This window comes from Durio zibethinus, chromosome 6, assembly GCF_047325235.1.
Source record: "Durio zibethinus cultivar Kanyao isolate XHJ-2024 chromosome 6, ASM4732523v1, whole genome shotgun sequence".
NCBI classification, from domain to species: Eukaryota; Viridiplantae; Streptophyta; class Magnoliopsida; order Malvales; family Malvaceae; genus Durio; species Durio zibethinus.
Genome location: NC_143167.1, coordinates 9,961,848 through 10,033,936, shown reverse-complemented (window position 1 = coordinate 10,033,936; position 72,089 = coordinate 9,961,848). Strand labels below are relative to the sequence as shown.

The window sequence follows — 72,089 nt, the reverse complement described above, 5'->3', positions numbered from 1 at the left end:
TAATGGTTTTAAAATCAAAACCCAAATCAAAGGCTTTCAGTTTCACCAAAATCTAGCTAGGGATCATGCTCAGACAGAACCAATCTGAGCTTGAACCCTGGGATTGATTTTATCCATTCCAAAAATTATTTCCAAGACTCCTATAAATTGAATAATCCTCAAAATATGAAAACAAGGATGGTGGATTTTAGAGGGGACATGATTGATTTGGATGGTTTAAACTTGGTATTATGTGCAGTACTAGGGTTCTGGGTTCCAAGCTTTTAGAATTGATTTTGAGGTTTTTAAAGGTGATTTGAAGATTCTGGGTTTAAATTTAGGATTCTAGGATTAGGTTTAGGTTTTTAGGAGATTTCTGAAGAGATTTCAAAAAATTTGGGTGAATCTGGAAAATTTTGGGATTTTTATAGAAAACTCTGGGTTTTAGGGAAGAACATGAATTTTTCGATGGGTTTTCCAGTGACCGATTGAATTTTCAGATCAAATTCTGGCCAATTTCCTAGAAACCGATAGGATTTTTAATTTTTAGTTGAATTTATCGATAGGTTCTTGGGGAATTTTAGAGAGAGGTTAAAGGATTTGGGGAACTAAAGAGAGAAGAAACTCAGGGATTCTAAGGTAAAAGGCTAAGGATTACCTTTTATACCGTTCCAAAACGATAGTGTTTTGGGAGCCCCTGATTTGTGCGTCTACCCGGTGACCTGCGTGTTGACCCGCTTTCCGACCCGACCCGATCGCAAGGTTTCCTTTTTTCACTTTATTTTTATTTTTTTAGCTCTTTTTATTTTTTTTGTTTTATTTTTTAGAAATTTTGTAAAAATTATTTTTGAAAATAAATAGGTTTTAAAAAAATTATAAAAAACTTTTCAATTAATAAAAAACAAAAAAAAATCTTTTCAAAATAACAACAACAAAAAAAATCTTTTTGTGTTTTCAAAAATATTTGTAAAAACAAAAAAAAATCCTTTCAATAAAAAAAATCTTTTTCAAATAAAAATCCCTGCAAAATAAATTCATGAATTCTACCAAATATTGGAGAATTTTCATGGATTTAGTTTTTAAAATAGAATCTACCAAACTATTGAAAATTTTCATCAATCAGTTTTCAAAAAAAAAGAAAAAAAATAATTTTTATCCTCTAAATTCTTGGAGGATTGCTTTGAAGTAAGCCCTACCAAACTATTAGGAGGCTTTACTAATTTTTTTTTGAATAAAAATTAATAAATCTTATGACAGAGCCTCTTTAGAGTGAGACACTAGTCCCCATGAATACTCTCAAGGTGAAAGAATTATTTTAAAATTGCTACCAAACTATTGGGATGATTTTAAGATTAATTTTCAATATTAAATAATTATAAAAATGATCAAGGCTTGGATAATTGGGAATCAACTAGTACTATCCTTTGGATAGGCGTTATGAGAGTGCTATAACCTTTCTCATGCATAACCGTACTTCCAAACTTGAACTTTGGTTTCATGGATCAGAATATGTTTCAGGTGGCCAATCACACCTAAACAAAAAAAAGATTGGTGGTGACTCTTTTCATCCATGTCTAGTAGTAGGTCTATGGATCTATACATTATGACAGTTTAGCGACTCCACTGGGCATATTGAGAGTCAAGCCAGTAAAAGATTTCTTAATATCCAAGTCTTGCTTAATAAATTTGAAATTATTTTATTCCTTTCCATTGCTTATATTTGCTTAATGATTTATTCTTATTTCCTTTTCATTATTCATGCTTGCTTAATTATTCATTTGTTTTTCTTTTTATTCATTACATATATTTGCTTAATTATTTATTGTATATATATTTTTCATTCATTTGCATATGCATAACATAAGCTTTCCACTAGAGCTCTACCCTTAAGAGAGAGTGAAGTACCTATGCCATCGTGAGATTTTATGTCTTCGTATGGGCCTGCGAAACACTCTCACGGAGATTGAATTCTTTCCGCTTGTAGCCTACGATTGGTAAGGATCGGAGTGCTCTACTAGTTTATGATGGATAATGATGTAAGGAACAATTTGAGAACCTTTTAGAATTAACCCAAACCGCATATAGTCAACCTTAAGAGCCAAATCATAGATAGAGCCTTATCCTTCCACCCTTCATAGTTAATCCAAAATCTAGGATCATGTTTTATTTTACTTGCTTTATAATGTTTATTCTTTGATATGACTAATCGATTTTTTTATCTTTTTTTTTTATTTTCTTCTTACATATATTCGTAAACATACATGCAGATTGCATATTATGCTTACTAACCTTTTTAATTGTGTATGCCTGTATTCATGCATCCCTGCATTCATTCTCATGCATAATCTGATAGGTCCATAAGCATCATTCTAAATTTGCATCATAATTGTGGGAAATCAAGGTTCAAGGATAGCTTAACACCAATACTACACTTGTGCTAGATCTAAAAATTGAAACAAGACAATATAAACCAGCTTGAAAGAATAGAAAAAGCTCAAGAGATACTTGAAGAAAAATTGATTAGAATCCTGGAAGCTTTGGAAAAGGAAAATAGAGGAAAGGCAATAGAAAAAGGCATTTCACATGAAGATATTGAGCCACTGTATCCTCTAGGTTTCGTTCCACATTAGACTCGAGCTAGGCCAAGCTTTCATTAACAATAGACCACATTCCCAAATTTCAATAAAGGGAATGTTCAAAGTTATACCAATTCTATCTTCACTTAAAAGAAAAATGAGTCAAACCAAATTCCTAAAATGGATGAGACAAAAAAAAAGCTGCAAACAACTGTACCCCCAAAAAACTCTAAGACTGATCAAGCTGTGAGCATGATTGAAGAAAGATTGTGAGCTGTAAAAAGTATTGATTTCTATGGATCCGTGGATGCTGCCAACCTTTGTCTAGTTTCAGATGTTGTGATTCCTTCAAAATTTAAGGTACCAAAATTTAAGAAGTATGATGCTACTAAATGCCCCATTATGCATATCATAATATAATGTCCTAAGATGGTAGCACACACCAGTAATGAAAAACTACTAATGCATGTATTCTAAGATAGCTTGACCGAATCTATTGTAAGATGGTATGTCCAATTAGATAGGACTCGTATTATTAAGTTGTAAAAGGATTTAACTCGATCTTTCATCAACCAATATCATCACATCATAGATATGGCCCTTGATCACCTTTCATTATAAGGTATAGAGAAAAAAACACTTGAGTATTTCAAGGAATATGCCTAAAGATGGCAAGATATAGCTGTTCAGGTCCAACCTTCATTAACTAAAAAAAAATAATGGTTTTGTTTATAAGTACTTTGAAGTTGCTTTATTATGAAAAGATGATAAAAAATACAATAAAAAACTTTGCTAATATGGTGATCTAATGATAGATTATTGAAAATGTATAAAAAATAGCAAGTTTAAGAAGGAAAAGACCGACAGTGCCAAAGAAGAAAGAATGCCTAAGACAAAAAAAAATGAAGCACAAGTGGTGAGTTTTAAGGGATAGCAATCCAGAAATTATGCTCGTTATTCACCATATGTTTATCCTACTTACTATCCAGTAGCCAATAATGTTGCACAAGTTTCTTATTAGCTTTATCTCCCAACCATGAACAATATTACTCTAAGTTCTCCTTAACCAACTTTTCAAGCACCTGTATATGGGTCTAATCATGTCACTACATCAGTTTCAAGACCTAACAGCCAAGCAAATGATTTAAAAAGAGTTAGGGGCAATCAAGAAAGAGCCTATATTGATCTTATCCCCGTAACTTATACTGAGCTATTTTCAAGATTGATCAAGAATGACCTAGTATCGCCAGTCTTTTTAGAACCATTGAAGTCACCTTATCTCAAATAGTACAATGTTAATGCCATATGTGACTATCATAATAGAAGTGTGGGTCACTTCATAGAAACCTATCTTGCTTTTAAGCATAAGGTGCAAAGTTTGATTCGAATAAGCTTGATGAGCTTTAAAATCAGGAGAGCTGAATATCTACAAAGACCCTTTGCTCAATCATCCAAAGGCATGTCTTTAGAAAGGTTAATTGGAACTGCTTATCATCTTAGAATTTCTTGCTAATATGGAGCTTTTTATGTACTCAGATTTTATTTTATTTTTCATCATTTTAATAAAATTGACAAATATGATACATTTTCATGACATCCTTTTTGTGAATACCCATCATTTATTTTTACCATCTCATACCTTTTTTTGTTGATTCCAAATAATAAATGTTCAGACAGTCGTAAAGATAATTTAAGATTTGACTTTAAAAACACCATTCATGATGTTTTGGTTGATAAATTTGAGATTGTTGGTTCATTAGGACTACTGGAAAAAACTATAACTTTGGTGAAAGTTTGACTTATTGAAAGGTGAAAGTGATGCAACACATGATCTTTGCAATTGTTTACAAGTCTATTCTTAGTCAATAAAGATTCTCTATTGAGAGTATTCATGTTCGAAATGAGAAATAGCCATCTTTTTTTAATATTTTCAAAAAAAAAATCCTTTGCTACTCTCTTTGAGCCAATTGAATATTCTTTTGAAGACCCTAACCAAGGATCAACCCCACATTAGGGGGCAAAGTTGAAAAGTTTGTAATTTCAAGGGCAAAGCCCTTTTGTGTTCAAATTCTTGTGAAAAATGATGAAAAAAAAACAAAAAAAGAGAAAATGATAAGGCAAAATACTAAAGTGCTCTACCAAAAAAAAAAATTAATGGGGCAAAATGCCAATGTACTCCACCAAAAAAAAGCAAAAAAGAAGAAAAAGAAGGAAAAAAAATTGATGGGGCAAAATGTCAAAATGCCTCATGTAAAAAAATGATTCTTGATTTGATTACCTTTCAAATGCAATTTGGGCCTATTTTATCCTTTTCTTTGGCACCCTTTACCATAGCCTACGTTACATCCCTTAAAAGCTCATTTTAATCAAATGTGAATACTTGATTTAGAGAATCATAAATTGAATTGGGATAAATTTGCCATTGGATTATGTGAAGCATTGATCAAAACATCACTGATGAATAAAGGGGAAAGATGAAAAAATGAGAAAAAGGTGTGCAAAAAAAAAAAAGAACCAAAAAAAGAATAGAAAGAGACAAAGAAGGAAAAAAGAAGACTTAAACTGAAAACCCAAAAGGTAATTTAAGTGGAGATGAAAACTTGAAAAAAAAAAACTTCATGTGAAGGTCCCCATAATGAGAATGATAATTGAAGATATTAATGGAATGTGTTTTGAAGGATGATCCTGAATTTGAGTTCAAAATTGTCTAAACAATCATTTTTTTGGATGTCAATTCACAACATTTTTTCTTTGTTCATCCTTAAATTGTTCTTGACCATACCTTTGTTTTTTCAATAATAAAAACCCATTCTTTTTATCCTTCAACAAATGAGCATACCTCTAAATGAACTAAAAAGATATATCATGTCTATCACTAATTTGAATGATGGCAAATAAATGAATGACATTTTTCGTAAAGAGTTTTTCATTTTTTTGAAAGAAATTTAGATGAGATAGATGAAACAAGCATGAGAAAATGATTTACAAGAGGGCAAATAAGGATTCGGTAGTGAATTCAGTGATAGATTGGTTGAAACAACATTTGAATCATGACCAGATGAAAAGAATGACATGGATCAGGTGACAAAATTTGCTCTTAGATTATTGATATTGAAAATCTAAGAAGAACTGGTGGAGTCTAGAGAACCTTGCCACCACAATCAAAATTTCATGACATCAGCACTACATATATTGTGTTTACATTGACATCCAAGATAGGACATGCATTTGCATCACCACATTATCACTTATCACTCATGTAGACACCCCAATCTGTCTAGGGTCTACTAGATTTGGATTGTGTTAATTAAAAATAAAAAAATAATAAAAATGAAAAGATAGGAAAAAATAAAAAAAAATATGAAAAGTTTAAGTGGGATTGAAATTAAGAGTTTATGTGGGATTAAAAGTTGGAATTAAAACTTAGAAATGACTAAAAATTCTTTTTAGTTTATGGCTCTCGGATTACACTTTATAAATGCATAGATAGATTGAGCAGAGGGAAACACACAAAAAAAAAACACACAGAAACAGAAATAAAAAAAATCACAAGTAAAAGCAATCAAAAAGGTTTTTGAAGATTTTTGGGTTTAGGGAGAAAAAGGAATTTTTTTGGAAAAATCTAGAAAATTCCCAGACTTTGACGAAATTTTCTAGTTTTTGTTAAATTTTTTGGTGTCGGTTGAATTTTTCGACAAGGGTTTTCAGAATTCGATGAAGATTTCGATGAAGTTTGAATTTTTTGACGATCGTCTGATGAACCAACCTAGATTATGACAGTATTTTTCAGAATTTGGTTGATATTCAATCGGATATTCAATCGGGTTAGAGAGGAAGGAAAGGAAAGAAAGGGGAAGAGAGAGGGGTAAGGTGAAATTTAAGGAAAAAAATTAGGAATTACCTTTTATACAAGGGCCAAAACGATGCCATTTTTACCTTAAGAAGACCTTAAGATTTGCATGTTTTTATTCGGGTAACCCGATCCGTAGCACGACTCGCTTTTGACTGTGTTTGACTCGCACATCAGTCGATCCCTTGAGCCAAGCCCAACTGCCAAGTCGCATTCCCTGAGCCATTATTTCTATCTTGAGCCGAGTCGAATTCCAGCCGCAAGCCGAGCCATTTCATTTTTTTTTGTATTTTTTTTGCATGATTAAATTTAGAAAAAAAATAAAAATAATAAAATATTTTTTGGGAATAAATACTAATTATCGAATGATAAAATTTATCAAAATTTCAAATGGTAAATTTTTATAAAATTTTTAAATGAGAAATTTTGTCTAAATTTCTCCCAAACGGTGGAATAATTTAGATAAAATTTCAATAATAATAATTAATATTTATTTTCAATCCAAAAAATAAAAAAGAGAAAAAATAAAAATTTGGGTTAAAAATATTTGATAATTATCCAAGGATAAGATTCTTAGAAATTACAAATGATAAATTTCTAAGAAATCTCTAGGTGAGAAATTTTCTTTAAATTTGTCCCAAATGGTGAAATATTTTAAATAAAATTTCAATAAAAATAATTGTCATATTATTTTCTTTCCAAAAAAAAGAAATAAAAAAAATTTTCTAAATAGGCCCAAATGGTGAAAAATTTAAGAATTTTGAAAAAGAAAATATTTTTAAATTGACCTAAATAGGGAAAAATTTAGAAATAAAAAAGAATTTTCAAATAAGCCAAAATGGTGGAGAATTTAGAAATTTAAAACAAGAAAATATTTTTAATTTGAACAAAATGGTAGAATAATTAGATATATTTTCAATAAAAAATAAAAAATAATTAAACTTTTTTCGATGATGGAGCCTCTTCATTGAAACAAATGGGATCCTTTAATACTCTTGAGGTGAGGAGATATTTTTAAGAGTTCTACCAGATTGATGGAAGAATTTTATGAATTATTTTCAATATTCAACATAAAAATTTGAAACCATTAGAACTAAGACCTTAGGATGAATTTAAAATAATATGGTAACATTCTTTGGATGGGCATGTGGGGGTGCTATAACCTTTCCCACATGTATCCAAACTTCTGAACTTTGTTTTGGTTAGTAAATCCAAACCTATTCTTTTAGGGACCTTTGGTCAAGCTTAAGAGCTCCTTAAAAGGATAGATTCTTTAAGTGGCCAATCACACCTAGCTAAAAAGATTGGTAGTGACTCCATTTGTTAAGTCTAGCTATAGATTTACGAATTTATATATTATGACAACTCATTTTGACCTCGACTCGATCTTGGTCACTTTTTTTCCTGACTAGTGGTTTCATCCCAGTCACTTGATCTTGACTTATCTAGATTATTTCTTATGACTCGTGATTTCATCCCAGTCATTGGTCACATTATTTTTTGACTCGTGGTTTCATCCCGGTCACCCGATCTTAGCTCAGTCTAAATTATTTTCAAACTTGTGGCATCACCCCAGTTATTCATCTTCGATCTCGGCTCTGTCTTGGTCACTTTATCTTTTTGACTACTTCAATTCTATCATGAAGCCTTTGTGAAACTTGAAACCTTGCAAATTTTCCATTCTTGTGAATTTAGAGTCTTGTGAATCTTTCTTTCTTGCGAACTTAAAAATCCTTGCGAATCTTGCATCTTTGTGAATCTAGAAACTTTGTGAAACTTGGAGTTTTGTGAATCTTTCTTTCTTGTGAACCTAAAAATCTTTGTGAATCTTGCATCTTTGCGAATTTGGAACCTTTGCGAAACTTGAAGTCTTGTGAACTTAAAAATTCTTGTGAATCTTGCATATTTGCAAATCTAGAACCTTTATGAAACTTGGAGTCTTGCGAATCTTTCTTTCTTGCAAACCTAAAAATCCTTATGAATCTTGTATACAGAACCTTTGCGAAACTTGAAATCTTGTGAATTTGAATGTTCTTACGAACCTGAAATCTTGTGAATCTGGAGTCTTGCAAATCTTTCTTTCTTGCAAACCTAAAAATCCTTGCAAATATTGTATCTAGAACCTTTGCAAAACTTAAAATCTTGTAAAATTTTCTATCTTGCAAATCTGAAAATCCTTGCAAAGCTTGCATCTTTGCGAATCCAGAACCTTTGTAAAACTTGAAATCTTATGAATCTTTCATTCTTGCGAATCTAAAACCTTTGCAGATCTTAAATCCTTGTGATTTTGTTAAACTTGGCATATTGGGGTCTTTTCAACTTATGTCCAAATTGTGAATCTTTGGATTCAGAGTGAAATCTTGAACTTTATTTTTTTGACCTGCGAAATCGTTCTAGTTAGCCATCTTTGACCTAAACTCAATCCTGGTCGCCTTATCTTTAGACTCACGATTCTGTCTCGGTTAGTCATCTTCGACCTCGACTCGATCTTGGTCGTTTTATTTTTTGACTCATAGTTTCATCTCGGTCATTTATTTTCGATCTCAGCTAAGTCTTGGTCGATCATTTTTAACGCGTGGTTTCATCCCGGTTACCTGATCTTTGCTCAGTCTAGATCATTTCTTATAATTCATGGTTTCATCCTAATCATTTATTTTTTACCTCGATTATATCTTGGTCATTTCATTTTTTGACTCATGATTTCATCTCGATCACCCAATCATTTCTTATGACTCGTGGTTTCATCTTAGTCACTAGATCATTTCTTATGACTCGTGATTTCACCCCGATCATTTACTTTCGACCTCGACTCGATCGTGGTCATTTCATCATTATACTCGTGGTTTAGTCTTGGTCAATTTTGCTTACTAATTGGACTCGAATAGAGTGGGCGTCTAGGTCTTTGCATCATCTATATTTGATAGGAATATGTAAAGAGGGGCAACTGTAAACACCCATTTGTGTCTGAGGTCTATTCAGAGTCAATCGAACCTTGTCCTGGATCAATTGGACCATGTTTCATTATATTATATTATTATTATATTGTAGTATTATTATTATTAGTATATTATATAGTAGTATAATTATTTATTTATTTATTTATTATTATTATTATTATTATTATTTCTATTCTTGTTTTTATTTTTTTCCTTTTTTCTTGACTACCAATGATCAAGGACACTAACTGAATTTAATCCTTTTGGTCAATGGTTTTAAAATAAAAACACAAATCCAAGGTTTTCAATTTCACCAAAAATCCAGCTAAAGATTATACTCGAATAGAGCCAATCCAGGCTTGAACCTTATGATTGATTATGTTCATTCCAAAAATTATTTCCAAGACTCCTATAAATTGAATAATCCTTAGAATATGAAAACAAGAACGATGGATTTTAGAGGGGACACGATTGATTTGGATGGTTTGAATTGGGTGTTCTGGGCAGTACTAGGTTTATAGGATTCTTGGTTCCGGGCTTTTAGAATCAATTTGAGCTTTTTGAAGGTGATTTGAAGATTCTGGGTTTAAATTTAGGATTATGGGATTAGGTTTAGGTTTATGGGAGATTTCTAAAGAGATTTGAAAAATCTGGGTGCATCTGGGAAATTTTGGGATTTTTCTGGAAAAATCTAGGTTTTGGAAAGAACATGAATTTTTTGATGGGTTTTTCAGTGACTGGTTGAATTTCTTCATCAAATTCTGATAGTTTCTCAAAAATCGATGGGATTTTCAATTTTCGGTTAAATTTTTTGATAGGTTCTTAGAGAATTTTAGAGAGAGGTTAAAAGATTTTGGGAGCTAGAGAGAGAAGAAACTTGGGGATTATGAGGCAGAAGGCTGATGATTGCCTTTTATACTGTTCCAAAATGATAGCATTTTGGGAGCTCCTGACCCACACGTCTACCCGATGACTTGCACGTTGACCCGCGCTCGACCCGACCCAATTGCAAGGTTTTCTTTTTTCATTTTATTTTTATTTTTTGATTTTATTTTTTTAGCTCATTTTATTTTTTTTTTGTTTTATTTAGAGGAATTTTGTAAAAATTATTTTTAAAAATAAATAGGTTTTAAAAAAATTTTCAAATAAAAATTTTCGAATAAGTCAAAAAACAAAAAAAAATCTTTTCAAAAAATAACAAAAAAATCTTTTTAAGTTTTCAAAAAAATTTGTAAAAACAAAAAAAATCCTTTCAAAAAAAATCTTTTTCAAATAAAAATTCTTGCAAAATAAATTCATGAATTCTACCAAACTATTGGAGAATTTCATGAATTTAGTTTTTAAAATGGAATGCACCAAACCTTTAGGAAATTCCATAAATTAGTTTTCAAAAAAAAAAGAAAAAAAATAAAAAATAATTTTTATCCTCTAAACTATTGGATAATTGCTTTGAAGTAAGCCCTACCAAATTATTGGAAGACTTTACTGATTTTTCTTAAATAAAAATTAATAAAACTGACAATAAAACCTCTTCAGAGTGAGACACTAATCCCCATAAATACTCTTAATGTGAGAAAATTATTTTAAAATTGTTACCAAACTATTGGAACGATTTTAAGATTAATTTTTAATATTAAATAATTATAAAAATGATTATGGCTTAGATAATTTGAAATCAACTGGTACTATCATTTGGATTGGCGCTATGGGGGTGTTATAAAATTTTTCATGCGTAATCGTACTTTCGAACTTAAACTTTGATTTCATGGATCAGAATCTGTTTCAGGTGGCCAATCACACCTAAACAAAAAAAAGATTGGTGACGACTCTTTTCATCCATGTCTAATAGTAGGTTCACTTATTTATACTTTATGACAAATATAATAAAAATCTATTAAATAAATTTGATTTCAAATAATTAAAATAATTGGAAAAAATGTAGATATATTATCAATAATTATTATATTTTTATTAAAAAGAATCAAATTCAAATCATTAAAGGAGTTAAATAAAGATATTTTTTATTAAAATAAATTTTAAGTAATTTATATTTTAAAATAAAAACTACTTTATTCCAAACATAGTCGGGGTCACACACTAACGTGTAATAAGAGTTAACTCTTAAGAAATAGTTTTCATATGTCGTCGGTGTCACATATTTGTGTGTAATAAAACTAACTCTTTAGAAATAGTTTTCTTAGATTTTTAAATTGCATAAATTATAATAATGCATTAAGCAAATTAATTAATGTAAAAAATGCTTAACATGATGAAACTGAAGATTCAATGCAAGAATCTGAATGTCATTACCAATTTTATGTATCGAATGAAAATCCTCTATATTTAACAGTATTCATTTATCACAAACTACAACTTTCGAGGAATGTTTTAAAATCAAATAGTACATACACTAATTGTTCCCACGCAGCCAAACGAAGAAAAAATTTATCGTTTATTTTTTTTTAATTTATTTTGTTTTTTATTTTTTATTTTTATTTAAATAAAGTAATATGAATAGATTATTTTGTAAAAAAAAAAATTTAGAATTTAGAAACTTATAAATATGTATATAGATACACTTATTTATGTATGTATATATTATTTAAGTATTTTTTTGAAGATAAAAAGCTAATTGTGTGAAGTACTGACAAAAAAATCTAATATAATAATAAATTTAAATTTTGTCCTAAATTTAACTTGCAATAAATTTCAATTTGGAACTTTGAATGTGGATGATAACGAGTAAATTTCAATTTGAAACCCTCAAGTATAAATAATTGTAGGGTATAAACAAATATTCCATACTAATGATTCATTTAAGTAAGATTAAGATATTCTATAAACAAATTCGAATAAGGTATGAGTATTAGGTTTTACTCAAATTTGGAATTTGATTGTAAATGATGAATTTTTAATATTTGTTTTAATATTTATATTATTTTTAGTGTATATATTACTTATAGTTGACAAATCAATTACGAAAATTTTTTAACTATAAATTTTATTTTTAAATTTGTTGATTTAATTTTGATTAATAAAATACATAAAAAATAATTAAATTTATTTTTTTATTATTGAATTTATATAAGTCAGTTTTTTTGGGATGGATAGTAGTGTCATTTTAACTAAATAAAGAAGATTAAAATTTTAATAGAGCTTACTTATCCAATTCGATAAATTACGAGCATTATATTTGACAATTAGGTTGGATACATATATTCCAAAATGAGTGGATACCTTATCGATTGTCATTTCCAATCTCATATGGATTTTATGCATATATAATGCTCTACATAGGTTCTAATCACTTAAATCATTATCAATTTTGAGATTGCATATATTATAATAATGTATCAAGCAAATTAGCTAAGGTAAAAAAAAAAGAATTAACCTAATGAAACTCAAGATAAATACAAGTCGGTCACTAGTTGGGAGTATATAAGAAATTTAAGATAAATAAAGTAAATGATAATTATCCAATGATAAAATTCTAAAAAATCACAAATGATTAATCTTTTAAGAAATTTCTAGGTAAGAAATATTTTTAAATTTGATTCAAATTATAAAAAATTTAAATAAAATTTCAACAATAATAATTGATATTTACTTTCAAACTACTACAAGAAAATAGAATATTAGTGACAGTTTTGTAGCGGCATTTTACTTATAAACACTGTTAGCTTCCGTGTTTTTATAAAACTTAAGGCGTTAATTATCAAACTGTCACAAATATTCAAATAGTGGCATTGTTACTTATAAACAACACTCAAGACTTGATAATAGTGGTGTTTATCGACTAAAACACCTCGAATAATCCTATCTTAAAAATTTAAGTAACTACTAAAAGCGTTTTTGGCAAAAAACGACTTGAATAATCCTATTAAAAAAATTGATAAGAAATTACTGAAAGCGTTTTTGGCAGACAACTCCTTCAATAATCCCATCATAAAAAAATGTATGCGATTATTGAAGGTGTTTTTTACAAGAAACGTCTTTAATAATTCCACCAAAAAATTTCACAACCTTATTGAAGGCGTTTTTGATCAAAAACACATTCAATAAATATTATATCAAAATTTTAGGATCGTACGGATGTTAACCATAAGGTGATAGGTTCGATCTCTCCCTTTAGCACTTTTTGAGTTTTTGCAAAGATTATTTGTAATTGATTATTTTAGGCATTTTTTTGGGTAAAACCACATTCACCAATTGCGTTAAAAAATTTTAGAGAGAATATTGAAGGCCTTTTTGGCAGAGAAACACCCTTAATAATCTATAGAAAAAATATTGAACCGATTCTTGAAGGCATTTTTGGTCGAACTCGCCTTCAATAATCCAATCAATAAATTTTTAGTTTGGATTATTAAAAGCAATTTTTGTCAAAAATGCCTTCAATAATCCATACACAAAAGTTGGAACGAATTCTTGAAGGCTGTTTTTGCTTAAAACGCCTTTAATATTCCACACGATAAATTTGAATGGTTGGATTATTAAAGGTGATTTTTTCAAAAACGCCTTCAATAACATTTTGTTATAGATTATTCAAGGTGTTTTCGGTAGAAAAATGCCCTTAATAATCTATACAAAAAATATGGAACGGATTATTGAAGGCGTTTTTGGCTGAAAGCGCCTTCAATAATCCATTCAATTAATTTTTAGTTGGTATTATTGAAGATGATTTTTTTAAATGCCTTCAATAATCCATACAAAAAAGTTAGTATGGGTTCTTGAAGTTGTTTTTTGCCTAAAACACCTTTAATATTTCACACAATAAATTTTTAGGTAGGATTATTAAAGGCGGTTCTGGTAAAAAATGCCTTCAATAACATTTTATTAGAGATTATTCAAGGCATTTTCTTGCTAAATATGTCCTTAATAATCCATAGGAAAAATATGAAATGGATTTTTGAAGGCGTTTTTAGGTGAAAGCACTTTCAATAATCCAATCAATAAATTTTTAACAGAAATTATTGAAGGCAACTTTTGTCAAAAATGCCTTCAATAATCCATACACAATATTTGGAATGGATTATTGAAGGCGTTTTTATTGCAAAATGCCTTTATTATTCCACATAATATATTTTAGGTGGGATTATTAAAGGTTGTTTTGGTTAAAAATGCCTTTAATAACATTTTGTTAGGGATGATTCAAGGTATTTTCTTACTAAAAACACTTTCATTAATCCTATCAAGAAAACATTTTGAATATTGTATATGTCAAGTCAGTTGTAGGTTTATGCCTATAAAACATTTGAAGTCGGTTGTATATTTATGTCCAGAAAATATTTGGTTTATATATGTGATACTACAAATTACATTTTGGAATTTACATAATGAACATTGTTGTATTTCAATAAATTGACCACACATCTGAATTTAAAACTGATAACGTTGCCATATTAATATACTTTTTTGAAATAATCATACTCAATAATATATTAAGTACACATAGTGTATTCATATTAAGTATACTAATACCCCAATCTACAAACTTAAATTTTTCATTCAACATGGCATGTCAAAAACAATATAACAATTTGTTCCTCATATATTTACATTCAACCAATAATGTCTAACCTCAAGGTTTATCAACATTGATAAATGATAATACATACTCACACCATTCTTTATGGACTTCATCCAGTTCCTCTACCATGAAAGCTTTCTTGACTCTCCTACTAAAAAAAAAAATCAGAAGTAAATGTTAATAAATGAGAACATAATTTAGCTTTTTATTTTTTTGAAGATATAACGAGTTTATGAAATTTATATTAATCTTAAATGGTGTGGTCATAAAATCATATAAAACTATCTCCCATATAAAACGAAGGACATAATATCTACATTTAGTATTATCGAGTTGACAAGTTACCTGAAAATTAAATTGAGTGGATTTAGGAAACATTTATCTGCACAAACTCAGTATAAAAGAATAAATTTCACATTTACCAGTAATGACACCCATTTCAGTTTCTTTGCTTTCTTATCAAATGCAGATATTACCTTAAATTAAAAAAAAATTACTTAATACATAAATAAAATTACTTATAAAGAAACAAAAGATATATAATATAATAAAGTGTAATACCTCTTTATAAAAGTTTGAATATTGGGGTTAGGCATCACCATTAGATTAACTGAACTAAGTAAGTATGGCGTTAAGGATTTGCTGCTAATCACAATAAGCACTTAATGACAACTGTAAAATAATAACAATGATATATTCAGATTACGCATCAGATTAGATTTGGGTAAAGTTAGAATATAACTTACTGCGCATTATACGAGAGCAAATAATAATTAGTCAATCTTTTCATGGATTCAATCACATGATTAGTACGATAAGTGACTATGCCACTCTGCTCACTAATGGAGTTAAGGTCAATGAATCTAAATCTATTAGTCAACTGTCTCCCCTTGAGCTCTCTATATAGGAAGTTACACGATAACAATCAACAATGCTAGTTAGTATTACATCGTAATATAGATTAATACATATTGAATGTGCATATTTGTATTTATAAGCTAATCTCATATAAGTAACAATATCAACAACTAATAATTAATCCAGTTTATAAAATTCTTTAACCTCTTCCACACCAATGAAAGAAAATAATGGTTTATCAAATAACCCTTCCTCATATTTAATGGTTATAAAGTTTCCTCTGGATAAATGCTTTAGTGAATAATTAGATAACTCATCCATCGTAGCCTGAGCAAGGGTCATACCTTGAGTCCCAACATCTTGCTACAATATTTAATGAAATATAAGTATTAAAACCAAATCAATAAATATAATAAACAAATTAATATTATACTTATAAACAAAATCATACTTCATAGGTGGTAGCGGAGGTTGGGTTTGCTACCTGACTTACAACGAAAGCTTGTCCTACATGGACGATGCTATCAGACTGGCCTACTGGCATGCTATGCTATATTGCTGTAAACATGACCTCCAAAGCAGTAAGTCTTTATTGTTGCTCATTGAGGCATTGCTCTTGGTTATCAATTCATTGCTATTATTGCTCAATGATTGCTTCATATTGTGCATTTCTTATTTGTAGGGTTTTAGATTGATTACTAAAAAACTTTAATGGTAAGACAAATTTACCAACCCCACAAACCCGACCAGGCCTTTCTTTAGCCTCTAATGCTAAAGACAATGGATCTTCACCATACTGGGTTGTCAGTTCACCAGATTTGACTTTAACACCATAATCATCCTGAAAAATAATAATAAGATGGGCTGTAGCAATAAATCTATACAAGCTAGTATACAATCATGCATACAACCACAATGCCAATCATACATGATATTAAAAAAGCAGTTATACATACAATCTTTTTTGTCATTTCTTCGGTCGCTTCATCTATAAAGGATCCATCCTTTTGTAGATGTCCTTGTTTTCAGATATCCCATCTGAAAACTTCAGTGCCAAAGCTCGCTGATTCCTATTAAATTATCATGATATAAGAATCAGAATGTATGAAATGAATGTTTATAAATATTCATTAATGAGTATAAAACAAGTGTGCGAATACATATAAGTTCATACTTCACATTTGCATATCTCTTTCTCGCTGTCCAATGGTGATATTGTTGTTTGGCCCGAATGTTCTGTTGGTTTTCTTTGATTTTTTACAAAGGAGAGAAATTATGTCAATCACATATGAAGATCAAAGGATATATTGCATAAAGACCTATAAATAATTTTTTTGGTAATAGATTTACGTATTAAGAAATCTTATAAAAGCCAATATCGAACAAAATTATCCAATCTTTAACACTTATTACATCTGTATATAACACAGGTAGAATAGCCAATACATCACCTTGATCAGTCAGCGGTAAAATATATTGGGTTGTCAATCTATTTTTAAAATTTCTAAATGCTTTCCCAGCAAATTGCAACATAATTTTTTTACAATCAATTGGGAAGTCAAATTGTTCCTAAATAATTTAACACAATTTTTATAAACACATTGAATTTCAATTAAATGATCATTTAACAAATTTTACAAAATAGTTGAATAAACATACCACAATTGACAATTATATTTCATCATTTAGATCATCAGGAACTCATCACCAATTGGTGTACGTAATTGAAATCCTACTATGGACGATGACTCTAATATAAGTAGCCAACTTGGTAGCTCTTTCAGACATAGGCTGCCCACTTTGATTGAAGTCAATGTGAATTTTTGTATCACTCACTTTAATTTATTTATTTGGGCCCCTTCCCTTTCTTTTTTAGCCTACAGGTGTGTTTTGTGCATGTTCAATAGAAAGAGAATGATGTTGTTCGGAGTCCATAATTCTTGTGATTTTGATTATAATTATACGAATTATACAAATGATAGTCTAAATTTAACACTGTACATAATTAAATACAACTAATACCATACTACGTACAGAAACACCATTCAACAAACCAATCAGCAATGTGCTCAGACACACCCTTCAGTAAACCATTTAGAACACCATTTAGCAAATCATTCAGCATATGATTCAGCATACCAATATCATACAATACCATTCAGCAAAATAATATCACACAACAAGGTTCAACAAACTACAATATTTAAAGAAAACTACATAAAAATAGCATACATACAATGAAAATATGGTGAGATTAATAAAAATATATATGCATATGTAAATAGTAAAGAACCAAAAAAAAATAACTCTATCAAATAATATAAATAATACAATAAATAAAAAATAAAGACATACCAGTAAACAAAGAGGTGCGCATCGTTGATTTGTTAAAAGTAAGTGGCAATGATAAGGATAAAAAAACCAAAAGTCTAATAGAAATGTGTTTATAGGTTTGGTTTAGTTGATTAATGCAGCTTTTAATCATTTTCTGTACTAACAATTTGTGATTCTGATGTTCAAGATAAGGGAATGAATATAAAAATTATTATTAAAGGTATTTTTTTTAAAACAAAATACCTTCAATAATCTCTTTAAAATTTTAGTTGAAGATTATTGATGGCGTTTTTTACTACAAGATGCCTTTAGTAATCCAAAAAATAATTTTCAAAGGAAATTATTAAAAATGTCTTTGATAATTTTAAACAAAAATTGTTGAAGGCATTTTTAGTAGAAAATTGCCTTTACTGATATTCCCGTTATAAGAATGGAAAGAATTATTAAAGGTGTATTATGAAGAAAACACCTTCAATAAATTCTTTCAAAAAATTATAACAAATTATTGAAGGTATTTTTCTGAAAAAAAATACCTTTAAAAATCTCCTTAACATTATTGAAGGCGTTTTATACTAAAAGACGCATTTACTAATCCCAAAAATTTTTTAAAAAAAATTATTAAAGGAATTTATTCTCAAAAAATACCTTCAATAATTATGTACAAAAATTAAAACAAATTAGTGAAGGCGTTTTTCTGGAATAAATGCTTTCACTAACTATTTTAAAAATTGAGTAGTGGAATATTGAAGGTGTTTTTCACTAAAAAAACACCTTTAATAATCTCAAAATTTTTTTAAAAAAAATTATTGAAGGCATTTGTTCTAAAAAAATGCCTTCAATAATTATGTACAAAATTTTAAAAAATATATTGAAGGTATTTTTTTAGAATAAATGCATTCACTAACCATATTAAAATTTGAGTACTGGTATATTGAAGGTATTTTTCACTAGAAGACACCTTTAATAATCTCAAAATTTTTAAAAAAAAAATTATTAAAGGCATTTCTTCTCAATAAACACCTTCAATAATTATATACAAAATTTAAAAGAAATTATTGAAGGCATTTTTCTAAAATAAACGCCTTAACTATCCATCTTAAAATTTGAGTACTGGTATATTGAAGGCATTTTTCACTAAAAGATACCCTTAATGAACCTAAAAAATTTTTAAATGAAATTATTAAAGGCATATGTTCTAAAAAAATACCTTCAATAATTATGTATATAAATTAAATGGAATCACTGAAGATGTTTTTCTAGAATAAATGCCTTCACTAACTGCCTTAAAATTTGAATAGTTAAATATTGAAGGCATTTTTCACTAGAAATACCTTTAACAATCGCAAAAATTTTAAAAGGAAATTATTGAAAGTGTTTGTTCTCATAAAATGCCTTCAATAATTATGTACATAAATTAAAGGGAATTAGTGAAGGTGTTTTTCTAGAATAAGCGCATTCACTAACTATTTTAAAATTTGAGTAGTGAAATATTAAAAGCATTTTGCACTAGAAAGATGTCTTTAATAATTTTTTTTCAAAAAATAAAATGAATTAGTCAAGGCATTTTTTTAGAATAAACGCCTTTAATAACCTTTTAAAATTTTAGTAGTACAATATTAAAGGCATTTTGTATAAAAGATGCCTTTAATAATCCCAAATAATTTTTTAAAAAAATTTATTGAAGGCATTTCTAGTAGAAAATTACCTTCATTGATATTTATAGATAAAAATAAAAGAATTATTGAAGGCGTATTATGTAAAAAATGTCTTCAATAAATACACCGTAAAAATTAGATGAAATTAGTGAAGACGTTTTTAGAGCATAAATATTTTTAATAATCCCAAACAATTCTACTATGACTCTATTGAAGGCACCTATAAGATATTCAAAAAATATTTATGAGGAAATTATTAAAGGTATTTTTCTTAGTAAATGCCTTCAATAATCTGATCCAATAAAATTGTCTCCAAACTTAGTGCATCGAATCACCAACTTCAAGCTTTATTTTCATTATTTTTCTATTTTTTTCAGACCAACTACAATTTACTTTTCCTTTCCTTCAGCTTTTAGTATTCAAGCATTATCTTTTAGAACCCTATTTTGACTATTCATTAGTTATTTACTTTAGCTTTTACTTTATTCGACTATTCCTTCAGCTTTTGCAATTTGCGATTTTCTTTTTGGTTTAAACAATTTTCTCCAAAACTTACCTTCCTCAAATACCCATTTGTAACCCATCATCCACTCCCCTTTTCTTTTCATTTTCTTCTTTTTATGGGTTTCCTCTGTACCTGTTTTACTTTATTTCAACCCCAACTATAAATACTCTTGGGTACTGTCTACATTAAGAGCAGAGTTTTAACATTCATAATATCAGGTAGCTGATAAAATACTTCATAACAAAGAGTTCTTGTTTTCTATAAGTACTGGTCTTGTTATTATCTTTTGTTTAAAATATAGTAAACTAAAGTATTTTACATGTTTATTTTTATATAAATTATTTATATACATTTGGTCTGATAATGTAGCAAGTACTAAATGGCTAAGAGTTGGATGCAAAAGTCAAGATTAAGTCAAAAGTACAGAGATGGAGTGAAAATTTTTTTTAATTTTGTAATTGAGAATATAAATGAAGATAATATGATATTATGCCCATGTGTGAAGTGTGCTAATATCGATTGGCAAATGCATCTTTTGAACATTTAATTTGTATTGAATTTCTTTCGAGATATGTTAATTGGTATTTTTATGGAGAGTGTATACCGTCAAGGTCTTTCACTAGAGTTTCTTCAACTTCAAAAGCTCTCCAATACCAACATGATTTTTTTATAGCAGATGACATTAAAGGCATGTTGCTAGATGCTTTTAACATTTATAACCAATATTTTCATAATTTTTCTCCTCAAAATAATGGGTTTAATCAGTCCAATGTTGAAATGAATGAATTTAGTGAACCTAGGATAGGTGTACATGACCAACAACCTAGAGGAGAAGCATTAAAATTTTATAGGTTGCTTGAGGATATGAATGAAAAACTTTATGAGAGATTGAAGCATTTAAGGTTATCTTTCTGTGTTAATCTTTTTCACTTAAAATGCTTATATGGATGGATGGGAAACTCTCTAACTTTATTATTAGAGTTTATGAAGAAAATGTTTCCTTTTACAAAAATCTCTAAATCTTGTAAGGAATAAAAAAATGATCAAGGATTTAGGTCTTGGATGTGAGAAAATTCATAGTTGTCCTAATGATTGCATGTTGTATTGGGGTGATAGAAAAAAATCAAGAATCTTGTCATTTGTGTGGTATTTTTCATTGGGTAAACAAAAACCTCGATGAAATGTTGAATGAGGATGGTGATGAGGTTTGTCTAAAAAAAGTACGTTAAGATTTTACGCTATTTTTCATTAATACCAAGACTTCAATTACTCTTCATGTCTTTTAAAACTATAGATTCAATGAGATGGCATCATAAGAAGCGGACAGATGATGGATCATTGAGGCATTCTATAGATTCTTTGGCATGAAAATCATTTTATTCTAGAGTTTCATACTTTGCATCTAATCTTTAAAATGTTATGCTTGGACTAGCATTTGATGGATTCAACCGATTCAAAATGATGAGTACTTCTTATAATACATAGCCAATTGTATTAATTTCTTATAATTTGCCACCATGGATTGCTATGAAACAACAGTTATTTATATTATCTATGATAATTCTTAAGGAAAAAAGTTCGGGTAATGATATAAATATCTACTTACAACCTCTTATTAAAGAGTTAATTATGAGAAAAGTTGAGAACTATGATGCATAAAAAAAAGAGAACTTCAATATGCGTGCTGCTTTATTATGAACTATTAATGATTTTTTTGCTTATGCAAATTTATTTGGTTGGAGTACAAAAAGGTTGTTATGCTTGTCCATGTTGTGCTGCACAGACATGTTCAAAGTGATTATCTAATGGTAAGAAGTTCTATTATATGGGACATCATCGATAGTTAAATAATAATCATCGATTTAGATTCCAAAAATATTTCTTTGATGAAATTGAAGAGTTGAAGAGATCGCCTTTACCCATTAGTAGGTTTAATATCTTGTCAAAGTTAAAAGATATCAAATTCACTTATGAAAAAATAACTCCATTGAGGAAAAGAGTGAGAGATATCTTTGAAGGTGTCTGACCTCGTATTATGCAAGTTGGTGATACTGCTACTAAAGTTGGTGATCTTGATGTTCAAAGTAATAAAGAGGACGATGAATAAGATTACCCCAATGAGTCTGAGTTGCCTTATTAGAAATATAATTTATTACACCATAACCTTGATTTGATGCACATAGAGAAGAATGTTTGTAAAAATTTTATCATGACAATTCTCAATGTGAATAAAAGATCAAATGATGACTTAAAGAGTCAGTTTGACCTAGTTGATATGGGGATTTGCCCTGACCTTCATCCGAAGTTGCTTCCTAATGGTAAATAGTGATTGCCTGTTACTTGTTTTAGGATTTTTAAAGTTGAAAAAGACGTGTTTTGCAAGGTTTTGAAAAATGTCAAAGTTTCAGATGGCTATGCATCAAATATATTGAGATGTGTGAATCTGAAAGAGTAAAAACTTTCTTTTTTGAAGTCACATAATTATCACATTTTGATGGAAGACTTACTTCCAATTGCTTTATGTTCATCAATGTCAAAGCAAGTCACTTATGTGGTAATTGAATTGAGTAATATATTTAAATTTCTATATAGGAAATATATGAATGTGAAAGAGCTTGACAAACTTCAAGATCGAGTTACGATTATTTTATGCCATTTAGAAAAGATTTTTCCTCCAAATTTCTTCACTATTATGATGCATTTGATTATCCACCTTCCATATGAAGCAAAAGTCGATGGGTTGATTTATTATTAATGGATGTATCATATCGAAAGGTATTATTGTTTAATAGATTGATTAGGTTTTTATTGATGATCATGCCACTCTAGTTAAAAAGATATATGACTAATGTTTTATGCGATAGGTTTTTGGGGAGGTTAAAGTCTTATTATTGCAATAAACGCTATCTGAAAGGTTCTATTACTGAAAGATATTTAGCAAAAGAGTATATGACATTTTGTTCTCATTATTTAGAAAATGTGGAAATGAAATTTAACAGACCATCGAGAAATGTTGGTATGCAGCATACTGACTCTACTTACAGTTATCATTTTCAAAGTTTTGGACAACCAATAGGCAAAGCTGAAATGGTGGAGTTAGATGATAAATCTTAGGCATAAGCACATCGATATATTTTTTTTCATCATGACTCTATTGAATCCTTTCGTACATAAGTTTTTTAGCAAGAAAATTATTCATTACATTAAGCATAATTTATTGTATTTTTTTATTGTTAATACTTTATCATGATGCTTTATAGTGAGTATAGAAATAATTTGAGAGCTCTTACACATTATCGATGATCAAACCCTCAAGAACTTGATAAGTTGTTCATAAAAAACTTTCATGAATGGTTAGGAGCAACGTAAGTAATGCCATACTTTCCATTATGAGAAATCTATATATAATGCTTACGGTATAACTAACATTAATAACATATATATATTTATTTCACTTTTATAGGTTTGGAGTGGAAGGCTTATTAGTGAGAAGGTGAAGTGTCTTTCACAAGGTCCAAACAGGATTGTGAAACGATACAAAGGTTTCATCATCAATGGATTTAGATTTCACACTAAATCCTATGAGAGATTTAGAAGTACCCAAAATTCAAGAGTTGTTGTTACTTCATCAACTACTAGCTATGTTAGTGCTAGGGACACAAACCCTTTAGAGAGAAATGTTGACTATTATGGCATGATTAATGACATCATTGAGTTGGATTTTTATGGCAAGGGAAAAGTTATCTTATTTCGATGTGATTGGGCTAATGTGAATAGTGCAAGGGGTATTAAAAAATATCAGTACTGAATTTTTCTCAATTAATTCACACTAGATAAAAACTCATCGATGAACCTTATGTTTTTTCATCTCAAGTTAAATAAGTTTTTTATTCTAAAGATCCCAAAGAATTAGGTTGGTTTGTTGTTCTTCGAAACGCACCAAGAGACTTATTTGATATGGGGTTAGATATAAGAGATAATGTTGAACATGAAACTAAATGTTATCCTTTTGTTAAACAAAACTTGGATGAAAATATCTCTAGTACCTACACTCAGTGGGTCAGCAAAGATATTAATAAAGACATTTATGAACCATGATGGATCATCTATTTTTTGTAATTCAAGTGTTTAAGACATAATATAGTAAATGATTGTATGCAATTAATGTCACATTTGTAATTATATATTTATTATATTATAAATCATACATTTTCTTTTGATTTAATTAAATTGATATGTTTTTTATATATCATAGGTTATGATTTCTTAACTTTTCAATGTCTTTATATATGTTCTAAACTAATATCTTTTATATGTTTACTTTTATGATGCAGGTAAGCTACAATACGAAAAGATAGATTTAAAAGAATACATATTAGAGATATTAATTCAGAATCATCTGCGGCATCTATTGATATTGGCTATTGATTGAATTCGTTGAAAAAAATAAACGTACTGTCAGATCTAACTCAATCACTTCTAGCTCTTCAACTAATATTAGATCTAGCAATATGGGAGGTCCGGGTTTAGATAGTATCCCACAAATTGATTATGCTTTAAATTTGAATGAAAGTATCATATACCCCATATTTAGAATTCGATTATAATGATAAAAGTATTACCATTTTACGAATTGTTTTTTAAAATTTTTGCAGTTGATAACAATGGTCAACGGAGGACTAGAGGCCAAACAACTTTGAAGGAATTGTTTGCACTACCTCTGAACAAGCGTATTGTAGTGTCTGTAAACTCTGATAGGTAATCAATTGTTGAAGAGGCTCAACTGTTGGCTGGATTTCTAGACATGCTTGCCCGTAATGGAATGAAATTGCCTATTCATTATGAAACATGGCATAAAGTTCTAGCAGAAGTTAAGGCCAATGCTTTAAACTTTATTAAGATATTAGTATAATTAATTACATATAAAAAAATTAATTATTTTAAATTTGGTTTATTGATTAAAACTTTTTTTTTGTATTATTATAGTCAAGATTTGTATTTGAAATACCAACTTCATTTGTGCATAAGTCATTGGGAAAGAAATAGAAAGATTATAAGCATAATTTGAAGAATAAGTATTTTGATCGAAATACTACTGTAGAGGTGACGATGGAAAATTTATCGTGTAATGTGATTAGGTGGCAATATGAACAATTAGTTAGATTTTAGTTCTCAAGAAAAAGAAAAGTACTAATTTGTAACTTTGTATAGTATAATGAAATAATGAAAGTGTTTTATGCTTTAAGTTGGTAATATTTGTATTTCTACTATATAAGCAATTATTTTTTATAGCAAAAAATAGAACAGATTGGGATTGGTTGCAGGAAGCAATAGAAATATAGCCATACAAGTGAATCAAAAAGTTTTGCAAAAAAGCAAAAAGAAATAGTAAGTTTATGATTTTAAACTTATTCCAATGAATGAACTTTTTATGCCATTACAAGGTAAATATGCAAATTAACAGTTATTATTCTGTTTTAATAGTTTTGATAGTTTTAATACATGATATTAAACTTATCGAAAGTTTTGAACTTAGTTGACACGGATGATATGTATGAAAAAGTTATTGTTTACATCTATTTAGGTAAAAATACAAATTTGTTGTTATTATTCTATTTAAATAGTTTGGATAGCTTCAATACTTGATATTAAACTTGTCCGATTGATTGAACTTGATTTCTACGGTTGATATGGGTGAAAAAGTTATCGTTTATGCCTATTTGAGACTATTTTTGCTTTTAAAAGACAAAAATATAAATTAAACTTTTGGATGGCTTTCAATAGTTTGAATGGCTTCAATCCATGATATTAAACTTGTTCAAATAATTGAATTTGGTTGCCATGATCGATATGTGTGAAAGGCCAAAATGCTTTTATTGTTTGCGTCCGTTGAAGACTATTGTGTTATTAAGGGGTCAAAATATAAATACATGATATTAAAATTATTTGAAATTTTTAAACTTGATTGACAGGCTTGATATGCATGAATAAGTTACGGTTGATATGTATCATATCAAATAACATATGTTTTTGTATAGGAGATTGAGATGGGTATTGTACGTGTGAAACTTTTTCGCTTAACATACACAAAAAAAGATAGATCTTACATGAATATCGAAACACAAGAAATTATGGTAATTTGTAACATCTATTTTAACAAAAAATAAATATTTACTCTTTTAACATATTATCAATTAATCATTAAACTTGATAGTTGTATATGACTAATTTACAGGAGAAAGTGAAATAGAAAATGACTGTTGAGATTGAAGTAGTATCTAATGGTTCTTTCAACATGCAAGAATTGAAAAATTGGATATTCATAGAAGTTGCTAGAAAAGAAAGGCATGGACCAGTCCGAGGCCTTAGATTGGGTCCAACACCATCTACCTACTATGGACGTAGCTCTCAGTACTTTAATTCTAAGTGAGTCAGTCTTCGTGAGACATTTCGATATTGAGAGAGGAGTTACAAACTATACAATAATGTTTCCAACAAATGAAAGCAGAAAAAGAATAGAAGCGTGCTAAAATTGAGGAAGAACGTGCTAGAATGGAGCAAGAGCATGCAAAATTTCAACGGTTGCATGATCGATTCGATCATCTTATGAATTTTGTGTAACAACAATTTCTAAGAACTTATCTTAGTGGTCCACCAACTCAGGTATTATATTTAGTAAATATTTATATTTTTTAATATAAAAAAAGCTTACAATAAGTGTTAAAAATTGTATGCTATTATTTAGTAGGTTCTTGAACACGCTAGTGACTAAGGTGAAAAAATTCTTTCATCAATTGGTAGCCTTCAAAATCTATGTAGTCATCAATTTCATACATTTTAATTTTTATTAATGTATTAAAAAAATTTGAATGTTATTATACTAATTATTAAACTTTGTGTTAATTAGATGCTTTTTTGAATGTGAATTAAGTTTATATTAATTTCAATTTTTGAATTTAAGCTCGTTTATGAAAATAATAAATATTAACATAAATTTTTTATTTTAAAAAAATAAATTTCTTAATTTTACAGTGTTTTTGTTGAAGAATGTTGCTAAATGAATAATTTAGTGGTGTTTGTATCATAAAACGCTACTAAAAGTAATAGCGCTCTTACTAGAAAAATCGCTAAATTAACGGCATTTTTTTATACAAATGCCACCAAAGTAACTGTATTTTTCTGATAAAAACGTCACTAAATTAGCAGCATCTCAAAGATACAAATGCTACTAAAATAGCGATATTTTTTATATATAAATGACGCTAATATTCGACGTTTTTCACATACAAACGTCGCTAATATAATGACATTTTATAAAAAAAAAATCACTATTTTTCGCGACGCGTATATAGTCAATACTCTAACTAGCATTTTTTTTCAAACATCACAAATCTTTTAATAGCATTTATAAATGCTGCTAAACGTTAAAAAAAATGCCATTAAAAACCTAAACCCCTATAGTGAACAATAAAGATATCAAAAGTGTGAAACTTATAAAATTTTTTTTTTTGAATTAAAGCTTCGATCTTTTATAAAACTAAAAATAAATTCGAAGATGAAATTCTTAAAAATCATAAATGGATTATTTTTTAAAAAATTTTAGGTGAGAAAATATTTTTAAATGTGGTTATTTGATGAAAATTTTAGATATATTTTCAATAAAATAATAGATAAAAAATAAAAAATAAAAAAGAGAAATTAGACAATTAATAATTAATAATAAAACAACCATTCTCAAAAAATATAAAACAAATCTGGCGATAATGTTTCTAAAAAAAAATGGAATTCTTGAATAATTTTGAAGTAAGAAATATTTTTTAAGAATTTTGCAGATTGATTGAAAAAACCTAAAGAATTATTTTCAATATTTAAATAATTTCATTAAGAATAAAAAATGTTTAACCAATACCATTTCAAGATAATTTAAAATTAATTGTTATCATCTTTTAGACAGGCATAGTGGGGTGTTAATACTTTCTTTATACGAAACTAAACTTTCAAACCTAATTTTAATAAATAAATCAAAACTTATTCTTTTAGGAATTTTTAATCAAGTTTCAAACATTTTTAAAAGAATAAATTCATTAGGTAACTAATTACATCTAGATAAATATATATATATATGTATATATATATATATATATATATTGGTAGCAACTTCTCATTTTATGTCTAGTAGTCAAGTTTTCAGACTTGTACATTATGACATAAGATTAATAGGTTCCATCTTTGAATGGACATTATGGGATGCTAATAAATTTCTCACATATAATTGTATTCTTGAATCTAATTCTATTTAATAAATAATAACATATTCCTTTTAAAGAGCTTGAGGAAAGCTTAGGATTCCTTTAACAAGAATATATTCACTTAGGTAAGAGGTGAGAAAAAAAATGAGAAAACCAATTTGAAATTGTAGGGTTTGGTTCAGATTATTTTTTTCTTATTTGATTCAAATTAACTTTAGATATTAAATATTTATATTAGATTCGGATCAATTTTCAAATCAAGAAATAAAACAATCGAAAATATTTGAATTGAATATTTTTATTAGTTTATATATATTAAATTTTTATAAAATAAAAACAAATATTTATATCTAAATCTATTTAAAGATATCAAAATATATATTAACATAATATAAAAATAAAAAATTAATTTTCAAAATTCAATAAGTTTAACCGATAGAATTTGGTTCGAATCAAGTCATTTTCAAAAGGATTCAAGTAGGTTTTGAAAATTCATGATATTACTATACATTAAAAATATCTTAATCGAATCGATATCACCACTAACTTAGGAAGTCAATCACACCTAACAAAAATAATTGATAGTAACTCCATATTTTGTGTTTAGTGATCGATTTCTCAAACTTGCATGTTATGATGTTATGTAATGTTAGGTTTTCACACAATAAATACAAATATTAAATACTTTTATTTTTTTAATATAAATTAATTTAAATTAAAAAAATCATAATATAAAGATTCATCACATTAATTTCCATTTTTGCAAGTATTAATTATATTTTGAATCAATTAACATATAAAAAAGGAATATGAAACGTTAACATATTTCTTTATATATATAATTAGTTTTCGAATAATAAATATGTTTATTAATGAAGTCTATATTACATATTAAGTTATTAATTAATTTTTTATTTGATCAAAAAGTAAAATATAGATTGTTAAAATATTAATTTTTTATGTTTCATATTTTAGTAATTAATGATTTGAAACTAAATATTTAAAAATATATAAAAATAAAAAATTTAAACTTTTCATAAATTTTTTGCCGCAAATCAAATTAAAATGATAGCAAAACTAAAATTTATAAAATGTTCTCATAGTAATTTCAATTTTTTCAAAATCAATTTATTTTGAAAAGTTTTTTATATTTAGCTAACCATTGAATTTTACAAAAAGGGTATAGATATGAAAAGTCACAAAAAATTATTAAATTAATTTTAATAAAGGAAGGATCAAATTATATAAGTGTAAAACTAATTTATTTTACACACTTTTATAAGTTCATATACGATAAATATTTTTATAAGCCGATAGTTAGATTTATTAGTTGTATCTATTAATCATGTAAATTTTCAAATCAATCCAAATTTCATATAATTTCGACCAAAAATAATATTTTTAATATATATTAAAGGTTAAAATTTCATCATTATCAAACAAATAGTTATATATTTTAAATTTCTTTAAAATTTGGCATTCATGGTCTACGTGAATAGAGTCGACAATTTAACAATCAAATTAACAAAATATAAATTGCATAAAAAGATATGAGATGATATTAAACTAATTTAGTTTTACACATATTTAAGTGGATTTATCTTCATTTTGAGTTCTTATATTTCGTTATTTAATGATTTGAAAATGAATTTTTGAAAAGAAAAAAATATATAAATCAACTTTATTTTTAAAAAATCATATTTTACTAATAACTTAAATTTAATTAATCATAAAGAGACGAAAAGTTACAAATCATTATTATATAAGTTTCAATCTTTACAAATTTCATAAATTTATTAAAAATATTGACTCAAATCCTAAAAAATTTAGTAAGATATTTGATAAATATTTTTTTGAAATTGATTAGATATTATTTGATGGATAATAAAACTTGCAAAAAAAAAATTTTAAGAAGAAAGATATTTTTGATGATCAAGTTAATAGACTTATAAATAGTGCAAGTATCAATAGGGTTATGTTTGAGATAAAAATATAAAAAGAGTTGTAAGATTTTAGGGGTAGAGATCTAATAGGATTAGAGAAGATTGAGAGAGTCTTTATATATATATAATTATTTGATGTGTGAATACTTTGTAAAATTAGAAAAAAATAAGAAAGTCCACGGATATCATGATTGTTATGTTCGTAAATAGAATAAAGGATAATAGGAAGGTTCACATGAGTATGTTTGATTGATTACACTCAATTGGATTATAGGAGAATAAGAGGATTTATGGGTGTGGTGAATGTTTGTTTAGTTTGAAATTGTTTTGATTGTATATTTATAATTTTTTACAATTAATTAAATTTTTTTCTCATTCATGGAGATAGACAAGTTGACTGTTGAATTATATTAAATTGTTATCTTTTATATAAATTAATTATGATTTGATTATACTTTCACTTGCTTGAAAGTTAAATTGATTAGGAGCTTTTTGGTCCAATAGAATTAATGATTTGAAAATAAATCTTTTAAAGATAAAAAAATATAAAATTTCTTGATATTTAACTTTTATTTCTTTTGCACGTCTCATAATTTCGATTGTCTTTCATAATACTTTTTCAATATGATTGTTATTTTAATTTTATGATTTATTTCTTTTTTAATTTATAATTTTTATTTAAATAAAGTAATATGAATAGTTTATTTTTGTAAAAGAAACTTTTAGAATTTAGAAAACTTATATAAAAAGCTAATCGTGCAAAGTACTGATGAAAAAAACCTAGTATAATTATAAATTTACATTTTATACTTAAATTTAAATTGGAATAAATTTAAATTTGGAACTTTGAATATCGATGATAATAAGTAAATTTCAATTTCAAACTCTCTAGCATGGATAATAATGCACAGGGTATAAACAAATATCTAACGATTCATTTACTTAAGATATTCTATAAACGAATTCAAATAAGGTGTGAGTATTAGGTTTAATTCATTATTGGAACTTGATTGTAAATAATGAATTTTTAATATTTATTTTAATATTTACATTATTTGTAGTGTATATATTACTTATAATTGACAAATCAATTACTAAAATTTTCTAAATATAAATTTTATTTTTAAATTTATTGATTTAACTTTGATTAATAAAATACATAAAAAATTAAATTTATTTTTTTAATTATTGAATTCAGATAAGTCAATTTTTTGGATGGAGAATAGTACCATTTTAACTAATCAAGATTAAACTTTTAATAGAGCTTACTTATCAAATTCGATAAAGTACGAGTATTATATTTGACAATCGGGTTGGATATGTATAATTCAAGATGAGTGGATACCTTATCTATTGTTATTGCTAATCTTACATGGATTTTATGCATAGAAAATGGTATGCATCGCTACTAATGACTTAAATCATTATCAATTTGGGATTGCATATATTATAATAATATATCAAGCAAATTAATTAAGGTAAAAAAAAAATTAACCTGAAGAAACTCTAGATAAATACAAGTCAGTCACTAGCGAGAAGTACATAAGAAATTGATTTTAGTACCAGCAGAAAAATAATATTTTTTCCAAACTAGCACCAATAAATATAAATTTTTTTTTTATAAAATCCATAATTTATAATCTATAACTTATATAAAAGCAATCCCCGTGCGGCATTGGGTGTGCAACATCAGCAATGTTCTTAAAAATAATTGAAAGGTTAATTTTGGAGTAAAACTATTTGAGAAGCTTCTGAATTTGATTGATTGTTGAAAAAACCAAGGCTGAAGATGAAAAACTTTTTAAGACAAGCCATCTAGGCCTTCCTCTTCTCCTCCCTTCATTTTCCTTCTTTCTTTTCCCTTGTCTCTTTCTTATCACCCAGCCGAATATGGGCCTTCCCCAGTCGTCAGTAATTTTTGCACAAAATATCGGATGTAATTTCTCCATATGCTTCTCTTTCTTTATTTTGTTTGCAGAAAAGTAATCGCTAAAGTTATAGGTTTCTTTACTTTCCTTGTCCATCTCCTGGTTCTCTCTCTATCCTATCAACCAGGAAAATTAACAAAATGATGGCGTAATCAATCACATATGAAATATTGGGTTGGCTTGCATTTTTTTCATGATTGATATCAAAATTTTAGAAGAAAAAGGTATATAATCCTTTTATATTGTTGTGGTTGTCGATGTTGTAATAGCTTATATTTGATTTTGTTTTTTCGTTCATGTATGTTGGTTTGTGGGTTTTGAGCTTTTTGTGTGGTTTGTAAGAATCTGCTAATCTTGAAGTTTCTAGAGAATGGGAGAAGCTTTCCAAGCAAACAAATTGTGTAAATTGGCTTCGATAAGAATCTATTTTGGGAATCCTTAATTGATTAGCAATTGAATTTGTTATTGCTGTAGATTATTACTTTAATTGCAAATATGCAACTAAGATAGATAGTTATCCAAGTTAGGAGAAGTCTTCCAATTAATGTCGACCGCTTCCATTTCTGTCAAGCTAATCAATTTTTGTTTCTTTCTTTTCTGTTAAGTAAACATATTGAAAAATTAAAAAAAATGTTAAACAAGTGACCATCACACAAAAAATAATGGCGCCCACAGCTCCATGAACTGCTCTATATTATGAAAGTGACTGGCTTGCCCAAGTTGCCATTTTGTAGCTGCATGCAATGTAGGTTCGTTTCCCCTGTTGATTATAATTGTTAATTTGAAGATGGAAAAACTTTGCTTTTCCTCTCAAAGGCTCCAATATCCATAGTCAACAATTCAAACCACATGGACTTTGAATTCATCAGTCTCCAGGGTCAGAGACAAGATTACAAGTTTTAGCTAGCTTTGGTGTTTTCTTGCATTAGAATTGGTTCATGACCAACAAATTGCTTATAATTTTAATGTTTCCAGCAAGTGCATCTGGATATATTGCTTCTACCTTTCTAAATGGAATGTCATTTGTTGATGGTTGGGAATAAAACTTTTTCTTTTCAAATTGGAGCGTGCATCAATTGTTATGTGGTTATGTTCTAATTACTTTTTTACATTTTCAGCATTTCTACTTAGATACCCGTGAGGGCATGAACTCTTTACCGGTATGTCCATTACTATGAATGTTTCTGAAAAGCTTATTTTTGGTTATTTTTTATTTTTTGTTTAGAATGCCTTTTAGCCCAGAAAAAAGACATGCAAAGGTGCCCTTTTTAAAGAAATCATTGAAATTTGGTCAATTTAACATAGATTTCATCTTATAATGAAAAGTTAGTTCTGCAATGACATTAATTTTTTGGTTCTGAACTTCTTGGATTACATGGCCAGCCGGGTGTGATCATTTTAAGAAGCCAAATTATCAAGCAAATAAATAAATATATATTTTTTTGACAGTGTTTGGTGCATCCTATATTGCTCTTTAAGCAACAAATTAGATCCGAAATAATCATGAATGATGCTAGATCTATTGCAGCTGAAGTATTTTAAGAATGAAGGGTGCTGGATTGCTCTTGCAACCTCTAGGTCTTTTGCTAAAGGGGTTGAACTCAACCTATTTGTTCTACCATTTTTTTAATAACTTGTTTGTTCTACTTTAATGCTTATATCAAAATAATATATGTGTTGACAAAATTTCAATTATTTTTTAAAAAATGATATTATTGGTATTTTAAAAAATAATTTATATATTTTTATTTAGTTATTGATAAAAAATATTTTTATTTTTTATATAATAAAAATTAAAAAATCATTAAAATTTTTAATGAAGCTTTCTTTTGCTTAGATGAAATATTTTATTTTCATCCATAGTGATTAAAATTACATAAAAAATGTAGTATGATGGTAAAATTATATTAAAAAAAGTAAAGTGATAAATATGAATCCTCAATCTAATACAAAGTGATAAATTTGATCATTTTTTCATTTTAATTTCAGCCAATTTAGGGTAAAGAATTTTTTTTATAAAAATAAGCAAGTGCACAACATGACATCTTAAAATATGCTTCAATATATATATATATATATATATATATATATTACATGTGGCATAATAGAAATTTAAACCTTGAAAAAAATTAAATGGTATCGTTTTGTCACTTGATATACATGAACTAAAAGATAAACTTTTTTCGTGTTCTTTTCTTGCATTGGGTTCAGGCAAGCTCCGCTTAGGTAAGATGCATTTCACTCAATTTATTAGTTTAAAAATCATGTTATTGAGTTGTTATGGTAATTTGAGTTTTAGTGTTGGTAAATGGTGAAAAATAGAGGATTTTAGTCGTAAAGGGAATTTTCTTATGCTTAATCTAGTTGGAGGTAATGGTTACTTGCATGTAATGTAAGATATGCAATGGAGTATTAATCATTAATTTTTCTGTCTTTGCGAATTGAAGAGGCGAATTGAAGTGGAATGAATTTGTTGTTACCTGGTTTTAAATTTGTTTATATTTTAATTATAAGAAGGTAAAACAGAATAGAAAAGCATAAAGAAGGAGCAATGACAACTTAATTTTATTACAAGTTCTTTTGTGAGTAAAGTGGTTAGTAGGAATTTTACTGGAAAGCAACATGTTTCTCTGTTTCTTAGCACATTATTTTTGGCCTTAGTAAGTAGAGTGATTTGCATTTGCATTTGCATTAGCCGTAGCAGTAGCATTTATTTGATTATGAATTTATGTTTGAAACAACGTTGTGTTCTATAGGCTTAAGAAAGAATCAGGTTTTTCCTTCAACATGAAGTACTTTGAAAAGAAAGCTCAAGCAGAGGGTGAGAAGAAGTTGAGAAGTATTTTTCTTATATAGACATTTTGTTTTGTCTAAAGATTTTTTTTAAATTTATTGGACTTCAATTTTTTATTTTGATTGTACAATTGAGTTTAATCAAAAAAGTGAATTTTTGACCTAAAGATTAAGTTTTAAATTTTATTTATATTTTAATTTTTTAGTTTAATTTTTATTTTTTTAATCAAAAGAGTCAAAATCAATTGGTAAAAAAAAGTAAAAAAATAAAAAAAAAATGTAGGATTTTGCGTGAAAAATTTTGGATTCAATTCAATTCTTGGATTTTATTTCATATTTCAATTTTAATGATTGAATAATTTTGGAAAGATTAGGGGTTCAATTTATTAAAAAAGGAAAGATTGCATAGAAAATAAAATTTGGAAAGAGATTTTAGATTTCGTTAAATTAATATTTTTCAAATCAAAAGGAATTCAATCAATATATAAAGATTTTGAATCTAAAATAAAAAAAATGGGTTTCACAACAATTGAATTCAAAAGAGAGAATATTTAGGCAAAGTTTTGAATCAACAAGAAAGAAACAATCAAGCAAAAAAATTTTGTAAGAAGATCCAGTTAGAGTTTATGAAAGGAAGGTTAAGATTTATAATAAGAAACATTAGTTTTTGAAAAGAGATTTATAATAAGAAACATCAGTTTTTGAAAGGTAAAAAATTATTGGAACCGTGATCCATTGAGTTAATGTTTATTTTTATGTTTTTTTTTTTAATTTTTGCATAACTTTTATAATATTTAATTGTTTATTTTTATTTTTCTATTTATTATATGATATTTTTATTTGCATGATTATTAATATATTTGCATGATTATTAATTTATTTGCATGATTATCAATTTATTTATTTATGTGATTGTATGATTATTATTATATATTTAATTGTATGTTTTTTTGCATGATTTATATTATTTATTTGCATGTATTATACATTTAATTACATGATAATATATTTAATTGCATGTTTTATATTATATTTAATTGCATGTTTTATATTGTTAATTGCATGATAATATATATATTTGCATGTTTTATATTGTTAATTGCATGATAATATATTTAATTGCATGATTATATATTTATTTTCATAATTTGTATTGTTAATTGCATGATTATATGTTTATTTGCATGTTTTACATTGTTAATTGCATAATTAGATATTTAATTACATGTTTTACATTATTAATTGCATGATTATATATTTAATTGCATGTCTATTTACATGATTATTAATTTATTTATTTATGTATTACCATGTTTTGATATTTATTTTATATTTATTTATTGCATGATTGCCTGAAATTTTATTGGATTTTTGTACCACCATATGTTGTATATAAATAAAAGGATTGGACTTGATTTATTTGTATGATAAAACCCATCTTTGATTAAGGCTTAAACAAGATAACACATAATTAATGTTGTACCGATTTTGGGCATAAAGGGGTGCTAATAACTTCTTCGAATGTAACCAATTTTCAAACCTTAGTTTTAATGATATAGAACAAAACCTATTTTTTTTAAGGACTTTTAGTTTACACTTAGAATAATCTTAAAAGAGATAAATTCACGTAGATGATCAATCACACCTAGATAAAAAAGATTGGTGACGATTTTATGATTTTTGTGTCAATGGATAGGTTCTTCCAACTTAATTATGACATCTGGTTTTACAAAAGTTGATGATAATTGATATTCCATGAATATATTCTTTGAGATAAGGAAACAGAAGTATCTTGAAGCATTTTATTAGTATTGTTAATGCTTTAGTCGTTCCGCTAATAGAAATCCTTAAAATTTTTATGGATGAATGATTTAACTCTTCTTTTCCATGCTGAAATAGTTTATTTTTTATTGATATTGCAGGTAAGACAAGGCAAAGGCTGATGAAATATTGGTGAGGGATTTGAAAGTGTTCTCCTCATTTAATGAGGAATTGTACAAAGAAATTACTCAACTTTTGACTTTCAACAATTTCAGGTAATTTCATTGCACAAATAAACTATATTGGTTAGTTATTATTTGTCAATGTGCAGCATTGAATTGATGACTGATTTCTATTTGTTAATCAGTTTGCCTGTCTAGAAATTGGATTGGAAGGTAACATTGTAGTTGAGTTTGAAAATGTTTATTCAAAGAAATTTGATTGTAAGGAAATATTTGTCCCACAAAGTTTAACTAAAATCTTGACTATTTTTTAGAGAAAATTTCCATGTCATGTAAGCCATATCTAAATGAATGCTTGAAATCTTCATAATTGTATAATTGTAATTTTCTCATCTGAATGTAAGGAAAATGAGCAGCTATCTAAATATAGGGATACAAAAACTGCTAGCAATATAATGTTGGTAGAACTAAAGAAACTTACAGAAGCAAATCAACTTTTGATAAGCTTGCTTTCCTTACTTTGAAGTCTTAAAGACTAAGGACTTTGATCAACCAAAGGTGAAATTGATATTTTACCTACTATGACTTTGTTTTTTTTATTGAATTGTAAGTTTGTATTCGTACAACTAGAACTAGCAGCATCAGCTATGCAAGAATCCAAGGCCAAACCCACACATCAAAACTTTATTCATAAATCAAACCGTACGCCTCCGAACGGGCCTCTTGCACCTACACTTGTCATTCTTCCAATTGTTACAGTCGCAAAACCTGCTGCTTATACATTACTTGGAGTTCACAATGTATTATGCCAAATATCTTCCTTGTATTTGTTTTTTTATAATTCTATAATAATATGTAGAAATACGGACTAACACATGTTTTGTCCTACTTTTGGTGTATAGCCTTTCCAACCGACAATAGTAGCATATGCTGGTGCTTTAGCAGGCTGGATGGCTAATGCTTCTACCTCTTTTTCTGTTCAAGTTGTTGTCATTATATCATCCATACCTATTCCACAAAATCAAGGTTAGAACCTTAATTCTGACTCATTGGCAATAGCTTTTACAAAAATTGGCATAATTTGGTCGTTTGCTCTATTAATGCACATCAAACAAAATAGTCATGAGATTTTAAAAAACACCCATTTAATGTTTTATTGAAAGTTTTGGGTGTGGTTCCATTTGAACAGTTTCAGCTTGAAACGTCCAAGAACACCTTCAGCAGCGCCAGGCATGGTTAACTTTCAGAACCCTGACCATGAATAGCTAAGGAAAAGATTGTGGCTTGCTCCATCAGTTGAGGAGGTAATTTCTCATTTTTTGTTTGTTTCAGTTATTCATTTTTGGACTATACACTAACAGTGTACCAAAAACCATAGCTTTTCCTTTGGGGACGCCATGTAAATCCCAGAATCTATCAGTCATCATCATCTCTTTATTTAAAGCATTTTTTCTCTACTTTTCTCTATCATCAAAAAATCAACTTTAAGCCGAGAATCCCATCAACAACAATGGCTATGATTCCAAGCTTTTCCGATAGTAGGAGAAGCAACGTCTTTGATCTATTCTCTTTAGACGTATGGGATCCTTTTGAAGGTTTCCCACTCACCACCAGCTCAGTAGCTAATGCCTTTTCCTCTTCATGTGAAACTTCTACAATTGCCAACACCAACACCAGGATAAACTGGAAAGAGACCCCAGAGTCTCACATACTAAGGTTAACCTTCCAGGATTGAAGAAAGAAGAGGTGAAAGTGAAAGTTGTATAAGGTAAGGTGCCGCAAATCAGTAAGGAAAAGAGCAGAGAACATGAAAATAAGAATGACACCTAGCATAAGATCGAAAAGAGCAGTGGCAAGTTTTTTAGAAAGCTAGTTGCCAGAGAATACAAAGATGGATCCCGAATTAAAGAGTAATAATAATTTTCTCTGATATACCTTTAGAACTTCAAATGCTTTAAAAATTAAGTATTTTATCTATTAATTGATAGCTTACAAAATTTTCTTTAAATATCACAGATTTTATAAATTTTTTACAATACTTATTTATAACAATAATAGTAAATTAAAAAATTAAAATCCACAGGGAATAGCGAGTTTCACTCTAGTAAAAATTAAAACCATAGCTAAAGAAGAGTCAATTTTATTTATGAAACTAATTCAATTCAAGAACCTGAAAGCTAATACCAGTTTTATTTGTTGAATGAAAATTTTTCATTTTATGATAGTCATACCATCACAAAGCACAACGTTTTAAATCAAATCTCGAGACACTAGTGTCACCACTCTCAGAATGGAGAAAGAGTTAAACATTGAAATATTTTTGTTGTTTTGATTTAAAAGAAAAACTAAAAGTATCATTAAACTAATAGCACTTATAGTGACATCAGCTTTGCTTGCCTTATCCTTCAATTGTTGATCACCAGAATCAACAACACTCCATCCCTATTTCTTTTAGCAAGTAGAGTTCTTTTTACTTCTAAATTTTGAAGACATGGTATTTTCCAATTAAAAGGTGAACTTACAAATCAAATTCATCCATGATATTTTTATGTGCTTTTGCTTCATAATCCATTTATTTTTCAAAATCACTATCAGATGGCTTCATAGTTACAAGTAATTCCTTGTTTAACCTTTTGTCAAATTCAACATCTTGTCTCTCCCTTCTTAACTCATCTAGCTCTCTCTTTAATTTATCAAGCCCTTTTTCTGGCTTGTTAATTTTTAAATCGCATTGTGCAATTGTACCAATTGATGCTCTTATTTTGCCTATGACATTTCAAATGGCAACAAGTCTCGCTTGAAACGCTATTTGCAATGATCCACTTTCGGCTTTTCGTAGCAATTTACTTCTCACTTCACTTCCATTTTCAATTTGTTCTGGTGTGGCAAATAGTTCATTTTCCATTCCATTAAGTGGGGGAAGTAAAAGATAAATTGTTGAGTTATTCTTCAATGGATACTTGTTTAATTTTTTATCATTTTCAAGGAATTTGCCATAAAAGACTAGCCTCTGCAAGTCTTTGGCAGCACTCTATTTCTCCTGAATTTTACTTTTCAGATTCGACATATTATCAAAAGATTTCACATCTATAGAAGAGTGATTCAAAATTCAATTCAGCTCAACATCTTCATTCTTAAGATATATTTAGTAGTTAGTTATTTGTTGCCAAGAACCTGAAAGCTAATACCAATTTTATTTGTTGAATGAAAGTTTTTCATTTTATGATAGTCATACCATCACAAAGCACAACGTTTTAAATCAAATCTTGCAGACACTAGTGTCACCACTCTCAGAGTGGAGAAAGAGTTAAACATTGAAATATTTTTGTTGTTTTGATTTAAAAGAAAAACTAAAAGTATCATTAAACTAATAACACTTATAGTGACATCAACTTTGCTTGCCTCATCCTTCAATTGTTGATCACCAGAATTAACAACACTCCATCCCTATTTCTTTTAGCAAGTAGAGGTCTTTTTATTTCTAAATTTTGAAGACATGGTATTCTCTAATTAAACGGTGAACTTACAAATCAAATTCATCCATGATATTTTTATGTGCTTTTGCTTCATAATCCATTTATTTTTCAAAAACATTGTCGGATGGCTTTAGAGTTGCAAGTAATTCCTTGTTTAACCTTTTGTCAAATTCAACATCTTGTTTCTCCTTTCTTAACTCATCTAGCTCTTTCTTTAATTTATCAAGCTTTCTTTTTGGCTTTTTAATTTCTAAATTGCATTGTGCAATTGTACCAATTGATGCTCTTATTTTGCCCATGACATTTCGAATGGCAACAAGTCTCGCTTGAAAAGCTATTTGCAATTATCCACTTTCGGCTTTTCGAGCAATTTACTTCTCACTTCACTTCTATTTTCAATTTGCTCTGGTGTGACAAATAGTTCATTTTCCATTCCATTAAGTGGGGGAAGTAAAAGATAAATTGTTAAGTTATTCTTCAATGGATACTCGTTTAATTTTCTATCATTTTCAAGGAATTTGCCACAAAAGACTAACCTCTGCAAGTCTTTGGCAATACTCTATTTCTCTTGAATTTTACTTTTCAGATTCGACACATTATCAAAAGATTTCACATCTATAGAAGAGTGATTCAAAATTTAGTTCACATCAACGTCTTCTTTCTTAAGATATATTTAGTAGTTAGTTATTACATGTGTTTGGTGATTCTTAATATTCATCCATTATTTCTCTACTAACCATTATTTGTTAACTGTTTTATTTTTATGCTTTATATTCTTTAGTTAGTTGAGCTTTTTACTCATGTTAGTTATTTTATAAGCCTATTCAAAGACTTAGTTGAGCTTTTTACTCATGTTAGTTATTTTGTAAGCCTATTCAAAGACTAGTTGAATTTAATAAAAACAGTGCAATTTATGTGCAATTTATGTGCAATTAATAAAAACAGTGCAATTTATGTGCAATTACCCAATTTTTTTTTTTGTTTTGGTGATTTAATTTTAGAGAATTTATTTTCTTTCTCAATAAATTTTTTGTATTATAGCCTCAAAATCCGTACCTAATTTTTGTATCCGTTGAATTGTCAATGATGGTAGTTCAAATATAGCTCAACTTTTAATTCTCGTATTCAACAAAATGTTACGACTGTAGAGTGTTAAGCTGAAAACTTTTTTTAAATCTCAAGATTTTTTGAGATTTTGTAAAGACCAAATACAATGAGAATTATATGATGAATGACGATTAAAGAGAACAAAAAGAAGGATTCCAAAGCACTATTTAACATTCAGTAGGTAATTTAAGAGATACTTTTCTCTAAGATTGTAGCAACTAACACTACAAAGATTTTCTTTTTAGAGTAAATTTTATTGTTACTTAACTAAAATCTTGTGGTGATAAGATTACTGAGGAAACTATTGTTTTCAAAGTCTTACGAAGCTTAACTCTAAAGTTTAATCATATAGTTACTATAATAAAATAGTATAAGGATCTGTTTATATTTTCTTTCAATAAACTAATAGGTTTTTTGCAAGCTCATGAGGTAAGGTTAAACAAATCACAAGAGAAGATTGATGAGAAGGTATTTCAAGTGAAGAGGGAGAAAACTAGAAAAAAAAAGTGTGTGTTGGCAAAAGACGTGACAGAGGAGGCTTTCGTGAAAAAAATTGTTCTGATGAACAAGAGAGACAGGTTGTTGCTGAGAAAAAAAGGAACAAGAACGTTATCCAGTTACAATTGTAAGAAATTTGGGTATGTAAATACAAATTATTGGAACCAAATGAGTTATGCGGAGGAAGAAAGCAAAGAAAGTAAGTTATTCATGGTCCAGTTTCTTACTAATGAAGTTTCAAATGATGTTTGGTTTGAGGATAATGAGTGCTCGAACCGTATGACCCCAAATAGATCGTTGTTTATGAAACTTAACAAGTCACAAAAGTTGCAAGTTAGACTTGGGGATAACAAGCAAATGCAAGTTAAAAGAAAATGTATCGTTACAATGGAGGCAAGCAATGGTAAAATAAAATTACTTTTTGATGTCTTCTTTGTTCCTAATTTGGCACATAGTTTGTTGAGTGTTGGACAACTAATGACTGGTTGATGTGCACTTGTATTTGAAAATGGAGTATGCATGATTAAAGATAAATTTATGAAACTTATAGTGAATGTGCATATAACAGAAAACAAGATGTTTCCACTTAAAATTTTTAATGTGGAAAAGTAGGCTTTTATTATTAGTAGAAAAAATGAATCGAAATTATGACATCTGCGATATGGACACTAAATTTAACATTTTTTGTAAGAAAAATGTCATTCACAGGGAATTGATTGCATCTAACACTTCAAAGTAAAATAATGTAGCTAAAAGAAAGAATCATACTGTTGTGGAAATGGTTAAAAACTTGTTGCAAGAGAAAGGATTACTGAATAATTTTTAAGTTAAAGTTATGGCAACTGTTGGTTACTTGCTAAATCTTTACAAAAATAGTCTTTAATTGGATACCTTTGAAGCTTGAAAAGGTACAAAGCTGACAATAAGCTATTTGAGGATTTTTAGTTGTGTTGCATATGTTTTGGTTGATTCTCAGGTTTATCACAAACTTGAGGAAAAATATGAAAAAGGTATTTTTGTGAGATATTGCACTCAATCCAAAGTATATTATAATCCTCTTAGTGGAAAGGGGATTATTGACAAAAATGTTGTCTTTGATAAAGATACAAGTTGGGAGTGAAATGGCATAAATGAGATTATTCAAATTTTGATTCCAAGTGAAAGTGAGAATCCATGTGAGAATGTAACAAATAAAGGTATTGAATCAACTCCTATGAACTTTCTAATTAGTTATTATTCACTGGCCTCCACATTGCACTCCTTACCTCTAACCTCACGACATAGTAGTTCACTTTCTTTGGAAGAATTTTCAAATGAAACAGCTTCAAAAAAGTTTAAATATTTAAAGGATATTTATGAAACTTGTCAATCTACTCTCTTTGTTTTAGATCTTACAACTTTTGAAAAAACAGCAAACCAAGAAGAATTTCAGAACGTAATGCAAGAAGAGATTATAGAAATCCAAGAGAATGAAACATGTGAAATGGTAGATCTACCTAAAGGCAAGAATGTAATTGGCCTCAAATGGGTGTTCAAAATGAAGTACCATACTAATAGAACCATACAAAAACAGAAAGCCCGATTGGTGGTGAAAGGATACTCAAAACAACAAGGTATTGATTTCGAAGAAACTTTTTCTCCAATTGCTCGATTTGAAAAGTGTGAGAATTATTTTAGCCTTGGCTGCACAACTTCCTTGGTCTATTTATCAATTTGGTGTCAAGTTGATATTTTTAAATGAAAATTTGAAAGAAGAGGTGTATGTTAGTTAACCTGAAAGGTTGATGATCAAAGCCAATGGAACAAAAGTGTTCAAGCCAAAGAAGGCATTTTACGGGCTGAAATGAGAGCCACGGTATAGTAAGATTGATAGCTATTTTTGTCACAATGGCTTCATAAGGAGTGAGAATGAGACTATTTTTTATGTGAAAAAGCAAGAAAGAAATGATCTTATAATTGTTTACCTTTATGTTGATGATATTATTTATATGGGTTCTTGTGATTCTCTTGTTACTAAATTTAAATCTAACATTATGAAAGAATTTGAAATGTCAGACATGGGTTTGTTGCAATATTTTTTGAGGTTTGAGGTAAAGCAAGGTGTTGATGAAATTTTCATTTCACAAAGTAAGTATGCATTGGATCTATTCAAAAAATTTAATTTGCTTAATTGCAATCTAGCTACCACACCCAAGAACATGAATGAAAAGTTACAACTTGAAAATGGTTCAGAAATGGCTGATGCAAAGACTTTTAGAAACCTAGTAGGAGGCTTGATTTATCTTACCTATACTAGACTATATATTGCATTTTCTATTGGTGTAATCTCCAGAATTATACAAAGTCCCACAAAACATAATCTTGGAACGACAAAAAGAGTCTTATATTGTATTGCTGGAACTAATGATTTTAGGATTAGTATTGGCAAATTACAAACTTTAGATTATATGGATTCACAGATAGAGATTAGTCAAGTTTGTTGGATTGTAGAAATAGTACTTTGTCAAGTGTTTACACTTTTGAATCTGGTGCCATCACATAGATTTTAAAGAAACAAGCTACAATAGTTTTATCATCTTAAAAAACTGAGTATGTAGCAACAACTTCAATAACTTGTCAAGCAATTTAGATTAGAAGACTTCTCGTAGATCTTTATTAGGTTTAAGATAGAGCAACTAAACTTTTTTGTGACAACAAGTCAACAATTGCAATGAAAAAGAATCCGGCATTTTATGGGAAAACAAAGAATATCAGACATTTGCTTTCATTTTATTCATGACTTGTTGCAAATAGCATAATCAAAATGGAGCATTGTGGAATGGACAAACTACTAGTAGATATTCTCACCAAAGCGCTTTCAAGAGAAATTTTTCTACTTCAATTATGTTTTGGAGCATGTGATTTTGAATTAAGAGGAAATGTTGAAGAGTGATCCAAAATTTAATTCGCATCTGGGCTCAAACATTTTGGTTCTCAAGATATAGTTAGTGGTTAGTTATTGTACGTGGTTAGGTGATTCCTAATATTCAACCACTATTTATTCACTAAACTATTATTTGTTAATTGTCTTATTTTTATACTTAATATTCTCTAGTTAGTTGAGCATTTTACTCATGTTAGTTATCTTGTAAGCTTATTAAAAGGCTGGTTGAATTTAATAAAAATAGTGCAATTTATGTGCAATTACCCAAATTTTATTTTTTCTTTTGTCTCGATGATTTAATTTCAAAGAACTTACATCTTTCCCCAATAACATCATATACTATAGTAGTATAACCCCTCACAAAGATCTACAAACGATAGTATAATATGATAAAACATGTTGTTTGCAATCTTCCACATATATAATAAACAACAAGAAGTTCACTCACCTTCATATGATCTTCGACCATTAAAGAGTTCTCACCAATTTGCACTTAGTAATCCAACACCTTAGCTAATTAGCATTTATTTTTCATGGGATGTTGAGTGTCATCTACATATAGCATGTAATAGTTAAAGCATAAAACATGACACTTTGTTTAATTGAGAAACAGATAAGAATGGAGGAAAAATTAGTACTTGACCTTAATCTATGTTGATGTCAATTTTAAAGAAATTCAACAAATAGATTTCTCAAATTTTGAAAAAATTAAAGAAAAAAAAAAAAACTTATAAAGAAAGGCTTACCTAGAGCATGAATAGATTTATATTTGAAACACTTATTTGGTAGGCCCCTGATTTATTGAAAGTGAAACTAGGGAAAAATATAAAAACAATAGTGACTAAACAATCAACGCAACGAGATTATAACAATTATAAATAAAATTTCTTCTTCAATTTACCTTTTTCATTTTTAAATAATAAAATAAATAATTTGAATAAATAATAATAACTTTAAAAAAAGTATTCATAAACTATAAATATAAATGATAATAATGTAATAAAATTAACTGTAACAACACTTTTAAGCATTCCATTTTATTTTGATTTAAGTAGATTTAGATAGTTTATCAAAAATAATGACTTAAAATGCAGCTATATTGAAAACTTGAAAATATTATTTCAGATAGTAAACCTTAAGTCCAATTGAAAAAAAAAAAACTTTTAACAATAGCCAAAAAAATTAAATATTATTTATATTCAAAACTTTATATAGTTTTTTTTTTTAATTTTTTGAAAAGCTAATTAACACAAATTTTAACTTTTCTAGTTGTAACTACCCTTATATATATCAAGGTGAATCATAAATAATAATAAGAAAAATGAAAATTAAATTAAATATTAATTGTTCAAAAATCTTTAATTATTTTTGGGAGGAAATTATAAATTTTTAAAGAAAATAATTTTAATTTTTTAACCACTAAAATAATTCTAAATTAATAAAATACCTTTTAATTCACTTTTTTTCTTGTTAAATATTCAATGACTTTTTGAAATTTTTATGATATCAAAAATCATAATTGAAGATATTGTAATGAAAATGTTATTTTGAATAACTTAATTATAATTAATAAAATATTATTTGATAATTTATTTGAAATGGAATTCAATTTCAACAACTTGAACTTAAAAAAGATTCAAACTTAAATTACTCAGATTCAAAATAATTCAAACACAAGATAAACTTAATCCGAAACAACCTAAACTAAAAAATGACCTAAATTTTTTTCAATTCAAAATGGAAGGAGAGGTTGGACAGAGCTTTAATTAATCTCGAGTAGGAGGAAGGTTTTCCTAAAACTCCGTCTTCCATTTGTCAGTTATAGGATCTGTTTACTCACCAATACTGTTGGGTTCAGAGTACCAGGCACAAAAATGCTCCAATGAGATTTAAGCATGAGGTTCTTTGGGCAGAACTGGAGCGGTTTGAAGATATTATAAAGGGAGGCTCGCAGTTTTAATGCAATGGCTCTCAGAATTGCTTGGCTGCAAAAAAAAAAAAATGTTGAAACAGTGGAGTGAAAAAATCAGTGAGGAATAATATAATTGGTAGTGAAGGGATTATGGGGAAGATCGCAGAAATACAAGGTGAGTGACTGTATGGATCAAACTTTGTCCTCTTTAAAAGTGGCAGAAGAAAATTTTATTTAGATTTGCAATAACGAATATCTTCATTCCTTGCAAACAAAGAGCATTAACTCCATGTAAATGAATATATATATATATATATATATATATATATATATATATATATATATATATATACAATCTCAACAGCATCCAATGGCATGAACAGTACCGGGTGTTACTTGTTTCTTGATTCCCGCTAGATAGGATTTTGGTTTAGTAATTAATATATTAATTCAGGTTCAAAGCATCAAATCAATATCAGCACTAGCTCATTTGCACTTCATGAGTTAGGATGGACCTTGAAGCGGCGAGTGCCACCAACACCGAGGCAATGAAAAGATGAATTTTATTGTCTGATAGGAGTACTGACGTCCTGTTCCTTCCTATACCTGAATACATTATGGTTGAATGTTGAAATAAATGGTGTAAGATTCATCTCTGAAGCTCTGCAATGGTACCATAAGGAAATTCCTCCTTGCCCCTGTTGCAACAAAGCTGATGGGATGGTATTCACTTAGTCCATTGTTCATTACAAAGCTAATCGCCTGATTGAATCCAGCCTCGGATGATGCTGAATTGCAGCTGAGCTTCGTGCTAACACTAGAACTATAGTTTATACCACTATATATATAGCACCCTTTTTGGCTTACCGATTCCAAGGACACGCTATCATCCATTCCATCCAATCCAGCAACTAAACGAAAACTAGAAGTTGCCTCGTAATTAGGAGAATCAGTCACCGCAAGGTTATTTTCTTTTCCTTGATGTGCTAAAAGCATTCCTGGAAAGTCAAATGGCTCAAGCATGACAATTTTACCAATGGCTTCACGAATGGTTGAAATTTTTTCTGAACTGTCATTAAAGATGAGCCTGAATGTGGCATGAACAGCAGCATCAGTACCAGCTTCAGGGAACTTCTCCATTCTGATTGATTGGTTTGAGTTTGTTAACACAAAAGTTGAGTCACCAAACTCTTGGGAAAGAGTAACAAGATGATTGTTATAAGCAGCAGGAACAGGAGCTATCCAGTCTGCAACTGAACCTGTTGAACCAGTTTTTATGTCCCAGTCACCACTGCTATAACCACTAAGCAGGTAAGGACCATAAAGTATTGCCTGAACAAAAGCGTATTCAGGGCGATCATCTGCAATTTGATTTAAAGAAAAAAGTTATGTGGTACATTAATGATTATTTTGTTGATTATAGAAACAAACACCAACACTTCTTTCTTTTTTTCTTTGTACATGTAGCGGGAATTGGAATTTATCATCCAATAAAGATACCTTTAATTGGCTCTGTTCTCAGACTAATTGGCAACAGAAGGGTTAATTTATCCCCAGCACTCCATTTTACTGGTAAGAAGCTACCTGAATTCAAATGCAATTCATAATAGAGAGCACATGAAAAGAACCAGCATATTAGAAAACTTACAATCTTCTTGGAAAAGAAGAGCAGAAAATTATGATCATATTTCACACCTGGAGTTGGTAGGTCTAGATTCTGAGCATTTGATGTTGCCTTGGCACCTTTCAACTGCGTCCAGATTGGTACCCTCAAATTCAAGGTAGATGATTGCCCTGCTTCCTACACAAATCAGATTCTCAATGATGTTTCTATGTTTCCTTTCCATGTAACTAATTTAGTATGATATTAGGTAAACACTTGATGAAACTAAAAAGTGAGAACTTGCATGTGTTGAGAACAATACAAGGTAAACAGGATCTTGGATGCAATTTTCTTTCTTTTTTGGTTTCAACTAATAAAATAAAGGGTGGAAATAAAGAAGAGGAAGGGAGTATTAAACAGACTTCTAATTGAGTAAAAAGGCACAAGGCCGCTCAGAAAGAACTGGCGCAGAGAACCATCATCTGGTTCCGTGATTTGAATTCTATAAAGGATATTATCATGACTAGATATTGTGTTATAAACTTAAAGTCCTAGCCTCTAACGTAAAAAAACTACTTCTGTTCATTTTGATAATCATGTAATAGCACTCAAAGAAACAACAAGCAGAAAACTTCTTCAGCCCAAACATAGAAGGTAAACATATGAATAAAAAAAAAAAAAGAGAAAAGGAAGAAAGGAATTTAGCAGTCTTACTGTGCTTCTCTTTCTTTTTTTACCTTTATTTTGTTCCAAGTTGTATAGAAGGATTAGAGGGCTGAGCTTTTGCTCTACCACGTGTAGCTTTAATCATTATGTACCAAAGATAATAATATAAACAATAAAGTCAAACTAGAAGACAGAAGCTGTGTTTAATCATGGCATTTAGCAAGTTTCTTGTATCATTGGGGAATATATATATATATACATAATATGAAAAGAAGCCCTGGTTGAACCATAAAATAAATTAGTTGCTTCACGTACCTCTTTCAAAGAGGAAGTCAATGTCACACGAAGGTAAGGATCCCACGAAACAACAGGATCAACTTTCTGGTTGAGCACAATTTTTCCAGATTTCCAATCGAGAGTGCTTGATACATACTGGATGATGTAAAGACTAGGAATGCTTCCTTCCTCTTCAAAATATATAGAATCTCCTAACTTGGAAAATGATTCAATTCCTGCAGAGGAAGCAACAAGGAAAACCATTAAATGATGGGAACAACTGGAGATATCACTTCTACAGCCATGAGGGATGGAGAAAAGTTTATCGCAGTTCATTCATCATGAAAGAGATAGTTAAATAAGGGCAATGATCCCCAACCTGTACCATAGCAGCACCAAAAAGAGTCAAATGGTGTTCCCCACTTATGGTGGCTTACGGCCTTAGAGACCCCACGACCTTGTGGTAGCATGTAAATCATCACTCCAGGATCAGTTCCCCTTTGGATGCCTAGTACACCATTTGTGAGTGCACGCTCATAGTAATCTGCATATGCAACTTCTTTGGTCCATTTAAATAGGTGGCGAGAGACCTAAAACCGCCACAAAATCTTGACTCATTTCCGATGGGAAGAAAAGGAATAGAGATGCAACACAATTGACAGATAAAAATCACTTCTCATTAGATAAACAGAATTTTTTTTTCTAAAAAATACCAACAGAAGGGGAAAAAGAGCGAAAAAGGCAGATCATAACTCATAAGGGTACCGCTGTAGAAATTGTTTTAAAATTACCAATCATCAAAGAACTTCCTAGATTAAAATCACTAGGTGCCGGCATGACCTCCAAGGATTAAAGAGCAATGGATATACCTTCAGCATGTTATGAGTTGTGCAGGATTCTTCATTCTCTGTCTGCAAAGTGTCTGCCAATCGTTTTGGATTTGACCTTCTCATAGGTAAATGCAATGAACCACAACAGGATAGGGCCGGCAATGAAAGGAACAAATGTGATTAGATAGGTTTCAAACCATTGTTCTAAACCACACATCAGGAGAGCACATTTAAGCTAAGTAGGAGGAAAAGATTGTTTGAACAAAACAGCAACTTAATTTTTGAAAATGACAAAGTGAATACCAAAACTCGCTGACTGAGGTTCCTCCTGTTGCATAGCTATGAGAAGAATTCACAATGTCCATAAAGAATGTTGCCATTGTCTGGCATCACAAAATTAAAAATAAAGAAATTAAACTGTTTGTGAAAGTATTTATAACTACCCTTCAGTACAGTTTAAATCATTAGAGGAAAAACAAGGTAGCACCATTTAATCAAGAACCTTAAACCATGGAAAAGGAAATCCCAATAATAATTACACAAGCCTCTCCTAACACAATAATAAAATTACGTATCCAGCAGCCGTCAGAAATCAGCAAAATAATGGACAGAAATGGTGGTATATCCCACATTAGCTATATTTGAGGAATTTATTCTACATTGGATGTGTTAACACAGTACTGAAATCACGTTTTTTTTTTTTTTGCTGCCTATTACTGTTCAGTGTTTGTTTTCTGTCACTCCCTTCTTTTCGTAGCCCATATGATAGATCCATTTGTCGAAAATATTCCATTGGAATAAGTTTGAGATTTATATTCAAGTTGGGTCACTCAATTATCTCCAATTGAATTCAGGTTGAATATCTTCATAGAGCAGGGATACAAATGGAGACTTTACTTCAAATGGAATAAATGCATATCAAGCAATTTACCTTGTAAAGTGGATCACCAGTCACTTCATACCGCATTTGAGATCCAATAACAACAGGAATGTGTGTATTGGCATGGAAGCCTGATATATCATCAGCCTACAAGCAAAATAAAGAAAATTTTGTCAACAAACCAGGAATTAATAGTACAGTATAAAGATAATTATTTGTCCCATTAACTTCTTTCTGCCTTCTTCATAACACAAAAGCCTACTTCTTTGATAAACCAGAAACCACTAACCTCTCCTGTAGCTCTGCCATACCCAAGGATTCATAATCTGTATATTTTTTATGTCCAGAAAAGCTCTCATAAATTCATTATTCAAAGTCTAGGTCATCCGGAACATATTTCTTCAGCAATGTAAGAATTTAATATGTTCCACCTGGAAGAACTTTCCGCACTCGACTTCAGAGCAATTTTTTTATTGGTGCAAATTTTCATCTCAAATTTCCAGACATCCTTTTTTTATTTTTTCATTGATCACATCAAGATGTATTTTGATCAAAGTGCAGAAAATTTCACCCAACACTTCAAAAACTGAAGCTCAACAAGATTGATTAGTTCTGAACGGTTTAGATACGAATAACAGCACTAATTAGTTTGGGCTAATATTTATCACTCAGTAGGATACATACAAAACCAGCAGACTGATGTATCAAGAGGATTTCAACAAAAGAAATCTTGAAAGTTACCTGACTTCTGAAAGGTTTAGATACAAGTAACAGCGCACTGTCAATTAGTTTTGGGCTAATATTTATCACTCAGTAGGATACATACTCTAGAAATATTAGGATCTTGTTATAAAATATAAACTGTTAAATATTAACAGATTTAGATTTTTAAGTTTAAATTTTATGAAGTTTAAATTTTATAATTTAAATTTTAGTCTATTTAAATACTTGTAATTCTCATATTAATCAACGAAAAGTTATCTTCTCTTTCTCCTCTATTATGTTCTATTCTGTTTACGTGGTATCAGAGTATAGGCATTTCACTTAAAACCATGATGGTCAAAACAGTCATGACCAGAGAAAAGGGCACAACATCCGCAGGTGCTGTTAGTGGAGGTGTTTCTACTGTAAATATTAATGCATTTGAAAATCCATCTGTTCAATTGACCGTTGACAAACTAAACAGTAAAAATTATCTAGAATGGGTGCAATTAATGAAGCTCATGATTGAAGGCTAGGTAAAGCTCGGCCACTTGACAAGTGAGGCAAAAAAACCAGCTAGCAATGACCCAACATTGAAGAGATGGAGATCTGAGAATTCTTTGGTGATTGCATGGCTTGTAAATTTCATGGAGACAGCAATCAGAAAAACCTATTTGTTTTTCCCAATTGCAAGAGAAGGATGGGAAGCAGTTCGAAAGACATACTTTGATTTGGAAAACTCATCTCAAATCGTCGAATTGAAGACTAAATTGTGGCATTCTAAACAAGGTGATCGAGAAGTGACAGAATATTACAATGAGATGAAAGCATTGTGGCAAGAGCTGGACTTGTATTATGAAGAAGATTGGGAGTGTGCAAATGATAGTGTAAGATACATGAAGATGATGGAAAATGACAGAGTATACATTTTTTTGGCAAGGCTGAACAAGAACCTAGATAAGGTTAGAGGCCAAATTCTTGGCAGGAAACTACTGCCAACTCTTTGTGAAGTGTTTGCTGAAATAAAAAGAGAAGAAGGCCGACGAAAGGTGATGTTGGGAGAGAATAACCAACCTGCTGTTGAAGCTTCTGCTCTCGCCACTAAGACCCAGTCTTATAATCAATCTAGACAGACATGGCAAAATAAACGAAGCGAGAAAGTGTGGTGTGATCATTACCACAAGCCATGACACACAAGAGATACATGTTGGGAATTACATGGGAAACCATAGAATTGGAAGCCAAGATCGTCCAACCGTGAATCATGAGCATTTCAAATAGGTGTCAAGGAGCAAGCAAGAGCCTCAGAGACATCTCCTTTCAGTAAGGAACAGTAAGACCAACTGTATAAACTATTTCAATCCACACAAGTCTCAAACAATGTGTCTTCCTCTTGTTCTTTAGCTAAAAAAGGTAACCATCTTCAAGCTGTTGCTTTTAATGTGTCCTTGATTACTAGTTGTCCATGGATCATTGATTTTGGTGCAACAAACCATATGACAGGTTGTTTTAAATTGTTTTCTTCTTATAGCCCATGTGCAGGAAATCAAAAAATTAAAATTGCTGATGGTTCCCCTTCAGCAATTGCTGGAAAAGAATCAATAGCCATTTCAAAATCTCTTATTCTTCATAATGTCTTCCATGTTCCAAACCTCACTTGTACTTTGCTATCTATCAGCAAATTAACTCGTGATTTAAAATGTTGTACTAAATTCTTCTCAACTCACTGTGAATTTCAAGAATTGGACTCGGGGACGGTAATTGGCAATGCTAAAGAAAGTGGTGGATTCTATTATTTTGAAAATGAAAGTACCATGTGTGAACAACCTCAAACGACTCGTCTTGGGCCAATCCCTATCTCTAGTAACAATGAAGTAATGTTGTGGCATCTTAGGTTAAGCCATCCTAACTTTCACTATTTGAAGTCCTAGTTTCCAGATTTATTTAAGAATAAAAATCCATCTTTTTTTCAATGTGATATTTGTCAAATTGCTAAGCATCATCGTGCATCATTTCCTATTCAGCCTTATAAGTCCTCTAACACAATTGCTCTTATTCATAGTGATGTGTGGGGTCCTTGCAGAACACCAACAATTTCTAAGAAAAGATGGTTTCTAACATTAATTGATAATCATACAAGGATTTGTTAGGTTTATCTACTTAAAGAAAAACCAGATGTTGAACATGTTTTCAAAAATTTTTATAATATGGTTGAAACACAATTTCAAGAAAAAATTTAAGTGTTTCAAAGTGATAACGGGAAAGAATACTTTAATCAGATTTTTGGAACATATTTTTTGGAAAAGGGGATTATTCATCAAAGCTCTTGTATTGACATTGCACAACAAAATAGAGTAGCAGAAAGAAGAATAAACATCTTTTGGAAGTAGCTAGGTCTCTAATGTTTACAACTAAAGTACCTAAATACTTATGGGGAGAAGCTATTCTTAGTGCTACTTGATTAACAGAATGCCATCAAGAGTATTGAACTTTCAAACACCCTTAAATATGTTTAAAAAGTGTTTTCCAATGTCACATTTAGTATTTGATTTATCTCTTAAAGTGTTTGGATGTGTTGCTTTCATGCATGTACATGACCATAACCGCAGTAAATTGAACCCACGAGCTACAAAATGTGTTTTTCTTGGGTACTCTTCAACATAAAAAAGGTATCACTATTTTCATCCTCAAACAAAAAAGTTTTTTTATAACTATGGACGTCACTTTTTTTGAATCTCAGTTTTTTTGACACTCCTCTTCAAGGGAAGAATAACTATAGTTGTGAAGACTCGTTGTTTGAAGTTGAAGGTAAAAACAAAGATTTTGTACTACAACCAAATACTTTAATGAGTTTGGATTTTGGAGTTTCAAATTTGGAAGTGGAGCACCCTACTTCACTGCCTATAAATGAAATAGAACTAGAACAGAGAATAACTCAAGAAATAAAGAAAAAGGTTCTAAGCTTATTGTCTACTCAAGGAAAAATCAGATTCAAAAAAATGATGACATCACAACCTTACAAAGCCAAAAATCTGATACAAGGCCTGAAGAAATCTCTAGAATAAAATTATTTTATTCTTCTATATTTTGCTTATTACAATACTAGAATTGCATGGAAATATACACACTAAAGGCTAAATATTCTCAGCCTTAAAACCCAAGATTTTCATGCGTTAAAATAACTAATCAAAGGAGAAATTTACTCTTTACACATAATAGGAAAATATCTAATGAATTTGGTGTAATTACCCAAATCACTCCTTATTCTAAAAATAAGACTTAACTAAAATAGATAAAATCAACTAATCAAGTAATAATGAAGATTAGATTTTCACACTCCTCCTCAAGCTAGGTGATAGATGTCACTCATGCCCAGCTTGGACTTCAAACTCTCAAAGTTGTTTCGAGAAAGAGCTTTAATGAGTATGTCTATAGTTTGGAGGCATGTGGGAGTATAAACTAATCTAACAATTCCTTCCTCTATCTTCTCTTTGACGAAGTGACGATCAATCTCTACATGTTTAGTCCCATCATGATGAACAGGATTCTTTGTTATACTTATGACAGTTTTGATGTTGCAAAATATCCTCATGGATTCTTCTGTAGAGACCTTTAACTCCCCTAGCAACCTTGTTAGCCAAATTCCCTCGCATATGCCATGAGACAGCTCTAAACTCAACTTCCGTGCTACTTTTAGCCACCACATATTGCTTCTTGCTTCGCCAAGTAACCAAATTTTCCCACACATAAGTACAATAACCAGTAATCGATCTCTGGTCAGTAATAGATCTAACTCAATCAGCATCAGTGTAAATTTCAATATTTCAGAGTGATGTCTTCTTAAAAAGTAGCCATTTGTCAAGACTCTTTTTTAGGTACTGTAAAATTCGATACACAACCCTCAAGTGTTCTTCGGTTGGGTTGTTCATGAATCTACTTACCATGCTAACCGAAAAACCGATATCTGGTCTTGTATGAGAGAGGTAGATAAGTTTCCCAACAAGTCTTTGATATCTGCCTTTACCTATTGGTGGACTTCTTTCTTCCATTCCTACCTTATTCATTGTGTCCATAGGGGTGTCAATAGGTTTGCATCCTAGCATTCCAATTTCCTTTAGTAAATCTAGGACATACTTGTGCTATGAAATAGAGATGTTATTCCTTGAGCAAGCTACCTCCATGCCAAAAAAATATTTGAGGTGTCCCAAATCTTTAATTTCAAATTCTTTGGCTAGGAGGTTCTTTAGGTTGCTAATTTCTTTCACATAATCTCCAGTAAGAATAATGTCATCCACATAGACAATAAGAATGGTTATTTTCCCTTCAACAGAATATTTGACAAATATAGTGTGATCAGTCTAGCATTGTGAAAAACCATACTTCTTTACCACTTTCATTAGTCTATCAAACCATGCACATTGGAATTGTTTGAGACCATATAAAGATTTTTAAAGTTTACATACTTTGCCATAATTGTCCTGGTTTTTGAATCCTTAAGGGATTTCCATGTAAACTTCTTCTTCTAGGTCGCCATTAAGACATGCATTTTTGACATCTAGTTAGTGGAGTGGCCAATCTATATTTGCTGCCAATTATAATAACAATCAGATTGAATTAAGTTTAGCAACCGGAGTAGATGTCTTCTCATAGTCAACACCATAAGATTGAGTATCCTTTTGCAATAAGGCAAGCTTTGAATCTATTAATACTTCCATCTGCATTGTGCTTGACAGTAAAAATCCATTTGCACCCAATTGGAGTTTTCCTTTAGGTAATTCTGAAATCTCTCATGTTTTGTTCTGTTCTGAGGTCCTGATTTTTTCCAAAACAGCCATCTTTCATTTTGGTTGCATGAGTGCTTCATGAATATTATTGGAAACCTGCATATTGTTTAGTGTGGTAACAAAAGCCTGATAACTAGGTGATAAACCTTCATAAGAAACCATATTACAGATTGAGTGTTGAGTACATGTCTCACACTTTTCCTTAGAGCAATTGATTGATCAAGATCATCAAAAGATTCAACTGAATCAAATTCAATAAGAGTGTTACTTGTGTTGGTTTCAAGTATCTCTAGCATCAATTCAGATTCTTGGCTTTGCTTTGAAGGTGTCCATTCTCTTAAATCCTTCTGAGTTTAATGTTAGACAATAAATTCTTTGTTTGTTTTCCCTTGTGTGGATTTCAGGCTTTGAGGATCTGATTGGATGTTTTGGACTTGAAAAGGAGTTAGAGAAGTGTTTGGTGGTTTGGCAAACTGATACTCCCATGTGATTGGATTCTTCCCCTGAATGGTAGTTTTGGAAAAGTAAGGTTGATTTTCAAAAAAGGTAACATTCATGGAATGGTAGAATTTCTTTGTTATTGGTAAGTAACACTTGTATCCGTTTTTATTCGGGGAGTATCCAAGAAATATGCATTTGATGGATTTGGAATTTAATTTGCTTTGGTTTTGTTGGCTGGTAACAAATGCAATGCATCGAAACACTTTAATAGGAATAAACAAGATGATTCAAAGGTGAGGATAGGAACCGAGAAGGGATTGGCAAGAGCTTTAAAATTTCAAGACTTAAGAAGGCATTCTATTTATAAGATATGTAGCTATAAAAACAGCTTCACCCTAAAAATGCTTATGTACATGGGCAACCATCATAAGGGATCTTGCAACTTCCAAAAAATGTCCATTCTTTCTTTCAGCAACGCCATTCTACTGAGGAGTATCAACATATAAGCTTTAATGAATTATACCATGCTTCATTAGATATGATCCAATCATTGAATTGTAGTATTCTCTCCCATTGTCAATTCTCAACACTTGGATCTTGGTTTTGAATTAAGTTTGGATCATATTGTTGAAGTTTTGGAATAGTTGGCCCACTTTTAAATTTTCCTTCATATGGAATACCTAACCCTGGTGTGATCATCAATAAATGTGACAAACTATCTAGAACCAGTATTGTTATTTACTCTAGAGGAACCCCAAATGTTACTGTGTATCATTGAAAAAGGATAGGATAATTTGTAAAGCTGATTAGGATATATGGTACAAGTAGGTTTGGATAGTTGACAGACTTCACACTGAAAGTTGTTAGGATTTTTATTGAATAATGAGGGAAACAACCTTTAGAGGTACAAAAAGTTTGGATGACCTAACCAATAGTGCCACAACATGATAGTACTATCTTTATTATTACTGGAGGATGAAGCCATACAAGAAGTCTTTTGATATTGTCTTTCAAAATCATTAGTTCTTAGGATATAGAGTCCTGCACACATCTTAGCATTACCAATCATCTTCCACGAGTCCAAATCCTAAAATTCACACATATTTGAAAGAAATTTAATAACACACTTAAGGTCTCTTGCAAGTTTGCTTATAGACAGTAGATTGCAACTTAGATTTGGGACAAATACAACAGAATCAAGTGTTATCTCTTTAGAAATAATAATGGAACCCGTACCGATCACTTTTGAAAGTGACTCATCAGCAATTTGAACTGTGAAGTTTTCATCACATGGGTTGTATTTACTGAATACAAATGCATCCCCAGTCATACAGTCAAAAACTCTTGAATTTACAATCCATGAATTTGATTTCTCTAGTTTTACACTCAAGGCACTTAGGAAATTACCTTTTTGTGCTAAAGAACCTATTCCAATAATGCTAACTCTATGGTTAAAGGCAACCTCTGATGTCAGGCTCTCCCTTACGTTAGCCATGTTGGACTCCGAGAGAAAATTTTCGAAGGTTCAAATCGTGCTCTGATACCATGAAGAAATCTCTAGAATAAAACTATTTTATTCTTCTATATTTTTCTTATTACAATACTAGAATTGCATGGAAATATATAGGCTAAAAACTTAATATTCTTAGCCTTAAAACCCAAGATTTTCATGCATTAAAACAGTTAATTAAAGGAGAAATTTACTCTCTACACATAATAGGTAAATATCTAATGCATTTGGTGTAATTACCCAAATCACTCCTTATTCTAAAAATAAGGAACTTAACTAAAATAGATAAAGTGAACTAATAAAGTAATAATGAAAATTAGATTTCCACAAGGCCAGATCCAAAAAACATAGTTTTTTCAAGTCTAGGTACCTCTTATGAATTTGATCCTTCAAAAATTGACATTCTTAATTCTACAGATATTCCAATTGCTCTTAGGACAAGTGTTAGAACATGTACTAAACATCCAATTGCCAAGTATGTGTCATATAAAAATCTATCACCCTCCTTCGGTGCTTTTACCTCACAGTTGTCTAGTGTGGATGTTCTTAAGAATATATAGGAGGCTTTAATTGTTCCTGAATGGAGGGAGGCTGTCCTTGAAGAGATGAAAGCTCTGGAAAAGAATGACACATGGGAAAAGGTTAGCTTGCCGGAAGGGAAAATGCCTGTGGGATGTAACTGGGTGTTCACTATGAAATTCAAATCAGACGGGACTTTGAAGCATTACAAGGCAATGATGGTAGCTAAAGGTTTTACACAAACATATGCGATAGACTACCAAGAAACATTTGCTCCAGTCGCAAAATTAAATACAATGCGTGTGCTTTCGTTCGTGGCTATAAACTTGGAAAGGTCATTACATCAATTAGATGTTAAGAATGCGTTTCTCAATGGTAACTTAGAAGACGAGTCTTCATGATGCTCCACCAAGATTTGAAGACAGTTTTGGGTCTAAAGGATGCAAGTTAAAGAAGTCCTTATATGGTTTAATATAGTCTCCAAAGGCATGGTTCGAGCGATTTACAAGGTCAGTCAAGAATCAAAGCTATTGTCAAGGACAAACAGATCATACTATATTCATGAAGCATACTAATGATGGGAAGATTGCAATTTTGATTATCTATGTCGATGACATAATCCTTACAGGAAGTGATGATGCTGAGATAGCTAGATTGAAGAGATGCCTAGTAGCAGAATTTGAGATCAAAGATTTGGGGCCACTATGGTATTTTCTGGGAAAGGAAGTTGCTAGATAAAAAAGGGAATTGTTGTATCATAAAGGAAGTACATCTTAGACTTGCTAAAGGAGACTAGAATGAATGGTTGAAGGCCAAGTGATACACCAATTGACCTAAACCAAAAGCTTGGAAGAAAGACCCAAGGAGTGCCAATTGAAAAAGAAAGGTACCAACACCTTATAGGAAAACTAATCTATCTTTCCCACACAAGGCCGGATATTGCATTTGCAGTTAGTGTCGTAAGCCAGTTTATGCACTCACCATATGAAGAACATCTTGAGGCAGTATACGGGATTTTGAGATATCTTAAGAATACAGCAGGGAAAGGATTATTGTTCAAGAAAAGCCATTTGAGAAGTGTCGAAGTTTTCACAGATGCAGATTGGGCAGGCTCAATCACTGACAGAAGGTCAACTTCTGGTTATTGTGCATTTCTTTAGGGTAATCTTGTCACTTGGAGGAGCAAGAAGCAGAATGTTGTTGCACGAAGTAATGCAGAGGCAGAATTTCGAGCTATGGCTAATGGAGTATGTGAGATGATGCGGTTGAAGAGAGTTCTTGAAGAATTGAAGCTAGAATCAGAACCTCCTATGAAATTGTTTCGTGATGATAAAGCAGCAATCAGCATAGCTAATAATCTAGTTCAGCATGATTGTCCGAAACATGTTGAGATTGATAGGCATTTCATTAAGAAGAAGTTAGAAAGTGGAGTAATTTGTATGCCATTTGTCACCTCAGAGCAACAAACAGCAGACATTCTAACCAAGAGTTTGTCTAGACCTCATTTTGAAGCACTAGTCAATAACTTGGGCATGATTAACATCTATGCACCAACTTGAGGAAGAGTATAGAAATATCAAGATCTTGTTATAAAATCTAAATTGTTAAATATTAACAGATTTGGATTTTTAAGTGATTAGGTTGTTAGGTAGATATGAAGTTTAAATTTTAATCTATTTAAATCCTTGTAATTCTCATGTTAATCAATAAGAAGTTATCTTCTCTTTCTCCTCTGTTCTGTTCTATTCTGTTTACACAAACAAAACCAGCAGACTTATGTAAATATCAGGAGGTTTTCAACAAAAGAAATCTTGAAAGTTACCTGAACTGCAAGCAATCCTAGAAAACAGGGTTTGTCAAAAAGGTGAGCCAACAGCAAATGCTTTGGATCTCCCTGCACAAAGTAACATGAAAAACTCATCAAATAAAATTCATAACTTAATCTAAGAACTCTGCAACTACAATGAGAGAGACAGCAGTAAGAATGCTGCCAGCCTTACAAGTCCAAATGCTAGATAACAAAATTTACAGCTTAGAAAAATCAACACTCGGCCTTTTTTTCTCATTGTGAATAAATTTTGATGGCATTAGTAGATTCTGTAAGCATTAGACACTATATAAGTTTGAACCAAGTTCCCAATCTTTACAACTGGTTGGACTGAATCACACATCTGTATATTAGGCAAATTTGATGCCATAATGGTGCTACTTCTTTCAAAGTTATATATTTTCTTCGTAATTGATTATTGGATCATATGCTTGGATTAGTTTGATAGACACAAAAACAGCTGACCAAGATACTGGCTACGTCATGCCATGAACATTCAAAGGCTTGCTTTTCATCAAGCATTGCAAGTCTGATAACCTTTCCAATATTATTTGCAACTGCTGCAGGAAGAAACTAGTACATTCTTTTGTGTGACTGTCAAACGGAATGTCTGAAAATGTGCAAGTGAACATAACTAGAAAGCATGAAATTGATAGGCACAAGTAAACTCAAATCTCCTGAATAGTGTACTCAATGAAAGTTCCAAATGTCTTACATATCTGCCTATGCCAGAAAGCACTAAAATCAACCGAGCCGATGGATAATTTAAATTGTGTTGATGAAGTAATGAATTCAAGTAGAAGCTAAAGGAATTATATGAAAAAATTTACTCACCGTTATGGTAAACAACCTGTAGAGGACATCATTCATACCACCGGTTTCTTCATTAAGTGACAGCCAATGTCTCTCCACACTGTGCTTTGTTATAACATTCTGAACACGATTATAAAAGTATTCAACCATCCATATTGTCATATCTAAAGCTTGAGCATTATTCGCAAATGTATATTGATCCAAGAGACCTGCCAAGATCTGTGAAATAGACCAAGTTAGAAGTTATTTTACATCTCCTTAAAACCAAACCAAAGTAACTGAATCAACCTTGTGAATGGTGTAGTATGGAGCCCAGACAGGCTTTATTGCTTCAAAGCGATCAAAAAATTCAGATGGAAATGCAGAAAGATATCCTGTGCCCATTTTCTTCTGACAGGCTGATAGGGCTGACACAACTGCCGACATCTTTCCTTTGAGAGTGTCATTGTGAGTGCTAGCCCACATCTGAGCTGTTGCACTCATGTAATGCCCTTCAAGATTCAAAAGGAAATTTAACCTTTATAAATGTACAATCAATGTGAACTAAAATTTCAAAAACTACAATAAAAGTTGAGCTGTTCACTTGCTTCAAAACTTCATTAACACGTATGTATAAAATGAAAGCAAGGTAGCAGGAAAATCAATACTTTTTTCCAAATAACAAAGCAGGGAACTTGAATAGAATCTATCCTCAACAGCTACAAAATGGAAGAAATCTAACTTCAGACAGAACTAAAATGTAAAATATTACAAAGTGAAGTCCTCTCATAATGCCATAGCAAATACAGTCCGAAAAGTCTTTACTTGACCAACTAAGCAAGGCTTCATATACCAAACCTATTATTTTTATGCCAATTTAAGATTTAATCTCTAAAGGACTTATAAATGATTACATAACAACCAAAATTAGCTTTTAAGGTCCCAACTTGTTGGTGGTGAAAGGAGGTTTGTACTTAAATGATTTAGTGAGGAGGCAAACTGGTGAAAGATATGAAGGGAGTACATATCAGATTATTAAATAAAATCTGAAACTAACACATCAAACTTTATTACCATGAATTTTTTTGGCTGCAACAAATAGTGAAAGTTATGAATAGAGTAGAAAGTTTTTTATTGAGCAAGCTCAAAGGCTAGAAAAAGGGCGTAAGTCATGTTTCTGTATTAGATCGGAGTTAATTCTTTTCAGCCAAGATTGAGGTATTCTTTTAAACAAGAGAAAAGAAAAAGAAAACACAAGAGAAATTTTCTAACCAGCCAAAACCTTACCTCCAAAAAGGAGTCCCAAATTCAAATCCCCCATCCCCCAAGTTTACTATCAAAATCATAACTGCAAAAGTTACTGGATGAAACAAGAAAAAGAGTAAACTTAAAGAACAAAAGGAAGAAGGGTATGCTTAGTGTGCCATTCATTCATTATACTTTTTAATTATTATAAAGGAGCCCTTCAAAAGATGATTGAATTAATCCTTCAGCATCAGAATAACATTAATCTAATAATAATTTGCATTGACAAACAGGAAGGCAGTATAATTAAAAATTTTTACAGCAAAGAAATCGAACTAAAGCCATGATTACCGACAAAATGACCCCGGAGTTCAATATCAGGGCCTTCCCACCCTCCATATGGCTTCCCCGGCGTTGGCAAACCTGCAGTTTTCCTAAAACTCCAAACCAAATTATCCACATCAAGCATCAATAAATACTCCAAGTTCGTCTGCTGCGCTCGCCCTTGAATGGAATTCGAATCCAACCTAACATCATGCAGTGAAACCTCCCTCAAAAAATCTCCTGCCAACTTGAAACTATCGGGATTCTTCATTTTCTTATACATCATTGACCAACTCAATTCATCTTCTTCACTTAACATTTTCCTTGGTAACAAATTAGACCAAGCGGAGTCATCAGTTGGGATCAAGTGGTAATGAGCAAACATCTCTTGTTTCCAGGTTTCATTTTGTGATTTCAACAGTTCATAGCGAACACTATGCGAAGAAAGCTGAGTCGGAATGTTCGTACACTCCTTACTTACAACACTCCCATACAGTAAGAAAATAGCAAACACTTGAAACAGAACAAAACCCTTCATTTTTCTTACAGTTGAAAGTTCGAAAAAAAAAGAAAAAAAAATACAAATCTTTGTGTAGAATTCAAGGAAAGATGATAGCAAAACTCAGACGGAAATCAAAGACATTCTCAAAATTTATGGAAAACCAATTATCATTATCCAAACGCAAGAAAGGACAAACTTATTAAATGGGATATTCCCCACAAAGCAATATTCATTAAAAAAACATGAGAATAAAAAAAGATTCTAACTTTGTTAACAAAGAACCAGAAAGCTAAAAAGAATTCAGACAGGAGCCAGTGTCCAAAAAGGCAACAAAGACACGAACTTCAAGCAAAAAGGATTGAAGAAAAGAACTATACTAGCAATAGTTTAAAGCATAGAGCAACATGTGACTCCCCATTCCCTTTATTTATACACAAAACCAAACAGAGCAACAGTCCAAGCATTTGAAACAACGCTCAAAAACCCATCTCGTGAAAGGTAAGAGACCATTTTTCCAAGCAAAGTAAATTAAAAAAAAAAAGGTTGATATATGCTTGAAAAACAAAAATGTTTACTAGGGGAAGAGACAGAGAAGAATCACGGATTCTAAGTCATTTTCCAAGGGGTTTGGTTTGGAATTGGATGTGTTGATGAGACAGAGAGTGCTTATATTTACAGTGAAAGAGAAATTCAAAAGCAAAGTGTAGAGGAATTGTTATCTAAAATGGAGTCTTCCATTTATTTCAACTTCCTTAGCTTAAAAGTGGTGCCAATATCAATGGATTTTTTCTGTTTTCGGTTATTCATTCCTGCCAGGATTTGTTTATTTTATCTTTTTTTTTTGTACTTTTTACATTTTCTCACAAGTGTTTGGAAATTATTTGTTTTACATCTTTAATTTTTTTTTTTTTTAATGATGTTACAAGGATTTTTGAACATATGAAATTAAAAGTTAAGTTTTTTATTTTTTTTATGAGACAATCAGCTTTTTAAGGTTCGAGTTTGGTGCATGTGAGGCGCGGAAGAGCTATTTTTATAATTATTATAATATAATATAATTAATTAATTAAATAGAATATAAAATTTTATAGGGTAAATAAAAATTTTGAGAAACACATATTTTTAAATGATGGACTTACATGTAACTTTTTTGTTATGATTGATTAATTGTAAAATTGTAATAAAAAATTTATAAATAATATATTGTTATGTGTGTTTATACATTTTATATATTGTCAATCAAATAAATCATATAACATCATCTCATTAATAAAAATTTTTTAAAAAATAAATTTTATGTATTTATTTTACATGTTTATAAAAATTTATATTGACTAATATTATATGATAAACTGACAATTTATAAAAATTTATATATGAATCATGCATTAAGTATATATTTTTAGAGGCATTTGATTCACGAAAAGAAAATTTTTATTATATTTTTAACAAATACTAAATTTTTAAGATAAAAATGTAGTTTATTATGAAATATATTATGAAAATAATTTTTTTAAAATTCTATAATTTCAAATATATTATGAAAATAATCATTTTCAAAAGTCTACAATTTGAAATTATTATGAAAATAATTATTTTCCAAATTTTATAATTTTCACATGGACTACTTTTTTAGATAAAAAAAATAGTCTATCGTGAAAATATATTAAGAAATTTTTTTTTCAAAATTGTACTGTTCAATAGGACTAAAGATGAGAAAAAATCAAAAATCATATTGTTCATTTTCAGATTGATTTTTCTATATTTGGTTCAATTTATCTAATATCAAAAATCAAAAATATCTAAACTAAACTAAATTATATATTTTATTAATTTTATATATTTTAAATTTTTATAAATAAAATAATTATTTTATATCTAAATATATTAAAATATATTAAAATAATATAAAAATAAGTTAAAAAAACTGACGAATTGAATCGAACAAATAAAATTTGATTCAAATTGAATAGGTTTAAAGGTAAAATCAATTCGAATTCAGATTGAATTTTAAAAATTTATAATAATATGTATTATCTAAAAAAATTAAATTAAATTTGAGCAAATATAAACGATTATTGCCTCTAACAAAGACTATATTTTTAAGATGTAAAACATAATTTATTTTCAAACATATTATGAGATAATTTTTTTCTTCAAAATCCTACAATTTCATCAGATGTTATGTTTTTAATGTGAAAAACACAATTTATTATAAAAATAATTATTTTTTTAAATTCTATACTTTTAACATAGATTAAGTTTTTGTAATTTATTATGAAAATATATTGTGAAAATAAATATGATATATTTTTCATAATTTACATGTTAAATAAATAAATAATTTACATAAGTCAATCCGCGTATTTTCTTTGTATAGAAACAATTAATGTTACAATAGTAATTATGCTCTATACAACTTAACAAAATATACTTACAAATATTTTTATAATATTTATTTACAAAGTATTATTTGATATATAAGAATAATTTTAGTAATTTGTAACTATTTATAATTTCAAAAATATTAAATAAATCATTTACATGTTAAATAAGTAAATAAATAAACAAATAAATAATTTAACTTGTTAAATAAATGAATAAATTATTTAAATCAAGTAAAAACATTTATTTAAATATAATAATCTATAACATATTATTCACCCGACATCACCTAATAATATAACTAAGAACAATATAATAAAAGATATTATTAAATTATTTTATATTCTCATAATCAAATATAACAATCCCAAACATATGAATCTGACATTTTTAAAAATCTATCAAGTGAAATAATTTATAGGAGAATCATTTTCTCTTCCCAAAATATTAGATTTTGCAAAACCAAACACCTCTTTCAAATCATATAATTTTTTTGCTAAGTAATGAATATTGGGCTTTAGTATGCTAACATACCATTATCTGTAAACCAGCATAAATGATGACAATAACATCCACATTTATAAGAAAAAAAATGAAAACTTTTAATATGATGACATCACTTTTAGTTAGAGGTATCTATGAATTGGGTCAAGTTCGATAAACACCTTTAAAAATTCAAATTTGATAGATTTTTATCCCTTTAATTGGATAGAAATAAATTTTTTTATTTGAAAATTGAGGATTGAGGTTGGGCAAGGTAAAAGTATAATTAAACCGAGTTTATTCGAAATATTATCATGCTCAAGCTTGACTTAACTCAAAAATTTAAGACTCAAAACTCGATTTGAGTTCGATCAATTTTTTTTTTTTATGCTCGAGCTTAACTCACATTTTAAGTAAGCCACTCGACCTTAACTCAATAGGCTCGATAAAATTGTAAATGTTGATATTAAATACTATATTTTCATCATTTACTTGTATATACCAAATAAATATAATAAAAAATAAAAACCTAAGTAAACTAGCAAACCTTTTGAGCCAAGTATAAACTACTTGAACTCGATTCATTACTTGAGTAACTTGAACTTAACTTGATAATAAACGAGTCAAGCTCAAATTTTACTAATTTGAGCTTGAGTAGCTCATATGTAGCTTGACCCTTATACATCTTTAGAAAAAATGGATCTTAAATTAGAAAAGTCAAGATCGAATTGGAGCAAGTTTTGGTTGTCCTATCATACCTTGCCCTATGGTATATAGAAATATTATATTTTATTATTTATTTAATATTATATAATAATATATTATTATATTAATAAATATATTATTTAATATTAACTTAAAAGTATTAATTTAATAAATAAAATATATTTAAAATGTCATTAATATTAAAAATATAATTATTTCATTAAATTTATATTAAAATGATTATAAAAATAAATTTTCTAATAGGATCAATTTGGGTAAAGCACATTTTTTTTAGGTTGGGATTGGGTATCAAAATTAAAAATAGGGGTTGATGTGAAATAGATTCCATCAAAGATATTATATTGTTAGTCATTGTTACTTTTCGTATATATATAAATGCACAGATCAAATAATAAAATGAAAGTATTTCAGTATCATCTCTTAAGTTATTATAAATTATAATTATTGGGTAGTTTTTAAATACCAAAGTTAAAATCATAAATCTAAATAAATGGAACTTCAAGGTTGGTTGCAAAACTAAGAAAACAGAAGATTGAAAGTCAATATAGGTTTAGATTTTAACTTCACAACTGTCACTTAAGAAGTAAAAGGGTATAGCGAAACTAGATCTAAAACTTGAAAATAAAGAAATTTTGTGATTGTCGATTACTTGTAGTAGAAAATAGTAGACTTGAAATAGTGATTACATAAAAAAAATTTATAGAGCAATATATTAGAAGAAAAGAATATGAATGTAAAAAACTTGGAAGTAGAAAATAAAACTTAAAACCAAAAATAAGAAGAAAAAAAGATCTTGAAAAATAAATACTTCTTGAATTAAAGAAAAAAATTTAAAGAAACAAACTTTTATTATTAGCAAATTTATCACTTAAGCCAATAACTAAAAGTTAATAACTAAAAGTAAATAAAAATTAAAGAAAACTACAAAAAGAAAAGAAATAAGAAGTGATGGATTAGAGGTGTATCAAGGGATAAAGAAACAAGTGAGAATGACCTTTCCATTTATAAAGGGAGTTTTAGCCATAGGGGATAGGATTACAAGAGTTTAATTTTTATTCAAATACTAAAGATAAGAGCTATCCTAATATTCCAAAGAAGCTTGGTAGAATGGGATTCTTGGTTCTTGAAGAGGTATAGCCGAATGGTGTCTTGGGAAGCAATCCTGGTCGCATGATCATCTTTGTGCAATCTTGATTCAAGACTCCTTTCTTGGTTTGGCTAAGATGGATTTAAAATAAGATAATTTGCTTCTTTATCTAACTATTAAAATTTAAAAAGATAAGTCATTTTTCAAGTAAAATTCTTTAAGGGTAAACAAAAAAGTCATGGTAGAGTTCAAACTATTTTGGCTAAATGGTTAGAGTCCTTCTAGGCATGAAATTCTTGAAATGATGCATCAACTCTTCTTGGATTAAGAGTGGCCGATTATGATAAGGATTAGAAAGTCCTTGATAGATGCGAATTCTTTTTCTTGAGCATATGACAAGTCTTAGTACAACTAGAAGTCTTGGACTTTACTTTGGCCAAATACATGTAAGTGTTTTTGGACCAATAGGATTAGATTATTTTTTGGTCTTACATGGCCGAATGCTTTTTTAGATACATGGATTACATGTTTTCTCATTCAAAGGCTTTAAAACCTTACAATGCAAGAAAATAGCATTAAAGCACCAAAATTTGAAAATTAACACCAATTTTTACATGTAAAAAATTATTTTTTAAAATGTTATCAATCAGGTTAGATTTCGGGGCAAAAAATATTGTCCTGTCCAATCTTATCCCATTCTCATCCTTATTTATGAGTTATTCTATTTATTTTTAATTAAATTCAAATAATTTAAAAATAAAAATAAAATAATTAAATTCTTATACAACTCCCTTATTTAGTATTATAAATATAATGTTCCTCTAAACTATTTACACACAATTTGAAAAAAAAAATGAAAAATAAAGTATCTAGAGCGACTTACCTTGAATAATAAAATTTTTATTAGACTATTACATGTCCACTTAAATCAATGTGATGCATAAAATATAATTCATTTATCTAAATAAATTCGAGTAGTTGTCGGATTGGTGTTTGTACAACTAAAGGACCAAATAAGACCCCCGACTGGAAATTAAGGGTTTTTTTTTTTTTTTTTTTTTTTGCAACATACATTTGCATTGGAAAATTTATGAAGCAAGCCAAGGGCAAATATTTTTTCTTGAGATTAAAACAATTTGTTTTCCTTAATTTGTGATTATAAAATAGACAATATTTTCTTGGAAGGAAACAGACAGACAGATAATTGAGGGCTAGGGTAGGAATATATAGGGTATGAACAATCAGTCGGTTTGGTGATTTAAAAACATATGATGTGTTTTTGAGTGTGTGGATGTATTATTATTTAATAATAAAATAATTCAACCATATTTATATTTATGGGACCAACACTTCCAACAAAAATGCATTGGCTCCCCACCCTCATCACCCACCACCGGGCAAGTTGCTGTGATCCCACAAACAACTTCTCCTGGCTCTTTGATGGTTAATATTTTCATTTCTTTTATATTTTTTTCTTCAATCAAATAATGCTTTAAACAAATCCATTTCCTTGGTAAGCTTTTTTTTTTCTTTTCTTTATAGCAAAATTATTTTTATATATAGGAGAGATATCAATTTACTATAAAAATTTTTAATTTTACATTTTTTTAATTATTAATTTTAATATATTTAAAGGATGTGAGGAACAATTAAAAAATAATTTAATTTAATATTTTGAATTTGTTAAAATTAATAATTAAAAAATATGTAAAAAAATATGAATTTTTTTATATAATTTGATCCTTCCTCTTACCTTTATATATATCAAAGTTAACAAGTTTCTTCATTAAAAATCAAAGCCCCTAACTCTAATAACTAAATCTAAACAACATTAATTTCTAACAAATGTCAAAACGTTTTTTTTAAGGCATCCCTCTCCGAATGAGCACGCAATTTAAAAATCATTAAATCAATTGTACAACATTAAGGTAAGATTCTTTAGATCAAATAGATATAATTTTTTATTAAAAACAATCAAATAAAAATTATATTTGTAATTGAAATAGATAGATTAAAAAATATTGTTACCTAATGAAATTTTAAATAATTTAAAAATATTTTGACATTTTATTTAAATAGATATTTTTATTAAAATTTTTTATTTTTCGTTAGAATAAATTTCTCTAAAATTTTGTAGACAGATGCTATCGTTAATGAATTTTTGAATTCATCTAATGACTGTTAGCTAACACATGAAATTTATTATCACCGTTTTAAAAAAAATACGAAAATAAGACTTTTTCTTCCTCCATTCTTTTCATTTTATTTTACTTAAATTTTTTGTCTTTTGCTAAAGAGAAGCATGGTTAATCTTTTTGAGAAATGGGAAGAACTTATATTGAACGTCAACATATGTCCCGGCTGGAGATGCTCATGCGCCCAACCTTCATGATCAAATTTGAGCAAATATAGCATACAATGATACTAATTTTGACTAGTAACATAACTCAAATATTGATTGTATCACAGCTGTGCTTTAATAGTAGTCATTTTCAGAGAGAGATGGCAGTCACAATTAAGGCCCTCGTTTAAGCAGAGATATAATCAAGTTTTTATCATATTCTTTTTCATATGTAATTGACCCAGATCATAATTGCAAAATAATTGTAGCCATGAATTAGAAAGTAATAATTAATCAGAGAAGAAAAAGTTGTTGGGTTTTCTGTTGCATTCACCATCATATAATAAAATAAGAAATTGTGAATGACATTTTTGCCACTTGGGGGCCTATCAATTTGCGGAGCCAGATGGTTTAAAGAATAGTGAGCAAGTGCATCCCCTCGCTACATCATAACACCCAAAAGGAAGTCATCAATGAATATATTTCTTCTCTTCCAAGACAGGCAGATCGGATATATACTGACAAAGAATATATCTCTAATCAAACGAACTCTCCCTTATTTTTAGGACTTGCAGTATCTCGAACTAAATTTAAAATTTTAATTCAATTATTAGTATAAATATTTTTAAAAAATTATATTTAATGTCTCAAAATTTAATACTTTTAATCCATTCCTTTGTTTTGGACTATGTATCATTTTAAAAACAGTAGCTTCCACTCAAAAAATTTCATTTTCAAAGGTCCTTCCAAAATTTTGTCTCTATGTAATTTGGTGGGGAGATGCTTACCCATAAGAAGACATTAAATACAAAGGAACATACTGTTGAAGAATGATGCGTTTAAATGAAACAAAACGGTTGTAGGTAAGAGAGGAACATTTACATCATCGGAAAAGGATGTGAAGACGAGGAATGGGCATAAAATGAAGCAACTATATTGGAAGAGTGCAAGGGTTAAACTGGTTCTGGTTGGCCAAGTTTACGTAATTTTTTACATTGTAGAAGCAACCGGTTACTTACGTATTTCAAGGCAACTTTTTGGGTTGTTATTACTTCCACCATACTCCATTTATTTCATAAAAATTTACTTTTAAAAAATATTTTTATAAAAATTATGGATTTTTTTTAAAACAGTATAGATTTTTTGTTGATTTGATGACTCGATAAAAAATTT

The 72,089-nt window shown here is 29.3% G+C and overlaps 1 protein-coding gene and 2 long non-coding RNA genes across 4 annotated transcripts; 1 reads left to right on the top strand and 2 right to left on the bottom strand.

Moving 5' to 3' along the window:
• Positions 1-32,427: 32,427 nt before the first annotated feature.
• On the top strand, positions 32,428-35,231 carry LOC149518418 (uncharacterized). Its single transcript, XR_016342817.1, has 3 exons — positions 32,428-32,564; positions 33,459-33,500; positions 35,097-35,231. It is a non-coding gene; the product is annotated as an uncharacterized LOC149518418 (long non-coding RNA).
• Positions 35,232-38,376: 3,145 nt separating this feature from the next.
• LOC149518417 (uncharacterized) lies at positions 38,377-47,065 on the bottom strand. The gene is made up of 3 exons (XR_016342816.1): positions 46,921-47,065; positions 45,529-45,632; positions 38,377-38,798 (listed from the first exon to the last, which is right to left on the bottom strand). It is a non-coding gene; the product is annotated as an uncharacterized LOC149518417 (long non-coding RNA).
• A 350-nt stretch (positions 47,066-47,415) lies between these two features.
• On the bottom strand, positions 47,416-64,538 carry LOC111284748 (uncharacterized). 2 transcript variants are annotated; one of them, XM_022873644.2, is made up of 12 exons: positions 63,420-64,538; positions 62,133-62,335; positions 61,866-62,063; positions 61,026-61,097; positions 51,299-51,394; positions 50,671-50,750; positions 50,407-50,482; positions 49,917-50,127; positions 49,577-49,773; positions 48,688-48,793; positions 48,493-48,576; positions 47,416-48,353 (listed from the first exon to the last, which is right to left on the bottom strand). In XM_022873644.2, exons 1-12 carry the CDS (start codon positions 63,928-63,930, stop codon positions 47,608-47,610), a joined length of 2,580 nt encoding a protein of 859 aa, XP_022729379.2. In that variant the 5' UTR covers positions 63,931-64,538; the 3' UTR covers positions 47,416-47,607. The 2 variants fall into 2 exon arrangements, with proteins under 2 accessions (XP_022729379.2, XP_022729381.2); XM_022873646.2 differs by lacking the exons at positions 50,407-50,482; positions 50,671-50,750.
• Between the last annotated feature and the right edge of the window lie 7,551 nt (positions 64,539-72,089).

Bases quoted from the DNA above. Each gene is read 5' to 3' on its own strand.
- LOC111284748 (XM_022873644.2), bottom strand. From the start codon at position 63,930: ATGAAGGGTTTTGTTCTGTTTCAAGTGTTTGCTATTTTCTTACTGTAT. The intron at 50,128-50,406 runs GTATATCCATTG...TGGCGGTTTTAG, and splicing joins CAACTCATAACATGCTGAAG to GTCTCTCGCCACCTATTTAA. The intron at 48,354-48,492 runs GTATCTTTATTG...ATCAAATTGCAG, and splicing joins GAGAACAGAGCCAATTAAAG to ATGATCGCCCTGAATACGCT.